Below are 61,473 nucleotides of genomic sequence, written 5' to 3' on the forward strand. Positions count from 1 at the left end.
AAGGTGACCTTGCCTGAAGCAATCCACTCTTTTTACTTCCTTGTCCCCTTTCTTCTGCCTCTAAAATCCTCCAAGTTTGTACAACTCCTTGGAGCTCCCTTCTCCTTCCTGGATAGGATGCTGCCTGATCCAAGAATCACTGAATAAAGCTAATTAGATCTTTACATCTATTCAGTTGAATTTTGTTTTTCAACACCACCAAGCCAAGGACTTTTCAGCATCTCAGCTTCATCACAGGGGCTGTCATGAGCCCTGGTTTTAATTGCTAGTGCTCAGTCAACACCATCCCAGTCCCTCAGATCCAGAAGTACACTCACTGTCAGTTTCACCTGATTTAGGGTCATCTTCCTCCAATATCCATTCCTCAGGACTTTGCTGAAGGAGATGTGCAAAATGGTGCAATTCCCTTGGTGTCTAAGTCTTCTCTTCTGCGTTCACATTAAAGTGCCCCTGTCTTGACCTGGAAGGCTAGACTGTGACCCCCGGAGGAGCTTACACCACAGCCTTATGTTCCTCAAGCCCTGGGACCCATGCACTGACAGCTGACCCCAGCCCCTGAGGCCAGACCTGCACCAGGCTCTGCAGTAGGGGGTCCCAGCAGCCACACACATGGAGTCTCAAGTCTGCTGCTAAATATTGGATCTCCTTGAGAAGATGCTCAGTTGGAGCTCCATCCAGTTCCTTGAAAGCACTGGAAAGGGAAAACTGCCCCCGCCCCTGCTGGTCTGGGCAGAGCTTCAGAAATTAGCATTCCTGATGAAATTGCACAGGTAATGATCTGATTACCTTTAATGATGGCATAATCTGTTTTGGGAACCAGTCACCAGCCCAGCTGAGTGTCATTCACAGTAAAGTGATCTGTAACCAGAAGTTGTTTTGTATCTAGACTAACAGTGATTCTCTTTCCTGCCCTGAATGAATCTTTGAGGTAGTCTCTTGGAGGCTTTCCCCTTGCATGCAAGACTGCATAAAACCTGACAGACCTCCCTCCTGCTGGTAACTCAGTTGACAGGTTGTCTTCATCTCTCCACCTTGCTGTCACCCAGGTGAGCCCTGTCTTCCCCAGCCCCCTATGGAAAACTGTCCCTGTCTGGAACTCCTCATGGTCGTGGCCCGGCACCACCATATGACGACAGTAATGTTAAGAATAATAATACAGACTTGCCACATCCCAGCCAAGGCTAAGCCTCGCTTATGTCAACTAAGGGCAACAGCTCACAACTAGGCAGAGAGTGGGAGAGGGCGCTTGGACACCAGGGAAGGCCTCACTGAGACCGTGACATCCCAATGGACCTGAAGGAGGTAGGGAGCTAGCCAAGGCTGATGTAAGGTCCAGAATTTCAGGTAAGGAACGGCAAGCTCAGAGGCCTGGGGCCAGAGGGTACCTACCGATCTGCAGTGAGTGGGGCAGGGAGCAGAGGGACAGCAGACCCAGAGGCATACCACTGCACGCCAGACACGGCACTCCAGGGCAGTAAACCTCCCATCGGCTCAGAACTGCACCCCCTTTCTGGGACCCTTCCCATCGCCCTCTCCTTTCCAGTGGATGCCATGAGAACCTCCCAGTCAGCACCTTGTTAAAGAAAGAATTATCCCTGACACTTGTTAAAATGGTAAGGTAGTTGGTGGGAATGCAACCTGGTGCAGCCACGCTACACAACAGTACAGAGTCCGCAAAACACTAAAACTAGAACTACCCTATGATCCAGTCACTCCGCTACTGTATATTTGCCCAAAGAATAGAACATTAATCCAAAAAGATATATGCACCCTGTGTTTATTGCAACATTATTTACAATAGCCAAATTATGGAAGCAGCCCAAATGTCCATCGACTGATGAGCAGGTAAAGGAGAAGCGCTGTATATCTACTGTGGGATATTACTCAGCCATCGAAAAGAATGAAATCTTGCCACTTGCAATGGCATGGGTAGAGCTACATATTACAGTGCTAAGTAAAATAAGTCAGAAAAAGATAAATATATGAATTCACTCATACGCGGAATTTAAGAAACAAAACAAATAAAAGAAAAAAGAGACAAACCAACAAACAGACTCCTAACAACAGAGAACAACCAGATGGTTACCAGAGGGGATGGGGATGAGCTAGGTGGTGGGGGCTGGGAGGACACTGACCACACGAGCAGCGAGGAAAGTGGGAAACTGCTGGCCTGTGACTTTGTGACCCGGAGACTAATGGGACACTGTATGTCAGCTCACCAGAATTTTTTAGAAAGGACACATTTAACCAGTGAAGACAGTAAGCACACGTTATTCAGGACCATCACGGTAGGTACACAGACCACTGCGATGGAATTTTGTGGTGGGGGCTCAGGCCTGGTTGCGGCATGGGTTAAGTGGGACCCTATAGTAATGGGGTTCAGAACATGCCACCCCCAGCTATGACGCCTTGCACGCTGCATAGTTCAAGCTGAAGGGGTCTGAGAAAACGGCAGAAGCAGGACGGTCACTCTAACCTCCCCGCCCTTGTCCCCTGAAACAGGCCATCAAACCCTCCTGTGAGAGGCACCCTCCCTGCCCCAGAGAACAGGAACAGCCTTGTGCCAGAGACAAAGGGAAGAAGCCCAACAAACTGGCTCCCCCAGTTCACTTCACCAGCCTCGTACACCTCAACGTGACACAACCTCCCACAGCTGTCCAGTCCCCATCCAACCAAGCACAAAATACGCAGGTTTAACTGTTTCTCCGGGTCATTTCCTTACAAAGTCTCCCCTGTCAGGTGAAGCTCATAAAATTAAAAAATGTGTGGGCTTTCTCCTGTTAATCTTTATCAGTTTAATTTTCAGACCCAGACAGGGACCCTATGAGGATCCAGGAAAACTTGCCCTACAATAGCCAAGCTGCAAGTGGGGGTCAGTGGGAATGCCTGACTGCTTCGCAAGAAAAAAATCATCAGGGGTGAGGGGGCTTCTGGCTCAACCAACCTGCCAAGATTCTGGCCAAGGACAGGTCAAGCGATCAGACGTCATCAGGGGTGGGGGGGGGAGATAGAGAACCTGATCAGAGGGGCCCCCTGGGGGGCTCAGTCAGTTAAGCATCCAGATGCCTTCCACTCAGGACATGATCTCAGGGTCCTAGGCTGGAGCCCTATGTTGGGCTCCCTGCTCGGTGGGGAGCCTGCTTCTCCCTCTGCTCCCCCTCCACCCCATGTGCTCTCTCTCTCTCACAAATAAATAGATAAAATCTTGAGGAAGAAGAACCTGATTAGATACCGAGGGGAAGCGCTTTTGCTAAAACTGGGATTTACAAGGAGGTGCACAGACGGGCCTAAGAGCACGTTCAGGAGCCTGACTGAAGTTTGGTGAAGAAAACCTCCCTCCCTTGGTTGAGACGTGCACCCACCCGCTGTGCCCTTCTGGATCTGTGGCCAACCACACCACATCAAGTTGGCTGCAGGGGAGGAAATCCCACCTGGGTGGGCCAGAACAGGAACAGTGGTTGCTGAGGGCAACAAGGACGGAGCTGGAGGCCTCCACAGACGGCTCCTGATGTCCTGGGTCCCCACATCAGCCAGCCCCAGGAACCACTGCAGAATCCCTTCTCGTTCTCACGGAAGCCACTCACCCACCCCACCCACCCCACACAGGCCCAGGAGACAGAGGCCTCTCCTCCTTTGTCCTAGGTACAGAAAGACAAGACCAGCACCACTCATTGCAAGGCCCCTCTCCTAACTGTGGGCGTCAGTTCCAAATTAGCAATGTCCCAGGCGTCCAGAGCCACATCATGCGGGCTGGCAGGCTGCCTCCCATCAGGCCTCTATCCCAAGCTGACCCTCCTGCCAGCTCCTGCAGCAACGCCAAAAAAGAACTCACATCTCCAAAAGACTCAGACGCCTGCAGAGGCTTGGCTTTGAACAAACATAGCTGGCAGCACACAGACCTTCCCCTACCTAGAGGTCAGGGCCGGGCTGGCGCAGCGGTCCCGTGTGCACACACCTGAGCAGCCTTCAGGAACCGCAGGGGGAGATGCCAGCCATTTGCGTTAACATTACAACCGCAGGCAGGCTCATCCCAAGAATCAGGACAGGTCCTTGGCTGCCTGGGGTAGTTTCCAGCTTGCGGCTGAAAGGGAAGAAAGTGCTTTTGGTTAACTCCTTTTAAACTCCAATTCACAGCACTGACCAGCTGTGATAGCTCCAATTACAGGTTCAAAGATTTCTGGGCCACAGAAAAACTTCCTGTCCTGGCCACTCAGCCCCATACCGCTCCCACGCAAAGGCCCAGAAACCACCCTGGAACGTGCCACCAAGGGGTTGGGTTGCCAGAGACTGGACCCTTCCTTTCCCCGCAAGGTCAGCAGCAAGCCTTGACCACAACCCGGAGCCCCATCTCTGAGAGTTCCTGCCCTTCAAATTTTGCTCCCCCACACTCCCCCTTTTCTCGAGCTTTCATGTTTCGTAGGGAAAATGCCAGCTCCCCAGCTGGGGTGCGGCTTCAGTGGAAGCTGTGTCCTGTTCCCCAACCCTTGTTCCCAGAGGCCATTCAGGGCGCTGTCCACTCTCCCGTCGGTTCCAGGGTCAGGAGCCTCCCCAACCAGAAACCCAGGTCCTGGTCTTCCTGAGGTCAGAGGTCCCAGAGGGATGCCCTGAACTTGTGGGGAAAACTGAGGCCAGAAAGCTGCCTTGGAGAGTTTCCCGGGGTGGGGGAGCTGCCCTAGGGAGCTGAGCTGCGGGCTGGGGGCCCCAGTTACTGCAGAGTAAAACACCCAGCTAACCTTCCTCCTGGGCACTCCCTCTGACTTCGAGACGGCTGAACCAACTGGGGACCACAAAAGTGAAGTCATCTGTCCAAGGTTATCCAGTGATGGAGCCAGAGCCTACTCATCTCCTGCCGGTGGGTTCTTCCCATTGGGTAACCCCAAGGCAGGCCAGACCCCAGACACCCGGACGCACACGCACCCAATACACACACACGCGGAGACGCGTGCACGGAGGGGAAAGGGTTTGAAAGAATTTGCTATCTCGCCGGAAGTAACGTTGGGGGAAAAGCCAGCAGTCGGCGGGTTCCACCGCTTCGTTCCGCGCGGCTCATCCAGCGATGCCCACACACCCCGTGCGCTCAGGGCCTTTCCAAAAGGACCCAGTATCCCAGCCCGAGGTGCGGGGGCCCCGGCCGACCCCGCGCGCCGCTCCAGCCGGGCCCGCTCCAGCCCCTCCAACGGCCTCGGGGCGCGAAGTGCGCCCGAGCGCAAGCCGCCCGGCGCCCGGCACCCCCAAGCCCAACCCCGACCCAGTCCCGGCCCAAGCAGGCCCCGCCCCCTGGAGGCCCCGCCCCCGCGAGCCCCGCCCCGGCCCGCCGCGCGCGGAGGGTCACGGGACCGCAGGGCGGGGACGGGGGCGGGGCGGGGCCGAGGCGGAAGCGCCTGCGGAGGGCATCGCTGTCCGCTGTCGGGACCCGCCCCTCCTCGGCCCGGTACTGGCCTCGTCCAGCCGCGCCGGACCCGGGGGTCAGTGTCATGTGACTTCTGTCCCTGACCACGAGCCTGAGCCGCAACCTTTAGGTGAAGAGGTCAGATCGCCCGAGAATCAGGTGTCCTGGTCCCCGGGGGTCTCCAGGGAGTTATATCCCAGGCTACGGTCTCCTGGGTTCTGTTGGGGTCAGGGGTCTCCGGAGGTCCGCTGGGACTTCAGGAAGGGGTTGTCTGGGTCGGGGAGTATTTGAATCTGGGGTCTCGAGAAGGGGGTAGTGCCTGGGTCTGGGGTCTCAGGGGAGAGGTAGTGTCTGGATTTGGGGGTCTCAGGGGAGAGGTAGTGCCTGGATTTGGGGGTTTCAGGGGAGAGGTAGTGCCTGGATTTGGGGTCTCCGGGGAGAGGTAACGCCTGGATCTGGGGGTCTCAGGAGAGGTAGTGCCTGGATCTCGGGTCTCAGGGGAGAGATAGTGCCTGGATTTGGGGTCCCCGGGGAGAGGTAGCGCCTGGATTTGGGGGTCTCATGGGAGAGGTAGCACCTGGATTTGGGGGTCTCATGGGAGAGGTACTGTCTGGATTTGGGGTCTCAGGGAAGAGGTAGCATCTGGATTTGGGGCCTCCGGGGAGAGGTAGCGCCCAGATTTGGGGTCTCCGGGGAGAGGTAGCGTCTGGATCTGGGGGTCTCAGGGGAGAAGTAGTGTCTGGATCTGGGGGTCTCAGGGGAGAGGTAGTGCCTGGATTTGGGATTTCCGGGAAGAGGTAGTATCTGGATCTGGGGTCTCAGGGGAAGGTAGTGCTTGGATCTGGGGTCTCTGGGGTAGAGCATGCTGGAGCCAGTTTGCTTTCTCTCCCAAGGGTCTCTTGTGACAGTCCCGTCCTTGCTGTGTGCCATGGTGGCGCTATGGGCTCTTGCTCTGGCCATGGCCATAGGCCTGGCCACTGCTGGCCCACCTAACATCATGCTGATCTTTGCTGATGACCTGGGCTATGGGGACCTGGGCTCCTATGGGCACCCCAGCTCCACCACCCCCAACCTGGACCAGCTGGCCGCAGGCGGGCTGCGCTTCACCGATTTCTATGTGCCCATGTCTCTGTGCACACCCTCCCGGTAAGTGAGGGGGGCAAGGAGCCCTTGCTTGCCCGCAAGCATCTCCCAGATTCACTCTGGGCTCTAGCCGGGGAGGCAGAGGGCTCTGTCTCTTTGGAGAAGTTCACATTTCTCTGTTGTCCTCCCCTCTCATCCCTCCTCCGTGTGTCCATTTCACCCTAAGTTTCCCTCTGTCTCACGGACTCTGACTTGCCCTGTAGGGCTGCACTCCTGACCGGCCGACTCCCAGTTCGGATGGGCCTGTACCCTGGAGTTCTGGAGCCCAGCTCCCGAGGGGGCCTGCCTCTGGAGGAGGTGACCCTGGCTGAGGTCCTGGCTGCCCGAGGCTACCTCACAGGGATAGCTGGCAAGTGGCACCTTGGGGTGGGGCCTGAGGGGGCCTTTCTGCCCCCCCACCAGGGCTTCCATCGATTCCTGGGCATCCCGTACTCCCATGACCAGGTAGGAACCTCCAGGGCCCTCAACCACCCTCCTCCCCACCCCCCACCAGTCCCCTTCCCCTTAACCCCTTGAGCCCCACCCCACAGCCCAGACTCCTGAATGGACCTGCTCCGCCAGGGCCCTTGCCAGAACCTGACCTGCTTTCCGCCGTCCACCCCCTGTGATGGCAGCTGTGACCAGGGCCTGGTCCCTATCCCGCTGTTGGCCAACCTGTCCGTGGAAGCACAGCCCCCCTGGCTACCTGGACTGGAGGCCCGCTACGTGGCTTTCGCCCGTGACCTCATGGCTGACGCCCAGCGCCAGGGCCGGCCATTTTTCCTGTACTACGCCTCTCACGTGAGTGACCGTGGCCTTGTCCCCTGAGCTGCCCTTGACTCCTAGCCTGCGCTGACTCCTGTCTCCACCCACAGCACACCCACTACCCCCAGTTCAGCGGGCAGAGCTTCTCCGGGCGCTCAGGCCGAGGACCATTTGGGGACTCCCTGATGGAGCTGGACGCAGCTGTGGGGGCCCTGATGACAGCTGTGGGGGACCTGGGGCTGCTCGGAGAGACGCTGGTTATCTTCACTGCAGACAACGGGTTTGCTGTGGCAGAGGGTGGGGACGTGCTGGGTGACGCCTCACCGGCGGGTCCCTGGGGCCTCCCCATCCTGACCACTGGCTGAGGACATATGGCTAAGGGTGTCCGAGGGGATGCTGGCTGTGTTACGGTGACCCACAGGGCATGTGGGAAGCTGGGGGCCACAGGCGTGTGGAGGTACTGGTCTAGGACACAGGGGACAGGTGTGTGCTGGCCACTTCTGCGCACAGCGTGGAACTCTGGGGTCACCCTGAGCCCCACTGACCACTTCCTTGTACGTCCCAGGCCTGAGACCATGAGGATGTCCCATGGCGGCTGCTCTGGCCTTCTTCGTTGTGGAAAGGGAACCACCTTTGAGGGAGGTGTCCGGGAGCCTGCCTTGGCCTTCTGGCCAGGCCACATCGCTCCTGGTCAGTCCACAGGCCCTCTCCTCACAAGCCCTCGGCCCCACCTCCCCGACCCCGATGGCCAGTGGAGGGATCACACAGCCTTCTGCCACCAGGGGTGACCCATGAGCTGGCCAGCTCCCTGGACCTGCTGCCCACCCTGGCTACGCTGACGGGGGCTCCACTGCCCAACGTCACGTTGGATGGTGTTGACCTCAGCCCCCTGCTGCTGGGCACAGGCAAGGTAAGGCTCACAACCCTGGGACCCTGGCTGTCCCGCTCCAGCCCACAGAGCCTCTGTTGACCGGCATCCAGATGGGGCTGCCAGTGGGGCTTCTTGGGTGGGCGAGGAGCAGCTCCATGTCCAGGGCCTGACACAAGGCCGATGGCTCCAGGCAGATGCACATGAGCGCTGGGGGCCCCCTGCCCACCTTCTGATCCCTGACTTTGCCCCCAGAGCCCTCGGCAGTCTCTCTTCTTCTACTCGGCTTACCCAGACGAGGTCCATGGGGTCTTTGCTGTGCGGAGTGGGAAATACAAAGCTCACTTCTTCACCCAGGGTAATTTCCTCTCCCCCAGCCCTGCTGACCCCCCGCAGCCCCAGAGCCCAGCCCCTTCTGCCCCTTGCCCAGACGTGCCCCCCTCTCCAGGCTCCATCCACAGCGACACCACACCGGACCCCGCCTGCCACGCCTCTAACCCGCTGACTGCCCACGAGCCGCCGCTGCTCTTTGACCTGTCTGAGGACCCTGGTGAGAACTACAACCTTCTGGGAGGCATGGCTGAGGTCGCCCCAGAGGCAATGCAGGCGCTGAAGCAACTCCAGCTGCTCAAGGCCCAGTTCGATTCCTCGGTGACCTTCAGCCCCAGCCAGATGGCCCGCGGCGAGGACCCTGCCCTGCAGATCTGCTGTCAGCCTGGCTGCACCCCGCGGCCTTCCTGCTGCCACTGCCCAGAGCCCCAGGCCTGAGAGCATGGGCAGACCCGCCCAGGGCGCCTCCCCCACCCAGGATGGTTGGCGGCAGCAGTGTGGGTGTGCGGAGGGGCTCTGTACCCAGGAACCTAATAACACCCTCTGATACTCACAGGCGTGGGAATTCGTCTGATCCTTACGATGACCCCCGAGGTAGGTGCTGTTCTGCCTGTGTTACAAATGAGGAAACAGGTGTGGAGAGATTCAGCAACTTGTCTGAGGCCACCCGGCTGTTAAGAGGTCGGGCTGGGATCTGAACCCAAGCACCCTGGCTCTGGGAGCTGCCCACCGCCGTTGTGATTGTGCCAATGCAAGCTGGGTTCCTAAGTGTGCGCGTGTCCCCTCCCGGAAGCCATAGTGAGTGCTGTTGTGTGCCAGGAACAGGGTGGGGTGGGTGTGAGGGCAAGGTGGACAGAGACCTTCAAGTTGCGGAGCACCCGTGAGCCCCAGGTGTTCCCTGACAGACCGCGCGGGGAGGCACCAGGACTGGGGCGGTAGGGGGTGGGGGGCAGGCTCTTATCAGAAACCCGTCTGAGGGGCTGAGGGTGGACAACGATTTGCACTTTCCAGGTGGGGGTAGGGGGGGATAAGCTCCTGGGACAGCTCCCCCAGACTCTGCCTCTGCCCCTTTCAGAGCTCTGCGTTTTCCACCTCCCCAGACGTCCCCCGGCTTTCCCACCCAGCAGATGAGGGCGTAGCTCAGGGTTGGTTCCATCCCTGCTCCACACTCTGCAGGCTGCCTGAGGTGCTCAGAATTACGTTCAGGCTCCTTAGAGGCCTCATATCCTCTGAGGACTTCCCCACTGCCCTCCCAACAGCCCTCAGCTCTGGTGTGCTGGCTCAGCCCTCCTCTGGTGGGGCTGGCGTGCTCTCTGCAGAGGGGACTCTGACCGCCCACCTGTACCCACGTGAGCAAAGTGTAGACCTTGTAGTCACCTTGTGTGTGCACGCGTGTGACAGGTGCACACGGGTCCCCATGCTCCCTCCCGGCAGGCTTGACAAGAAGAGCTTGTCTGGGTGCTTGAGGGTAGTATCCACATCCTGCTAATAGACCCTCGCTTTCCCAGTGTTGCGCAGAGGCCCGTGGACTAGGAGGCATGTCCTCTCCGGGACCCAGTCTGAGCCAGTCACAATCCCATCCAGTGACTGGTCCCGGAATGCCGCATGACTAAGTCCTGGTCCATGAAAGGTCAGTCGCTGTCTGCCAGGTTCCCTGCAGCGTTCGTCCTTGGGGCAGTGAGGGTGCGGTGCTCTCCTTGTCCCGCCCAGACAGCCTGCCGCTGCTAAACCCGTGTCCCCAGCCACCTAGCTCCAGAGCTCACGATGTAATAAACACCACCTGCTTAAGCCACTGCTGGGGGTTTATCTGTCACTTTCAGACCAAAGAAGTCTTGCTGGAATGCGGGATGCACAGCAACTGTGTCCACAGGCAGCCCGGGAGGTGCGCTGTTCATACCCCAGATCCTGCTGTGTCTTGGGGCTGCCCCCCCAGGGCAGTGCTTTCCCTGGGGACCCTTGCAGCCGGTGATGCTGGTTAGGAGGGCCCAGATGAGCTGGGTGTGCCCTCCTGTAGGCTGCCCCTTCTCTTCTGGTGGGACACAGTCACCTCAAGGGGCCTTGGTTCCAGAGGGAGGACTGAGGAACTGAAGCAGGCCCACTGTCTGTGTGTGACCTCCAGACACCCAAGTGCTCAGCAAGAACCACACCAGCACTAACACCCATGCAGGCAGGGGCTGCTCCGGGCCTGCCACCCACCTAGCTGAAGTTCGCTCAGCACAGAGGGCTGTGTGTGATGCTGAGGCCCAGATCACCAGAGGGGACCCCTCCCCGTTCCCGGGGCACTTCTTGTCTAGCGAAGGGTATGGGCGTCAGCCCTGAGATCTCTGAAAGGTGGGATTCAGGCACAATAGGGCCCCTTCCTCCTGGGTGGGGGTGGGGGACATGTGGCTATTGCCTGAGAAGGAACACTAGGGGTACAAATGTTCTCTAGCTTGATCGGAGGGTGGAAACAGTGTGTACGTATGTACAAAGCAGTAAAGCTACACACTTAGGTTGTCAACGTGTGTATCGTATACTTGAAGAGAAATGAGAATTTTGCACTAAGTACCACAAATGAAGAGCGTGGGTCCTTTAGGAGCACAACCGCGGTGGGAGTGGGGATCCAGGTCACCGAACACATCAGGACGTTCCCCATCGGCTGAGAGTGGAGCCGCTATGTTGAGACCCACCCGCCGCAGCCAAGGTTTGGGGAGAAGCAGACTGTCCCCCTCCCAGCCCACTTGTGGTCTTGCTGGGATGGTTGTTTTGTTTTGTTTAAGATTTTATTTATTTATTTGACAGACAGAGTTCACAAGTAGGCAGAGAGGCGGGGGGGGGGGGGAAGCAGGCTCCCTGCAGAGCAGAGAGCCCAATGCGGGGCTCGATCCCAGGACCCCGGGACCAAGACCTGAGCTGAAGGCAGAGGCTCAACCCACTGAGCCACCCAGGCGCGCCTTGCGGGGATGGTTTTGCAGCAGAAATGCTTGTCTCAGCGTTCCAGCTGCTCCCCATCCAGTCACGTGTGCACACTTGCAAACACACACACATGCGTGCGGAGAGACGCATATTAGCACATACGTGTGAGCACACACACACTCGTGGTGGTCCTGAATGCTGTCTGCGGTATCCCTGCTCTTCCCTTTCTTTTTTGCTGCTGTTGATTAAGAAAAAAACAGCCCCTTTCCCTGTGAGCGTAAGAGTCACCATTCACCAGACCGGTAGCTTTCCATTCCTACGGAGCGACGTCTTCCGGCAGCCGGGTCTCCTCTGGAAGTGGCTCTCTGTGCTTGCAATGGACAGAGCAAACACAGAGGGGCTGCGGTGTCCCTCCAGCGTTGGGAAGGAAGAGGCGACTTCCGCAGCAGCGGCAGGCGGGCAGCACCTGCCGAGGACCCCTCCCCCACCATCCCCACCTTGCGCACCTGCTCACCTGCCCCCCAAGTGGCCAGAAGGGGGAGCAAAAGGGATGTTTTCACAGACTAAAGCTTAAATTTGCCTCTTGCCTGAATGTTTTTACTTACAAAAGTATGTACTTTTTAGAGCAGCCCAGGCAAGGCCCTCAATCCCAGCCTGAGTTCTCCGTGCTCATGTAGACCCCGTCACCACAGCACTAACGCAGGCGTAACCTCTCCTTGCTGCACCTGACACCACCTTTCCGGGGTCTGATGTGTCCAGTCACCTTGACCCCTGGCCGGGTGCAGGAGTGAGCCACAAAAGAGATGCCTCCCTGTCAGTCTCCTCAGCTCCTGTGTGGGAAGGTCCCTGTGAATGGTCGCAGCCACAGGGGCCAAGGCGTGACAGCTCCTCCCCACACCACGGTATTTTGCTAGCAGCCCAACACTCCCCAACACCCCCACAGCAAGGAGGGAGAGCTGAGTCTCTTCAGGTGGTCTCAGAAGAAAGGGACCCAAGGGAGAAAGAGGGGTCTGGGATGCCCTCTGAGCTGACAGACAGCTAGGGCCCTAGAGAGAGCAGTTGTGGGAGGGTGGCCTGGCCCTGGACTCCCCAGCAGGAGTGGAAACATCTCATCACTTTGCAAACACTGGAACCACATGGGGCTGGAGCCTGCCCTGCCCAGGAACACCCAATGCCCAGTGAGACCTGGAGGGAGGGGCTGTCGGTCTAGCAGCTGGCCGTCACCCAGATGTGGATCTCCCGGTGGCGGGGGGGACCCACAGAACAGAAGAAGGGGCTTCTTCTCACAGCAGAGCTGGGCCAGATTGGGGGCAGGAGCGGCTGCCCATCGACTCTCGAGGCAGCCACTCACCCTCTGGGGCACACTTGTCATGCCTTCTCTTCCACCCTAGGAGTCCTCAGCACTGTCCCACTAAATTTCCTTTGGTTAGAGACAGGGGCACCTGTGTGACTCAGTCAGTTAAGCATCATGACTCCGGGGTCCTGGGATCGAGCCCCACATCAGGCTTCCCGCTCAGCCGGAAGTCTGCTTCTCCCTCTGCCCTTCTGTCTGCTTGTGCCCTCTCGGTCTCTCCATCAAATAAATTAATAAAATTTGTAAAAAGTTATACCGATTATATTTGATTTCATATATATATATATATCAACCTAAAAAAATTTTTTTAAGTTATCTAGAGTCAGTTTTTATGGTTTGGTTGTGATCACAAAATGCAGTTACAGAAGGAAATGAAGCACTAACCCCACACTCCTGATACAGCAAATGTGGACTGGCGGGAGGGGAATGGTCCCGGCAGAAGGCTCCGTGTAATGTGCAGTTTGGGATGGACGTGAGGCTCAGCCCTGGGGGTCCACCTGTGCCTGTCCTGCCGCCCTTGGGGAGGTGTACGCCTGGGGGACAGTCATGTCTGAAGAGCGTGACCTCCTCCTCTGCAACCCTGTTGGACAAGTCACCTCCCTGAGCTGCCTCCCCACGTAAGCCGCACAGGCCAGTCCCTACGTGGAGTCCCAAGGAAGGACAAGGCGGGGTCCCGGTGACCGGTGGTGCTGAGCCCACTCCTCTGCTCCCCTTCCCAGGAGCCTCCTCCGTGCCCCTCCACTGACCACAGGTACGGGCCAACCTCGTGCAGGAGTGCGGGCGGGTCATGCCGTCCAGGGTCAGCACGTTCTGTGTAGGTGAAGGCCAAGGAGTGGCGAGGTCCACCGGGCCCTGAGTGGGGTTCCGGGTCACGGGGCTTTGCACAGGTGCCGGGGCCAGCTGCCCCAAATCTGCGCAAAGGAAATCAATAATAAAATCCAGGTTCCCCTTTTTGCCATCAACTCAAATGATGGTTGAGACAGCTTTTAGGTAGATTGTTTAGTCCTCGTCTCTGCCGAGCTCTGCGCGCACAAAGACCTGATTTGCAGGTCTGAGGGAGCAGGACTCAGTGCGGCTGACTTTGGGTTCAGTGGGTGCTCCCCCAGGACGGGCACCTGGGTGTCAGACAGGACCTGTCTGCTGGCTTGTACGCCAATTCTGTAGAACAGGACCCAGGCGGGGGGGGGGGGGGGGGGGGGGGGGGGGGCGCATGCAGGGAGAGCTCCCGGCCTGTGTCAACTCCTGTCCTTCACACCTGCTCGGTTCCCACCACACCTGTCCACACCTGCAAACCGGCCAGCTCACCGCGGTGGGTTCCACGCTGAGGAGCCTGGTGCCCTGCTCTGCTCAGCACCGAGGCTGTTCCCTCGTAGCCCCTCTTCGGAGGGGGCCACTTACTTCCGCATCCTAGGGGGCAGCCTTGGATCCCTGCTTGGGGGGTGCAGGAAGGTCTTCCCGCATGCTCCCTGGTCGTGGGTTTTGCCCTTGGGACCTCTCCTGAGGAGATCAGAAACACAGCTGGGCTTTCAAGGATCCAAAGTTGGAGACAGGACTGCTGGCCTCAGCTGTGGCTGGACGACCCTCAGAGGGCTTCTTCGCTCTGCTCTCAACCCACCTATGAGCGGCTCTGAAGGGCAGAAGGTGCGCACTCCCAGGGCAGCCCCCCACCTATGGGGGCCAGGAGCCAGCAGGTAAATGTTCCCGTTTCTCATCCTTCCAGTGATGGTTAAGGGAGCCTTGAGTTTGGCCTTCACACTGGTGTCTCCTACCCCGTGCCTCTCTCCTACACATGCCTCACTGCAGCACCCTGTGGGTCTTCTGCAAGACCGGCAGCCTGGCCCTCTGCCCTTGCCCTTCCTCCGGCGGGAGACTGAGCACAGGATAGCAGCGCTCAGGACAAAGGCCAATCACCCATGTCACAGGACGTCAAGGAGGAGCCAATCGTCCTCCCAGAAGCCTTCCAGCAGCCACAACTGCTTGACTCCTCCCGCCCTGTCTGATCTAGACCCACCTCCTTGGGGTTTTCTCTTAGAGCCGAAAGCTTTGAGTCACACCTGTTCTGTGGTCTAGTGTTGAAGTACTTTCACTGACATCCAAAGAGAATGGTATTCTCTACATGTAGAATACAGAATCCAGTGTGTATAATAATAAGCTTACTAAGTTGATTTTTGGGTCTATTTTTTCCTCCTTTTTCTGGCTGTTTTGTTTCAAACATTTCTGATCATGCATTTGTTGGTCTGTGTTTCAGAACTAGAGACTCAGGTGCGAAGGCCGTCTTCCATCGCACGCCGCTCACTTCACAGTGGCGCGGGCTGCTTTGCTTTAATCTTCTTGCCTTAAATTCTTCATTGGGTCCCCCGATCTCTCTCTGGTTGCAAACAAAATACAATAAAAACCCATATATAGAAAGGAGACTGGAAAAAAATACACCAAAATATCAGCAACAGTTGATATAAGAACTTTTTTTTTTACCTTCCATTTTCTGCCCCTCCCAAAATTCCCACAATGACCATGAGCTCTTTATAATGGAAAAGTAATAACTTTAAAAAGACAAATTCTATTTTGTATAGTGTTTAGGAGAATGGAGGTGAGCACCGACGTGCCGGAGCTCTGCTCTCAGCCTGTCCAGAGGGCAAGTTTGTGCACGTCTCACCAGAGTCCTCAGACAGGTACTTTTATTGTGGTCAAATAACCTTTTTTTGCTTGCAGTTAAATAATGCAATTTTTTTTATTCTTGGTTTTTCTGGGGATGTTTCTATTTGCATTTGGGGCTCTCTAATGAGCACCTACAACACTTGGAAGGATGAAGACATGTTTGTGCAGGAACAGCTGGGGAACAGAGGCTGCTGGCCTTCTTCATGCTCACTCCTTTTCGACACCTAGTCTCTAGCATAGGGCCTGCACATTTCCCCATAATAACATAACTATTTTCCACATTACTTTTTTTCGTATCTGTCCAATATTTCAATTAAGTAACTATACCTTTAGTTGATCAAAATTTGGGTTATTTTTACTCTTTCAATATTTTAAACAAGAATGGTGCTCTCCTTAGCCAGGTCTCTGGAGGTCAGAGTCCTGATACTAGGGGCTTGCTCACGTCCACGGCACAACAATACATGTGCCCAAGCCCTGCACTGAGCTCCAGGGGGAGGGCAGCAGCCTCACCCCTGCTCTCTCGGGCTCATCTCCCACAGCCTCTGCCAGGGTTAGGGTTACCCAACTCCAGGCTCCCGCCCCCCAGCGACCACCCAGCAACACGCAGAGGACAGCAGCTGCCCATGGGGAGCTCAGAGGTTCTAGGACAGAAATGGGGTGGAGGGAGCGGGTTCTTGAGAGGGGCAGGGACCAGCCGACCCAGGGGGGAGCCACTGCGGGGAGCCACTGTGTGGTTTAAGAGGGACAGTGCCTGTTTAAGAGAGTCAGTTGTCATATGGTTTCCCTTACTTGTGGAGCAGAAGGAATAACACGGAGGACATGGGGAGATGGAGAGGAGAAGGGAGTTGGGGAAATGGGAGGAGACGGACCATGAGAGACTGTGGACTCTGAGGAACAAATTGGGGGTTTGGAGGGGAGGGGTGGAGGGGTTGGGTGAGTCTGCTGGTGGGTTTTAAGGAGGGCACGTATTGCATGGAGCACTGGGTGTGGTGCATAAACAATGACTCCTAGAACACTGAAAAAAAAATAAATTAAAAAAAAAGAGGGCGTGTCTGCTCAAGTTTCTGTTTAAAAACTCATCTGGCTGCAGGGCCAGGTGGGTTCTTGGACGTGGGGGGCAAGTGGGTTCTCGGACGCAGGCTGAGGCCGGGATCCTGGAGGAGGCTTTTGATGCACAAAGACGTAGGAGGAAAATCAAGGTGGTTTGATGGGGGGGCTGTGTGTGTGAAGGGGCAGACTTAGGAGTGACGGGGTAGGGGTGGAGGTGGCAGCAATGGGGATCTATGGCAACTCCAGTTGAGACGCTGGAGAGGAAACCAGAAAACCCAGAGCATCGCTGGACAGGAGCAGGCAGGGAAGGCTCACGTGCGTCTGAAACGTCGTGGCCCCTCAGAGCCGCTCAGGCCCTCTGCACCTCAGGGCTCACAGCAGGGTCATTACAGTCTTGAAACTTTGCAGAGCACAGGCCCCCTGACTGGTGGAAGGAGTGGCCTGGAGGTCAGCTGGGGTTGGTGAGTCGTGGCACACGCAGACAGCTGAGCCAAGAAGCCAGGGAGGACCCAGGATGGAGCCAGGGACGGGGTATGCAAGACAGCTGAGCCGGAGGAAACCCTGGGATCCAAGGAGCAGTGGGAAAGGGGACGAGACGGAGGCACAAGAAAGGTCAAAGAGGTGGAAGGAAGGTGGGCTGTATGGGACGGGTCCTACTGAGAGGGAGCTGTTCCAGGGAAAGGGTACTGGGGCTTGTCCAACAGCTGAGCTGCAGGGCCAGCTGCAGGGAAATGTTAATGATGCAGAGAACCCGGGGGAGCCGGAGGAGCTGAGGTGCGGGTGTGAGCAGGCACGTGGTGACTTCCCGAGACGGATGAGGGTAGTGGGACGGCGTGGAGAACTCCTGCCTGACAGCGAAGGCAGAGCAGAGGGAGCTGGTGGGCGCTTGGTCCCCATGGTGACACAGCAGAGGGGTCCGAGGCCCAGGCTCCCTGCCAGGCGCAGAGGGCTGCAGGTCTCAGACAGACACATCGAGGGCTCTCTGCCTCTTTCCAGCTTTAGTCAGTAGGAAAGTCTTCACAGACATTCTGCTTTGTGTTCTTGACAGCAGACTTGGAAGGTTCCGGTGTGCCGGCTTACCAGCTGTGCGTCCGCTAAGGCCGGTCCTGGTCCCCGTTCTGCTGCTGGGGCTGTCCACGTGCCAAAGGTCTGGGGCATTTATCGACTCAATTTGAGGAGAGGCATGTGATTTTTATAGACAGTAGTTTAAAATTCATATGTAGTGAATCTGTCCTTTTGCTCACATTTCATAACCTTTACCTGTGGTCTTCCCAGGGCTGCACTGGTCCCGGGCTCCGCGGGGAGGACCCAGAAAGGCCACCAGAAAGGCCTTGCCCACCATGCTGACCTCAGCACCCGAGAGCCAGGGCTCCCCTGGGGCCCCAGGGCCAGGAAAGCCCGTTCTCTGTTAGACAGTCCCTACAACCACCTAGAGGCATCAGGAAAAATAGCCACCTCCTCTCTTCTGGCTTTCTGTGGAGAATCTTTTAAGATCTGAGCGGACTAACCCCCGCTTTCTCACTCACACACGTGCATAAACACCCATGAGCACCGCACACGCTGATCTGAGCCCGACCGGCTCCCCGGCCGTTCCGGAAGGAACACACTGAGTGTGACGACGGCCCCTCCTCTCTGGCCTCAGTGACCCTGCTGAGATGCACGCAGATCAAGTCCATCTTGGGACAATCCCCAGGGAGCCTGTGGCATGACCTCAAAGAGCACAGCAGAGCTTAATCTTCTCACGGTTCCAACACAGGCACGGGCAGCTCCTGGACCCCCGGCCCCCGAGCTGGGCCCCCCCAGAAACAGCCAGTGTCACACCAAGCAGAGTTTATTGAGGCGCTGGACTGCAGGGAGTGTTTGCAGCGGCAAAGCGGACGCTGGTGTGGCCAGGGCCGGGGTGCGCACCCCCTCCTAGCATCTGCGGGCTCGGGGTTAGCATCAAGAGCTACCTCTAATCTACCCCAGGGCCCTTCTGGGAAGCCCTTCCCTGCTTCCCCCGAGCTCCATGTGGGGCAGTATGGGGGGTCCCTCTCTTTGTCCCTGTGGTCAAGGATGGGGTAATCCTTTGAGATTCACTATAAAAATTAAAATTCCTTTATAAATCACAGGGGAGGGGCAGGAGGGGATGGCCTGGGAGCCTGGTGCCACCAGTCACCTAGAGTCTCGCCTTTCTCTACGACCCTCCCAGTTCTGACCCCAAGTAAAGAGCAGAGGGCGAGGGTTTGCAGGCACAGAGAGGGGCAGAGACAGAAACAAGGAGATAGGAAGAGATCAAGGGGCGGAAGAGGGTGACACAGAGAGAAAGAACGGATCGGAGGGGAAGTGGAGAGGACTCCTGTCTCCCGCGGCCCCTGGGGAGCACGGAGGAAACTCCCCGACATTGGTTCCCACGCACTCCCAATCCAGTTCTTGCCAAAGCCGCAGCGGCTTCTGGAGAGGCGCCCAGCCCGGCGGCCCCTGCAGTAGGAGGGCGGCGGGCGGCTACTCCAGGTAGATGTCCTCTGTGGGGCAGGCGTACTCCAGGTGCTGCTGGTAGTACTCCAGGAAGGCGCGGCTGGGGGGCAGGGAGAGGGTCTACCAGCCATTCGGGCCACCCAAGTCACCCCTGCCCCACGCCCGCAGCTCTCCCTCCTCACCCACCGCGGCGTGCCCGACATCCCCAGACCCCACTCCTCAGCCCTCGGGGCCCGCTGAGCACAAGCACGGGGAACTGTGTCACTCCCATCCCAAGAACGCCCCTCCTGCCCCAAGTCTTCAAATGTGCTTGCCACCCACTCCTGACTCTCCACCTCTACTTCTTCTCATCTGTCCTCCCCGTCCCTACCACCCACACTCTCCTCCCCACCCCAGGTCTGCTCCCCAGGCCTCACCTCCCTGACCGTCTTCCCAGCCCTGAGCTCCCACCCGGGCACTCCCCACCCCACTTACCCCACGCTCTGGGCCACGGGCCTCATGGACTCCTGGGAGACGAAGACGTGGCAGGCAAAGCGGCTCAGCAGAGGGTGTTTGGTGATGAAGCCGAAATAGCTGTGGGGGGTTGGTGTGCGGGGGGGTGTCAGAGCACCAACCCACACCTCTGGGTCCTCCCCCCCGGGCCCCCAGGGACCCAGAGACAAGAGTCAGGAACAGAGAGCTCGGGGACAGAGGAGGGGATGGGGAAAGGTGTGAGTCCCACAGATTAAAGATCTGAAGGCGATTTTGGGGGGTCCAGTCCAAGCATGGTGCAAGGCACCTGCGAGGGTGAGTGATCTGTGTGAATTTCTCTGGGACAGGGAAGGCCCCCCACCCGGAGCCTGCCCCTAGGCCACAGGGCGGGGCCTCCTTCCCGCCTTCCTGGCGCTAGTCACCCAAGCCCAGCCCCACTGCTGCTCCCGCCACCTCTACAGCCATTATCTGAGCTCTGAGCTGGGGCTGGGCACTGGCCCCAATCTGCTAAACCCTCTTCGTGGAGAAAAAGCTCCCACCCTGGCTCGGTCACGATCTGGGGTCACTTCCCCAGCTCGGTCTCATTCAGCCCTCTCCTGAGTCTGCCCCGTCCTGCTCCTCTAAGACATTAACAAAACCTGGTTAGAGCCGCACAGCAGAAGACCCGGGACTCCGCTGACGGTGGCTGCTCCAGTCCACAGCAGACTGGACTTGGGTCTGTGGTTCCACAGCATGGGAATCCACATGGCAGAGACACTGCCAAGACGCCATGCTCGTGTATCTATGACAGCCTTGTCTCAAACGCCGTGGTCAAAGAATCACACCTAGGGTCACCAACACTCAGATGTCGCTTACCAAGCCCCAGGCACAACTACTAGTACTACTAGTACTATGACTACAAGTACTACTACTATTAGTACTACTAACCCACATACCCCTCCCAACAGCCCTGTGAAGTAGGTGCCCTGATCTACTGTCTCTAGAGGACAGAGATGAGGCCCAGAGATGGTCAGAAACTTGCTCAAGGACACACAGCCGGTCTGGGACCTTACAGGCCACATACTCCAGCCTCATCCAGGTCCTGCAAGTCCAGCACAACCCTCATCGCTGCCTGCTTCCGAGGAGAGGCGTGAAGGGTTCACCTAACACTATTTCGTTAGCACCTCCTTATGTGAGAGACTGGGCTGAGTTCTGAAGTGACAAATATTAGGAAGGTCTGGGCCAGGACAGTCGTTCCTTGGTCCCGTCCGCTCCACCCACGGCTTCCCCTCCATCCTGATCCACTGGTCTGACCACCTTTCTCTCATGGGCTTGCACTTGGGTCCGTGTTCAAGCATCCAGGCCTGATTCTCCGTTGTCTCCCCTCCTGCCAGAGCCATTCTCAGCCCACTGCCTATCCGGGCCTCATGCAGACCAGTCCTCGCGGTACCAGAGCTGCCCTGTTCGGTCTGCAGCCTCAAACCGGCTCTGACCCTGCTGAGGCTTGACCCCATGCCCCAGGCAGCAGACACAGCCCTTCTCACCACCCTCGTTATCACAGAAGTGTCCAAATGATACATGTGCTGGACCGCAGATCCGTGACAAGCCTCAGCTCCGGTCCCCATGTCCCTCCTACGCCTAACCTGCCCTTGATGACCAGCTCCCCCAATAGCCTACCAAGTCTTTTCGAGCCTCTGGTTGGCCCTTTCTTTCTGGTAACATCCTGTTTCCTTCATCGAGGACACCGGGAAGAGCGGGCAGGAGTCGGGCTGGGCAGGAAGCCTGTGTACCCCCCCAAGCCGGTTACCGCTTTGGTCCTCTCGTTCCCCTCCCTCCTGTCCCTTCTCACTCCGCCTGTCTCGTTCACCTCCACCACAGTAACCCACCTGCTCCCAGCTGATTCTCTTCCCTCTGCGTCTCCCTCCCACTCCAGACAGCCAGTCTGATGGCACTGCGTCTGCGCCTGAATGCCACATGCCCAGCACGTCGGGCCTACTCACTCCACGCTCCTTCTCCAGGTGTAAGGGTCACTCTCTGCCCATCACGCAGGAGGCACATCACCCTTGGTTCTCCCTCTAGGCCAGCCTCTACATCCCATCAGCCTCGGGCCTGCCTGTCCCACCTCCTAAGTGCCCCCCCGCACACTGTCCCTGCACAGCCTCAGCAGCACCTGGCCTCTTGCAGTAACACACGGGGCCATCCGTCCGCACGGCAGCCAGGACCGGCTCGGCCAACTGAGTCACACCATGACACCACTGCAAATGGGATTGAGTAGAAGCTCTTGGACAAGTCCCAGGTACTTCTAGTGTCCCTCCAGCCTCATCCTAGCTGCCCCCCAAGACACCTAGCGCCCCTCACCCACAGCCTTAGCTCAGCTGGCTCCCTGCCAAGACCCACCCTGTGACTTATCTTCCAAGGCTTGCCGAGCGGACCTCAGTCCCCTTCCTGAGCCCCAGGAGAACTCACCCCGCTCTCTAAAGGTCTGCTCACTGGAGCCCCACACAGACATCTGCCAGACCCCAACAGGAGCTTCAAGCGCGTACTTGGCTGTGTCTCTGTTTCCCCACCCAGACCAGATGAGAGCTTGCCTGAGCCCAGTCTCCTGCACCCAGGGAAGACTGGGTGCCATGTGGGTGCAGGTGGGGCAGTCAGCGTGGGGGAGAGGGGTTTGTATCCAGGCAACCCTCAGGGCTTGTGGGGACTCGGGAGGTGAGGCCCTCACCAGCTGTTGCGGGGATGGCAGCCACAGAAGGAGATGTTCTTCATCTGGAAGAAGTGACTGCAGTGCTGGAACTAGAGCAGAGACGGCCGAGCACGCCGAGTTAGCCGCGGGGCCTGGGGCCCATGCCAGATATCCCTCCAGCGGCCCCTCCCGCCTTAACCCATGCCCAGCCGCCCCCAGGCCTCAGGCCCCTGCACTCCCACCTCAGGGCCTCCGCTCAGACTCAGCTTCACCCCCCGAAGGGAAATCTCGAGGTCACAGGAGGCAGGAGGACGCAGGTGGACGGTCAGCTTCCGGGCAGTAGCAATCTGGGAAGAAGTTGGGGGACAGAGGGTCTCAGGGCCCTGCAAGGGTGTCTTTCTCTCCCCTTGGTGCAACATTTCACATTATGGATGAAGACTTTCGGCACTAACCCTAGGAGGTGGGAGCCGGTGGTCTCAGCCACTCCTCAGGCTCAGGCCCAGCTCACCACCTGTTTGCACTAACCCTGCCACTCCCTTCTGCTCCTCCAGACATGACCACGGCCCCCCAGCCCTGGCCTCCTCGGTGCCCATCCCTGTGGGCTGGATGGGAGCGCTCAGCAACAGAGCTGTCCTGCTCCCCTGCTGCTTCCCCACTCAACCGGGGCAGCAGATGGGCAGCCTCAGTGAACGTCTACTGAGTGAACAAACCAGTGCACAAACGACTCCCAGGGAAGGATGTGTGAGAGTCGGTCTTGATTTACAGACAAAAGAAGATGGACTGGAGGAAAGGTGGAGCTGGAGGGACGGTGGGGGCCCTACTGCAGGCGATCAAGCTGCAAGGCTGGGACTAGAGCAGAGGGCAGAGCACACCGAGTTCCGCTGAGGGTTCGAGGGAGGGAGAGACCTGCCAAGCTCTGCCCCAGGCCTGTGTGCCCAGACCCGAGTCAGAGCTGGGATCCCTGCCCGAGGCTCCTAAGGCACCGTCAGAACCCTCTGCAGCCAGAGGCCCAGGGCCTCCAGAGGCTGGGCCAGCCCATGGGGTTGAGGGGGGCTGATGACCCCGGACTGACCTTCTGCATGGCTGCACACAGGATGCCGTTGCCCTGGTGACAGGGCACCTCTACAGAGCCCAGGAACTGCACGTCGAAGCGCTCCACCCAGCAGGGACTCCGCTTGCTCCCTGGGGGGAGGGGGGCGTCACCAGGGGCCCAGAGCAGGCGGAGAGGGTGGTGAAGCCTGGGTGACAAGCTACCCCTTGGGGATGGGCCCTCACCTAGCAGGTCCTTGGCAGGGCCAGGCACCGCATGGGCGTAGAAGGCGGGGAAGACCCCACGCTCCCCTGTGCGCATGTTGAAACCGCGGAACCAGAAGTCATCTTCCTCGGCTTCCACCAGCACCGGGTCGTCCACATCCAGTTCCAGCTCATCCGGATGGCGAGGGATGAACCTGAGGTCCGGTGGGAGGTGGGAGGTCACCGGGGGGGAGAGGGGGGAGACCCAGTGGGTGGTGTCCACCCCAGTCCCACAGTGTCTGTGGACCAAGGATGGGGATCACTGACAGCAAGCGGGGAAAGGCTGTACCTGAAGACAGCCCGGTGGGTTTGCTCTTTCTCCTCCCCATTGACCAAGCAGGAAAAAAGACCAAAGGACTCGGTGCCTGAGACGCAGACACAGGAAGAGACAGACACTGAGGAGGCAGAGGAAGGAAAGTACTCGAAGGCCTAGCTAAGTTCCTCCCCGATGCACCCCTCAGCAGTCTGGTGGAGCCTGTCCCCTGTCCCACAGGGAGGAAGACCCCGCCCATCAAAGGCTGGAGGCAGAAAAGCCCTCCCCATTCCGCTGCCCACCGTGCCCCGGGCCTGGGGAACGCGGCAGGCACATGTCCTGGGTAAGAGGGCAGCGCCTAGCCCTGACCACCCTCGGACCCTCAGGCTGCCCGGGGCGCGCTGGGGACCATCCCCCTTGCCCCACCTCCCACTCACTGGAAGAACGAGATGTGCTGTTGACAAAGACGTTGAGGAACTTCTTAGAGAAGGTAAGGTCAGGGCTGTCCGGAGAGGCGTCCTCCGGGCCCTGACCACCACCCAGCAGTGCGGCCGCCGTCTCTTCCTCGCTGGCCTCGCCACCGCTGTCCTCCGAGCCGTCGTCCCCCAGGCCCGCGCAGCGCCGCAGGCTGACCAGCTCCAGCTGTGTGTGCTCGTCCACCACCAGCGTGTACTTGACCGCGTCGTACACCAGCGAGGCGTCCAGCGGCGCGGCAGGGCCCACGCCCCTGCCGCCAGGGGGGCCCACCTTGTCATTGGCGTCAATCTCGTCCTCTTCATCCTCATCGTCCTCCTCGGAGCAGGCGGCCGAACAGGAGCGGCCCGGCCGGGAGCTGCGGCCTGCAGCGGCCCACAGCGGCGTGATGGTGTCGCGCGTGGGGTTGCTGAGGAAGAGGCAGGGCCCGGGCTGGGCGGGGCCGGGCCGAGGGGCGGAGGGCGCCGGGGGCGGCGGCCCGCACAGCGTCTCCATGTCCACCAGCTCCACGCCGCCCCGCCCTGAAGGCGCCTCCGAGCTCTCGGTGGCCCCGTCGGCGGGCGACGCGGCCTCCCCAGAAGGACGGGACGCGGGAGACAGGCACTGGCCGGGGCAGCGGATGGGCGAGGAGCCCTCGGAGATCATGCGGCTCACGAGGTTGCTGAGCAGCCAGGGCGAGTCGGCGTCCTCGCTGAGGTCGGGCTCAGACTCGGACCCTGACTCATACTCGCTGTTGGTGTCGTCGGGGCCCACGGGCAGGAAGGCGGGGCGACGCGGGGGCTCACAGGGGGCCTCGGGCTCGGGCTCGGGCTCCGGCTCGGAGGCAGGCGATGAGGCCTCCTCGATGGAGTTGGTGAGGTGCGAGGAGCGGCCGCTGCTGCTGCTGCCGCCGTCGCTGCTCAGCTCCAGCTCCGTCTCTGAGATGGACGAAATCATGCGCCCCAGGCGCGCGCCCCCCGCGTCCTCCGAGTCGGAGCCCGGCGAGGACAGCTCCTGGCTGCTGCGCCGGCCACCTCGGCCCCCGCTGGAGCGGCTTCCCAGGTCGGCCTCGATGCCAGGATCCGAGGAGGGCGAGGCTCCACAGGGCGCAGGGGCACCCACGGCCGGTCGGTTCCCTTCACAATCGCAACCCAGGCGCACAGGAGACTGCGCCCCGCACGGGCTCGCGTCTGTGGGCTGGAGGGACGCGGGCGACTCTGCAGAGCAGGGGTTATGTATCAGCAAGCCCACTCGGCCCCCTTCCTCTTCCCCTTGCCTCCTGTGACCCCACCACCAGCACCACCACTCTGCTCACCTCTGAGGGGCTCCTGGGGAGGCGAGCGCAGCACTGTCTCCTGCCAGGAAGCTGGAGGCGCTGGGGCAAAGCCTCCATTGTTGTTCAGGGAGTCCTGGGGGTGGGATGGGGGAGCAGTAAGAAAGCAGCGCTGTGGGGGGTCTCCAACTTTCAGGGGTAGGACAGGCTGCCATGGGGAGCAGAGTCCCAGATGCTAAAAACCCAGGTTAACTCCAGGATGTTGCGGGTGGGTCTGGATGCTCACCTGAGCTCCCAGCGTAGTCAGATGGAGAGTGGTGGGCCGGTTCTTGTGGGGTTCATCCACGGAGGGGGAAGGGATCAGGGTCTCTGGGGCAGGGGCCTCCAACACAGGGCCTCCTGCCTCCTTGCCCTCCCCTTCACCTTCCTCCTCTTCCTCCTCTTCCTCCTCCTCCTCCTCGTCCTCCTCCTCTTCTTCCTCCTCCTCTTCATTGTCATCGATCATCTCAAACTCCTGGAAGTCATCCTGGAAGGAGCAGATGGGGTGCGGCTGCTCCGAGCGTCCTAGGGAGAGACTGTCCTGCAAGAAGGAGGGACAGGCAGAGCTGGGCCAGAGCTCAACAGTGGCTTGGGGTTCCAAATCCCAGGACAGGGGAAAGCAGAAGCTATGAATTAAGGGAGAGAAGACTCTAGTTCACTCTGCTCCCCACCAACTGAGCAGTTTTTTTAAAAATCTGCTTAGGGGGCACCTGGGTGGTTCAGTCAGTTAAGCGTCTACCTTCCACGGGGGTCATGATCCCTGTGTCCGTCCCAGGCTTTCAGCTCAGCGGGGAGTCTGCTTCTCCCGCTCCCTCTGCCCCTCCCCCCTTTTCATGCTCTCACTCGCTGTCTCTCTAAGATGAATAAACAAAAAAATCTTCTTTAAAAAGTCTGCTTAAGATACAAAAAGATCACTCCAGTTCTTGGTAAGAGCTCAAACTCCTAAGCTTAAGGGACAGATATTCTCAGGGTAGCCTCAATCCACATGCCACCCTCATGTTATCTCCAAAGCCCATCACATCTGACACCAGCACTCCTTCCTTCATGGCATTTTAACCCAATTCACAATCACTGTATTCTGCTGTACCCGCCCCCCCCCCCCCCCAGGCTGCAAGCTCCACCAGACAGGCCCATGTCCATATTGTGTACCAACATATCCCACCTTGAGAACAGGACTTAGCCTACAGATGTTCATTGGAATGCATGAAGACAACCCAGGATTCACCAAGCTTGCACCAACCTCAGGGCCTTTGACACACTTAATCGCTTTGCCAGCAAATCCTCTCCTCCACTCCCTGCCTCCCGTATCTGCCCAGCTCCATCCAGTCTTCCCGAAGGGCAAGGTTGTGTGCCATTTCCCCTGGAAAGTCTCCTGGAAGGCCTCAGTGTCTGTTGGGTTCCCTTCCCTTTCATTGCCCCTAGTGTCCTCCCATTCATTGGAACTCAGTCCTTGATATTCAGATAGCCAGCCATTGCCTCTGACATGTCTTTCTCCCCTACTAACTTACAAGCTCCCAAGGAAAAAGGGCAACACTTGTCCCATTCTCCTTCCACACACCTGGAATCCCCCAGCACTTGCCACATGGCAGTTCCTCAGAAATGTTCTTGAATGAATGAAAACAGAAACATGGAGAAACAGGGAGGGGGATGGGGAGAGAAAAGATACCAGGGGTGGAGACATAAGGCAGAGGAGGCAGGAGAGGTGGGGACAGGGCTGGGAAGAAGACAGCTGAGATGGCAGCAGAAAGGGGCAGGGTCTTCCTAAAAAGTGGTCTGAGGACTGAAAGCATACCTCCCCTCCCCCAAGGTAGCCCAGTGACAGGGGCCAGGAGAGGAATACTGAGGACAGCCCTCTGTGGAGGGTGTACAGTCTGAAAAAAGAAAGGTTTGATATCAAGGAAGACCCTCAGCCAGAAGGCCCACAGGGAGGGGACAATCAGAGGGTTTCTTATTTCAAGGCTGAGCTCAGACCCACACTAAAACTCCAAGTGAACAGTAAACAGAGCCAGAGTGAGGCTCTCCCTCGAAAGGCTTCCAGTCCCCCAGCCCCTTCCCCACCTTCTCGCAGTGGTCCGAATCATAGCTGAGGCCCAGGCCACAGTCATCGGTGATCTCAGACAGGTCCTCATCATCAAATTCTTCCAGGCTTATGTCCTGGGGAGGCCTGGGAGAGGAGACCAGGGTCAGAGAGCAAGGACAGGGCTCCCTAGAGAGCCATAAACTCTGGACTCCCTCCCTGCCTGGATGCTGGCCCTAAGGAGGGACCCCCAGCTGCTAGGCCCCATGGTCTCCAGAAAACCCAACTCCCAGAGCCGCATACTGCCATCACCTTGAGCCCCAAGCTGTGCTCTTCAACACATCCCCCCACAATCTGAGCCATGACCAGCCCAGAGGAGCCTCTTGTCCCCTCAACCATCCTCCTGCTCCTCCTCTCTCTCGGAGAGCCAGCAGCCTCTCCTCCCTGCTCCCTGCCCCCCTGGGTCACAGCTTCAGCCCCAGGGGCGTCAGGCTGAGCAGAGTTGGGGGAGGGGGAGCTGAAGCTGCAGCAGCGGCTCTGGTGGGGGGGCAGGTAGGCCTGCTCTGCGAACAGAGTCTACTAGCCACTTTGTCTGCCCGCTCCTGCCCAAGGCAGGTCTACACCCAGGGATCCAATCCTCTCCCCACCTCAGCCCCTTCCCCCAAGGGCTCCAGGCTTGATTTCAACTCTCTCCCTCCCTGAGCCCTACAGGCCAAGACAGGCCTTTTGCGAAGACAGGCCCAACAAGGCCAAAAGGACACTGCCAAGCGCAGAAGGTGGTTCAGTGTCCTGCCCACACAGGCTGCCGGGTCAGAGGCTCAGCCCAGGTCCTCCACCCTTGAGGGGTCAGCTGCCCAGGCTGGGTGCGGCACTGGATCCCAGCGGGATGTGGCGGGGGACGGTCATTAGGGCTGGAAAAGGGGGATGAGGGTAGGACAAAAATAGAGACCCTGCAGGGAAGGAGGATGGGGAGCAGGAGTCAGAGGCCTTGGGAACATAGAGGGGACTGGGGCTTGGGTCCCCAAAGGCGATGGGGGTGGGGTGGCAGGGCCGGGTCGGAGGAGGCTGGAGACTGGGTCGGGGAGGGGGTTGCGGGAAGATAAGGGCCTGCCAAAGCCCGGGGCGCCAGAGTGCGTACCTGCAGCCTGGCGGCGACAGCGAATGGAAGGTGGAAAGAGAAAACATCTCCGCCCGATCCGCCATCTTCTCCGGGGAAAGGCCTGCCGACTGCGGCGGGGGGAGGGGTGCGCGGAGCGACGGCCCCGCACGCCCTTCGTCGCTCCCTCCCTCGGTCTTCAGCCCTCCCCGAGTCACCTCGTGACACGCCCTGCGACACCCCTCCCGCCGACACACCTCGACACCCTGCCAGGACACCGCGGCAGGCGAGCGGCAGCGCCGCAGGGGGAGGGGAGAGGAGAGGGAGGATCCGGGAGCGGAGGGAGGGGACAGGGGAGGGAGGGGGCTGGCAGGGAAGCTGGTTGGAGGAGAGAAGATGGTTTGACGGAGAGGCTCTGGTTCGGGAACGATCGGCTTTGGTTTTTTCGGGGGGTGGGGGAGGTAAGAAGCGGATTGGCGGCGGGGTTGGGGGGAGATCAGTTCGTGTACAGGAGGGTCTGCGGGGCGGGGGGGGGCGGGCAGAGAGGGAGAGCCTTCGGTTTGAAAGCTGCGGGGGGACGTCGGAGGACGGCAGCGGTCCGGGTCCACTGACCACTGGTTCGCTGGGAGGGGGAGGGGCTCGTGGAAGGGCGGGCGCGGCCCGCAGCTGCGCTGGCTTCCCGAAGAATCTCAAGAGTTGGGGTCCCAAGCCTGGGCCTGGGGGCGGATCCAGGCTGGGCTGGGAGCTGTCCGCCTCTGGGTGCTGATTGGGCCGACGGAGACGTCTCCCTAAAACGTGCTGATCGGGGCTGAAGGAGCTGTTCTCCCAGAGGGTGCTGATCCGTGCTGGACAGAGACAGCTGACCAGGGGATGCTGATCCGGCTGGATTCCAAGTTGATCCTACAGAGGTTGGGGATTGAACTTTCAGTTCGGTACTGAACTTTCAGTACACAGTACAGACTACGCAGGCTGGACAGAGGTACTGATGGGCATTGGGTGATAACCCTGAGGCTATATTCATTCAGTTGGAAAAACTGTTTCTTGAGCACCAACTATGTGATTGGCACTGTTCAGGAGACTGACATATTCTGACTTTCTGACTTGAAATGGAGCCGCGTGGGGAGAGTGATGGTTGAAATCCAGCTGGAGGAGTTAGATTAGATCAGGGTCAGCAGGCACTGGGGTGGGGGAGGGCAGATCAGTGTTGTGAGTAGTTGATAAAGTCGGGTTGGAAGGGCAGATTAGGGGGGCATTGTGGAGAAGATTTGGCTAAAGAAGGAGGCTGGATTTTCAACAAGAGTGCAATGAAACTATCTTTAAACTACCCCCCGATGGAAATTATGTGCCCTGACATTTCCTACTTCTGTGGAAAATTATTTCTATGTGAAAGATGAAGCACTTGATTAATGCCTGGAAACCACAAGGCAGAAGGAGCTCATGCATGTTTGGAAGGACAACATCATTCTTTTCTTTGAGATAGAAGGGCTATAGCCAAGGTCAGATTGTGCCCTATTTTGTGCCCTAACCACAGTTTACATGTTGTCTCAATTATGGTATTTTTCTAAGAATGGTACTTAATAGTTTATGTTATCCTCTCTAATGAATGAGAGCTGCAAGAGAGCAGATACACTATCTTAACTCTCTTTGTACCTCCAAGCCAGTTGGATCCAAGAACACAGCAGGTGCTCAGCAAATATGTGAATGAAGAAACAAATGAATGAGAGGACTTATGGACTTTACCAGGTCTGGAGCATTAAATCCTTGTCAACATGCTGTCTTTTCAATTTTAGGAGCACTAAGAACATTCCCCATTTCTGAGTTTCAGGGACTCTGGACATACTAAAAACTTCCTGACCCCCCCATACTAAAAACTCCCCCCACAAAAATCCAGATCACTCTCTAGAATTCACAAAGAGTTTCTACCCCCACTTCTCAGATTTCCTTTCAATCCTGTCTTGTCGTCACACTGGCTAACTTGGACATCCACATAAATGACCCATCCAACACCCTGGTAGGTCAATTTCTTAGAGACTTCTGACCAGCCAACAGTCTTTGACTGTTTCAATTCAATTCTTTGACCTCTCCCATAAAAAGTGTCAGGATTTACCTCTGCCTGGAATTGCACCAACTTTGAATGAAGCCTTACATTTCTAAATCCCACCTCAAGTTATCATTCCCACAATCCTCTTCAAGACTCTTCCCTTCTTTTCCTCCCACTTACCAGATGATTTGCCTCCAGATTCCAGGAGTATAAATGTCATGAGGTCAGGGTTTCCACGCCCAGTTTTACCTGTGAAGTCTTCTGTCTGTCCCCAGAATACAAATGGAAGGTCATAAGCCTTAGGGTCTGAGAGATTGTGGTACCAATCTTTATCTTGTGATCGATTTTCTGAACACAGGCAATTTACTCAATCCTATGGAACCCAGTTTCTTCAACTGTACACTGATGCTATGAGGATCCCATGAGATAATGCATGTAAAGCTCCAGGCATGGGCTTTAGCTCCTCATCATGGAGCTAAAGCTCTCAGGACTCTGCTCTTCTCAACTCAGGGATACATTGATGAAAAGGCACAATCTCTGGAAGGGGTTTATGATCCTTACATGTCCCCCATTTCATCAAATTTACATGTGTTACCTCATGTGATTCTCATAGCATATTTGTATGGATGAAAGTTCCCCAGGGACCTGACCAACCCTTCCTTGAAGTTCTCCATTCCCTCAGCTTGTGGGCCCTTTGCACTATTATTGGTTTTCCTCTTGACTTCCTCATCACCTATTGTCACTGTCCTTCCAGACTTCTTTTCCTTCCCTTAAACAACTCCAGCACTTTCATAATTTGGTTTTCTCTAAAGTCCACTAATGGCATGGGCAGCTAGTACCAAACACAAAACTGACTGGACTTATATGGGAAAACTGAAATAGCAACAGAGCTTCCGTTTCAGCAATCCTGGTCACAGATCAATTCTAAACAGTCAGAGGACATTTTCTGACAATTTTCTCATATATCAGAATATAAGTAAATGCGGGGTGTTGTGGGAGCTCAGTCAGTTGAACATCTGAGTCTTGGTTTCAGCTCAGGTCATGGACATCAGGGTTATGGAGATGGAGCCCCATGTCAGGCTCCATGCTCAGCACAGAGTCTACTTGAGTTTTTCTCTCTCTCTCCCTCTGCCTCTCACTCATGTGTGCATGCTCTCTCTCTCAAATAAATAATCTTTTTTTAAAAAGAAAGAAAATAAATAAATATATACTAATCTTTTATTCTATTCAGCATAGAAGTCACACAAAAAAGTAAAATGCCAATGGCTAAAACTATGTATAATGATGATGAAAAGCTTAAAAGCCATACTTATTAGGAATGGTGTCATAACTGATAACTTCACCACCCCCTCAATTTTGATTTTAAGCATCCAGTTCTCTAACCACCACCTCCTGTTTTTCTTGCTTTATTACTGTGTCACCATGACACCCACAATTCCTTGACCTAATAGGAAACCTGTTCCAACTACTTTTGCTATGTAGAAGATTACCACAAAGTTTATTGGATTAAGATAATCATTTTACTCTGCTTACAGTTTCCTGATCATAAATTTGGGATTCGAAAGTCCTTGACTGGGGCTTCTTGCATGGTGTGGTTACAGTCAGAACTCGGCTAGCCTGGATGTGCAAGAGGGCTCACTCACAAAGCTGGCAGCAGATGGTGACCGTTGACAGAGAGCTCAGCTGGAGCTGTCAACCAGCATCTACACATGGTAGTCTCAGGGTGGTGGGACTTGTTACAAGATGGCTGGCTTCCTCCAGAGTGAGTATCCTAGGAGGGCCAGGCAGAAACTGCATGGCTTTTCTGATATAGCTTTGAAAGTCATATGGCATCACTTTTGCTATACCTACTGGTCAAAGCAGTCCCAAGCCCGAGTAGATCAGCTACTTATACTTGAACCTTTGTCCCACCACTATTTTTAAAAGAATCTGATCTCAGGCACCCTCCCACTTATGACACCCCTGTTAAACTTAACAAAGCCTGAAGTGAATTGCTGTTTCTACCCTCTTCCTGAACAATATAAAGAACCTAGAACACTCTAACTGGATTGAGTCCTGTCCCAATTTAAATTCTATTATGCATTTAAATTTTCCTTTTAAGGACACATAAGGCATTGTCATTTTTTGCTTTAAACACTGTTTACTTAGATTCATCCAAATGTTAACCTCTTCCTATGTCTTCATTCTTCCTATTTCAGACCTTCCTGTGATACCACTTTGCTTTTGTCTGAAGTATATTCTTTTTTAATGTTAAAGGGAGTTCTTTATTTTATTTTATTTTTTTGGAGGGAGAGCAAGCACAAGCAGGGATAGTAGCAGGGAGAGTGAGAAGTTGGCTCCCTGCTAAGCAAGGAGACAGATGTGGGACTTGATCCAGGGACCCTGGAACTATGACCTGAGCTGAAGGCAGCCGCTTAACATCCTGAACCCCCCCCCAGGCGGCCCTGAAGTATATACTTTAGCATTTTCTTTTTGAGAGCTCTAGGAGATAAACTGTCTATTTGTCTAAGAATGTCTGTATTTTGCCCAACTCCTGAAAGATATTTTTACTGGATACAGAATTCTAGGTCAGATAATTAGTTGCCATCATCAACGCAAAGGTGTCATTCTTCTGTCTTCTCCTGAATTGCCTTGTTGCTATGAGAAGTCACCTTCAGTCTGCCATTCCCTTGAAAGTCATTTATCTTTATTCTCCAGCTGCATTTAGGACTCTTTCTTTCGTCTTTGGTCTTCTGAAGTTTTTTTTTTTTTTTTAAGATTTTATTTGTTTATTTGACAGACAGAGATCACAAGTAGGCAGAGAGGCAGGCAGAGAGGGAGGGGGAAGCAGGCTCTGCTAAGCAGAGACCCTGATGCGGGGCTCGATCCCAGGACCCTGGGATCATGACCTGAGCCGAAGGCAGAGGCTTTAACCCACTGAGCCACCCAGGCGCCCCTGGTCTTCTGAAGTTTCAATACAGTGTATCTAGGTGTGCATTTGCTTTATGGGTTTTTCTTTTTCTTTTCTTTTCTGCCTGAGGTTTACTGAGTTTCTCAACTGTGCAGATTTCTCTACATTGTTTCATCAGTTTGGAAATTTCACAGCCAGTATCTCCTGGAACACTGCCTCCCCTGCTCCCTCTCTTCTCCCCCTGGGACACCACTCAGACCCTCGTGGACCTCCTCATTCCAGCCTCCATAGCTCTTAGCATCTCTTTCATGCTCTCCATCTCTACATCTTTCCGGGCAATATTCAGGATAGTTTATTCACACTTTACTTCATGAATTCTCTCTTCAGCTGTTTATTATCTGCTACTAAAGCTGAGCACAGAGTTTTAAATTTAGTTGAAATTAAAATTCAAGTGACACTCAATTAAATTAAAACTTTCATTTTAGAACTTCCATCTGGAGCTTCTTTCCAAAATGTTTGATTATTCTTCATAGTTTCATAGTTTCTACACATATTTTCAACCTTGCCTTTTATTAAATTATATTGAACATAAGCCTTTTATAATACACTTGATAATTCTATTACCTGAAATGTCCTATCACTAATGCTGGTTTGTCTCATGATTCCTCATTATCTTGCTGCTTAATTCTTGTGTTTTGTTTTTTCTTTACCTTAGGATGCTCATTAGCCCTGGGATTGTATTTATGGGGAACTCTGTGGTCTAGGAAAAAGGTACCAGAGACACTTTGTGTTTGCTTCTACCAGGCTCCTATGAGAATTACCAAGACCACATCCAGTGTCCCACTGAAGGTCTCTTGGACCACCCTGACCATATGAATTGGAACTGCCAACTTATATGAGGGCCAGCTTCTTATTCTAAATTTTCAGCATCTGTCTCTCTCTGTTTCTATCTCTATCTCTGACTCTCTTTCTCTCTCTCTCTCTCTCTCTCTCTCTCTCTCACACACACACACACACTCCATTTTGCCCCAAATTTAAAACAACTTTCTTTGCAGTCCCCAAAGGACAGAGCATATCTTTAATTCACGCTTATAATTTAACTCTTTGAAGTACAAGCTTTGTAGAGGATTGGTTTCTTATTAAATTCTCCTCCTTGAGCAGGCTCTTTGACTTATCTCTGTCTTCTACATCTCAAAGGGTACATATTCGTTTACTAGGGCTACCATTAAGAAATACCACAAAATTAGTGCCTTCTCTCACATTTCTGGAGGCTAAAAGCCCCAAATTAACATTTTAGCAGGACCACACTCTCTCCAAAGGCTCTAGGAGAAGACTCCCCCTTGCCTCTTCCTAGCTTCTGGTGGTTGCCTGCTCCTTGGTTCATAGATGCATCACTCCAGTCTCTGCCTATATGGTCACATGATCTTCTCCCCTAGGTTTTGGTGTCTTATTTCCCTCTTATTATTATAAGGGTACCAGTCATCGAAATAGGACCCAGTCTAACCCAGTGTGATTTTATCTTAACTGATTTTATCTGCGAAGACCCTATTTCTAAATAAGTTAACTTTTTTTTTAAAGGTAGGCTACATGCCCAACATAGGGCTTGAACTCACAACCCCAAGATCAAGAGATGCATGCTCGGGTGCCTGGGTGGCTCAGTGCGTTAAAGCCTCTGCCTTCAGCTCGGGTCATGGTCCCAGGGTCCTGGGATCGAGCCCTGCATCAGGATCTCTTCTCAGCAGGGAGCCTGCTTCCCCCTCTCTCTCTGCCTGCCTCTCTGCCTACTTGTGATCTCTCTGTGTCAAATAAATAAAATCTTTAAAAAAAAAAAAAAAGTTGCATGCTCTATGGACTGCGCCAGCCAGATGCCCCAATAAGGTCACATGCTAAGGTTCTGGGTGGATATGAATTAGGGAGGGGGGAGACGCTATTTAACTATTTATTTACAGCATAGACTATAAACCCCAAATTCAAGTTCTGTCAGTTGACCAAATGCCTCTGATCAAAAGCACAGTGCTCTCCTTACCCCTCTGACCTCCTCTATCTTATCTAGTCCCTTATTTTCTTACTAGATTATCAATGATTTTAGAAAACACTCTTTTAGAAAATAGTTTGTCCGGGGATGCCTGGGTGGCTCAGTTGGTTAAGCATCTGCCTTCAGCTCAGGTAATGATCCCAGGGTCCTTGAGCCTGCTTCTCCCTCTACCTGCATCTCCACCTTGCTCGTACTCGCTTGCTCTCAACTATCTTTCTCTCTCTCTGACAAATAAATAAAATCTTAAAAAAAATAGTTTGTCCTACATTTTTTTTAATCAAAGTATCATTGACGCACACCGTGTTATGTTAGTTTCAGGTGTGCAACACAGGGATTCGACGAGTCTGTATGTTATGCTCATCACAAGTGTAGCTGCCACCTATCACCCTACAACACGATCGCAACACCACTGACTGTATTCCCTGTGCTGTACCTCTCATCCCCGTGACTTATTTATCCCACGACTGGAAGTCTGCTTCTCCCTCTTCTCCTCACTCGTGCTGCCCCTCCCCCTCCCCCACCCCTCTGGCAACCCTCAGTTTGTTCTCTGTATTTATAATCTGCTTTTGCCTTTTGTTTTGTTTTCAGATTCCACATGTCAGTGAAATCATATGGTATTTGTCTTTCTCTGACTTATTGCACTTAGCATCACACCCTCTAAGTCCATCTATGTTGTCTCAAATGGCAAGATCTCATTCTTTTTTATGGCTGAATCATAGTCCATTTTTTATATATATATATATATATATATATATATATATATATATATATATATAGTTTCTTCCTTATCTATTCATCTACCAATGGACCTTTAGTTGCTTCCATATCTCAACTATTCTAAATAATATCCTTTTGAATTAGTGTTTTTGTTTCCTTTGGGTAAATACCCAGTAATAGAATTACTGAATCATACGATATTTCTATTTTCAATTTTTTGAGGAAACTCCATACTGTTTTCACAGTGGCTGTACCATTTTACATTCTCACCAACACCACCTGAGGATTCCTTTTTCTCCACATCCTTGTCAACGCTTTTTAATTCTTGGTTTACGCTTGATTTTAAAACACTTTCATCAGGAAGTTCGCTTAGGAATCTAGTTTGCCATATTACATCTCCATTTATCTTATGAAACCCTCCAACATGTAAGACTAGCTCAAGAAAATTCATGAATTGTGTGTCTATTTCACTTATAAGCATATACACAAAAGACTCAATAAAATACCAGATAATGAAATTCAACAGTTTATATTTGTAAATGCATTTTAATCACATAGGGTTTAATCCAAAAATCCAAGGATGGCTCAACATCCCACTTTCACTTCCAATAATAATCCAACACACTCATGGACTAAGAGAAATTTGCATGATCATCTCAATATTAATGTTAATTTTATGTTAATTTTAAAACACTCAACAGTTATTCATGATTTTTTAAAAGACTTTATTTATTTGACAGAGAGAGAGAGATCACAAGCAGGCAGAGAGAGAGGGGGAAGCAGGCTCCCTGCTGAGCAGAGAGCCTGATGCAGGGCTCGATCCCAGGACCCCAAGATCATGACCTAAGCCGAAGGCAGAGCCACCCAGGCGCCCCATTCATGATTTTTAAAATGGCTTCCAGCCATTGCTGGAATAAGAGCTAATGGACTTGCGTTCCTTCCAAAGGGAGTGGGGAGGAAACCCAAGAAAACTGAACAAAAAACAAAATATAGGAAGCAACTATTTTCTTTTTTTTTTAATAGTTGGCCAATTTATTTAGAGAGCAACTATTTTCAAACATTGAACAAAGGACAGCACAGGATTGTGGTCCCTAAAATAAAGGGAATCAATGACATAAAGTCTACAATTGCCCTGGTTTTCCATACAGAGGAACTTCTTGACTGCCGGGAAGAGGATCCAATCAGAATGTGACAGTCCTGATGAGTTTAGAAGACAGAGTCAGGGTTTGGAGAGCCAAGGCATTTAGAATCTTCAGATGGGGGGAGGGGGAGTACTAGAAAGAAAAGATCTACTCAGAGTTCCAGAAATCTACAGTAGGGTCTCCCAAGTTATTCTACACAAGCAGTCTGCAAGCAGTGCCCTCTGCAGATGTGAACATGAAGCTTAACAAAGAACATCCCAGAGGACAGAGCCAGGGGCTATCAGAACAAGGAACTTCCTTTTCTTCCAAGGTAAGGGTCTTCATTATTCAAGCTTAAAGGATTTGGAATTTGCCTTGGACCATAGACTGTTACGTGTTTCCCATGTTGCCATTTATAAGTAGAGGTTTTATTTTTTTTTAAGATTTTATTTATTTATTTATTTATTTATTTGTCAGAGAGAGAGAGAAGGCACAAGAAGGCAGAGTGGCAGTCAGAGGCAGAGAGAAAAGCAGGCTACCTTATGAGAAAGGAGCCCGATGTGGGACTCGATCCCAAGACCCTGGGATCATGACCTGAGCCGAAGGTAGTAGCTTAACCAACTGAGCCACCCAGGCTTCCCTATAAGTAGAGGTTTTATTGTTTTATCCTAGTCTTACCCTCTCATTGTGTATTTGGGACACGTAAAACATTTTTCAGTTTCTAAATCACTGAATTTATAAACTGTCGTACATTGTGTTGGGAGGACAAATAACATATTTCATTTTTATTTTTTCATATCATTTCATTTTTAAATCACGGGACACCAAGAATCTACATCAGACCTTTTGAAACAAACTACACATTACCCAGAGAACCTAAACTGTGAGCTGAACTCTGCAGCTGGCTAGAAGTCTCACAGATGCTCTCCCTTCGGGGTCCAGCGTGTTTGTTCCCGACACAGCAAAGTGCAGAGATATGTGAACAGCCATGAGAGTGGACTACACCAGAAACAACCACTGTCCCCCAGTATCTGTTCTCCCGGTCCTCTGTGACTGTAGAATCCCTGACTTTTAGTCAGGCGTTTAGCCCTCCAACATCATACGGTTTCTGGGCTTCCTTGCTGCTAGGGGCCCGTGGCAGCTTCCAGGTATTTCTCTGAACAGACTTTTGGCCTGAGGCACCTGTGCCCATCCTTATCCCTGCCAGCCAAAAACTAGAAGCACTTGTTGGAGCAGCCACCTTGGATCATGAAAGAAGCTTGGAATGGAGGACATAAAGGCAGAACAAGATAAAAGAAACTTGGATCCTTACAGGCTTCATGGAAAAGAGCCACCCTTCAAGCCCAGGGCTGGCTACCTCTACGCCTTTGCACGAGATAAATGAAATTATCTTTTGTAAACTGCGCAAAACTGTCCAGGTCCTGTAACTGTAATTCCAGGGACCCCACTTAGTGTATTGTATGTGTTCAACCACACACGGCAGCACTAACATTTCCCTGTTATTCTGGGTCTTTGTGATTCAGGGCCAAATAGTATCCTAATTGCTACAGAGCATAAATTGGAATAACCAGTTTGGGGAGAAGTTTAGCAATACTTCGTAAAACTGACATATGCATATCCTATCATCCCTATAATATACTATTATAGTGGTTCTCAAAACATGTTCCCTGGACTCTGGAGTCTTTGAAGGTCAGCAAGGTTAAATTTATTTCTGTGACACTGAAACGTGACTTGCCTTCCCACTGTGTTGACATCTGCATTGATGGTGTAACAGCGATGGCGAGGTAGCACACTCTAGGCAGTCGTACCAAACCAAACAGTACTCAGCAAACTCTTCACCGCCACGTGCGGGGAGGTTGAGGGGAGGAAAAAGCAGTGTCATTTAAGAATTTCATTGCTTGGGCGCCTGAGTGGCTCAGTGGGTTAAGCCTCTGCCTTCGACTGGGGTCATGATCTCAGGGTCCTGGGATCGAGCCCCGCATCGGGCTCTCTGCTCGGGGGGGGGGGGGGGGGCTGCTTCTCCCTCTCTCTCTGCCTGCCTCTCTGCCTACTTGTGATCTCTCTCTCTCTGTGTCAAATAAATAAATAAAATCTTTAAAAAAAAAAAGAGTTTCATTGATTGAGCAATAAAAGAACTATTCGTTGTATTGTCTTGACACTTAACAGTTCCTAATATTCAGGGTGACGGCATGAAGAATGCGGCTGAAGTAGCTACTTACACAACCATTCATCTGGGCAGCTGCACTTGCCACTTTTTCATGAAACACTGTTTTTACTTAAAAGAAAGCTGACAAACTATGTTTATTCTGACTTGCATATCCTTGAGACACTTTCTTGAAAATGAATAAAGTCAGCATGTGACTTCAAAAAAAAGAGCGATAGTATTTGCTGTCAATGATAAAATTTGAGCTTTTAAGCAAAACCTACAATTTTTGAAAACTTGTCTATCACCATGAGCTTAAAGCTTCCTGATGCTTAAATATTTTTTGATATTATATAACAAAATGTGTCAAAATTTGGAAGATCTACTTAACTCAGTGAACCAATATTTTCCAAATGACCAATGAAGGCATGATGTTTCAAAATTATACAAAAGTAAAAGATCAATTCAGCGTGAACATACCGTACCTCTTCTAGTACGCAGACAAAAAAATGAAATCACGTCCAAGGGAGAAAAATTAGGCAAGGGCTCAACTTTCCAGCAGCAACGCCCAGGACTGGAGCACCATGGAGGGAGGAGCTGGAAGCTCGGAGGGAAAGAACTGTGGGGGAGGCTGAGAAAACTGTGTCCCAAAGGATGTCCACATCCTAACCTGGAACCTGTCCACATGACCTTATTTAGAAAAAGGATCTCCACGGAAGTGATGGAATGGAGGATTTGGAGATGAGGTGATCCTGGATTACCCAGGTTGGCCCTAATATGATCACAAGTGTCCTTACAAGGGAAGCACAAGGAGATCACGAGCAACAGAGGCAGAGCCTGGAGTGGAGCTGCCACAGGCTGAGGTTCGCCTGCCCCAGCCAAACCCGAGCCCGAGCCCTGGAGAGGCAAGGAGTGGATTCCTGCCCCCAGAGGAAGGACAGCCCTCCCACGCTCTGGACTCCAGCCCAGTGACCCTGACTGCAAACTTCTGGCCTCCAGAATGTGAAAGAAGACACAGGTGTGGTTTTAAGTCAGCGAGACCGTGGAAATTTGCTATAGTGGTAACAGGAAACTAACAGTGACCCAGTAACAGCAATCCTGGCAAGCTGTTATTCAGTCACAAGCGTATGGATGCTGTTGACTCATGGGCATAAAGGAGACCAATTAGGGTTCACAGCCCTAACAGACCCAACACGTGTCAAATATTTTTTACCCCTTCACCATCTCGAAAAGAAATTCATAACACAACCAGATGACATATTTTTTAAATCAACATAATGGACCAATGAAAGGAAACAAAGAGAGGAAATTGGCGGCCGCTATACCCAACAAATCCACTCCAGCCCATTCTCACCTCCTCACTGTGCGGGCTGCCGGAGTTCGGACTACATTCAGCCGACTAAGCACAGTCAGAGCTAACCCCAGGGCTTTAGCCAAAACACCAAATCCAGAATCTCTTTGGAGTAAGTACGCCCATGTCGACCAATTTGAACTCACCTACAATTAGTTCTTGGCTTTGTATCCAGTAATCCATCCCCACACACATTCTCCAGTATCTTTTGGGGGATAGAAACTGGCAAAAATCTTTGTTCTTTTGCCATGTGTCTTTGTTTGGGTTCTTTGGAAAGCAGAGCCTAGGACAAAGACTGGGGTACAGGTGGTCTGTTCAGGAAGTGAGCCCATGAAACAGACACGAGGGAGGGGTGAAGGAGAAGAGAGAGGAGAAATCAAAATATAGTCTTCCTGAGGTCACAGTTCTGGGTAACCACTCGGACTTTACCAGGGCCTCCTGAAAAGCGTACAGAACGCCTCCGAGGACTGTGAGTTATTCACCCACTGCCTCCTGTTCCCAGCCCCTGAGGTTGCCTCCAGGGACCTGGGCTGTGCTGGTAAATAGGCCGAGTGGATGCCTGTGCTGTCCGAAGGGCTGGGACACACAGGGCAGACCCACGGCAGGTACCAGGGCTGAGCTGTGCAAACCCCCTGCAAGTCAATGGGCACTGAGGGCATCGATCAGGACCCGCTCTCATGGCCCTCAGACCTACTCAGGCACCATGTTAAATCCAGTCTGTCACGAGTCTTTGGGGCAAAGGCTGGTCACAACCTCTACACAAGCCTTAATACAATGAAAATGGGCCACACCAGTGCCACAGCTCCCGAGGCTCTGATACTCATCATCCCCCTCCTCCGCCGAGTCTGGGCTTCCCTTGTCCTCAGCCGGCATCTCATGGGTTACCCACACTTTCGTTCCTTGGGGTTTCCAAGCCCTTGGTTGCCTTGCCCTTGACAGGCTGAGGCTGTGAACATGCCCTTCCACGGTTAACACGTGGCATGGAAGCAACCAGACAGACCCAGGTAAATCCTCACAAACTCATCACAAAATCATCAAACTCTTGATGGCCCCTAAGAAGCAGCAAGCCTGAATCTCCTCACGGTCGTCCTCAATTGTCCCCTCCTGCTTTGTCTGCCGGTTGCCAGCACGAGGACTCAGAGTGACCTAATGGCACTTTCGGACCGTGTCCCATCATGGAAGTGTTCCCTTCCTGGGAACCAGGGGCCAGATCCAGCAGAGTTTAATGTTACAGAGAGAGAATGTGCAAATTCTGTGAGTGGGCCGCTGAGAGTAATGGTGAGAGATATCCCAAGCCCTGGGTTCTTAGGGCGTTGTTGTTCCTGGAGCCACATACTGTATCTACTGGGGCACAGCACAATATACTGAGCTTTCACTTGGTGTTTATAGCCCAACTCTTCAGGCTACTGTCCCACAGCTGGGACACTTGCTAAGTCTCTAAGAGGTCACTCCATCTTTGTATTAGATGGGTTGCTTATGGATAATTCAGGATATTAGAGAAACAGTGGCTTCCATGGCAATTCATACATTGCTGCATTTCTTGCACTGTAGAATGAGTTCCTTGATCCAAAGTAAGGTCATACGTGATACCATGTTGGTAAATCAGGGTTCTCTAAGGCTCTGGATAGTGATATTACTCTGATGCGTGGTGCATATGTGGATCTGAGAAAGCAAACCCATATCCAGAGCAGGTGTCGATTCCAGTAAGGGTGCCCTCTCCCAGGTGGGAAGGATCTGCCGGGACTGACTTGTCACTGAGTCATCTAGGGATGGAGCCGTATCAGACCTCAGCTCTGATCTTGGCTCTAAGAGGTCAGAAATTCAGCCACAGTAACACTTAGACAGGTTTGATTAGAGAGAGCCCATGTTAGTGGACATAACCAGCACTCCTGCCACCATGGCAATTCCCTTCATGGGCCTGCCTCACAAGCACAAGGGTAGCCAAGGACAGAAGCTGGCTGACTTCTGGCCATCCACTTTGCCATTCAGTGATCCCTCTGCAGAGGGTATTGACATGAGGCACAAAGATGCATACATTTGTGAGGTCTTCTACAGGCTCATCTTCTTTTTCACACTGCCTTGTCTCCAGTATTCCCCTCTAGCTCTTTCCAGGTCCTGGGCCAGCCCCCAAGACATCTGTCACCACACAGAAATTCATGTGCACTCTTTCCCTAGACCATTACTCTGTCCACTCCACTCTTTCCCTGCAAAGTAGAAACCCAAGAGTACTGCTCAGAGCTCTGCCCTCTGGAGGGTTTCCCCTCATTACTTTCCTTTAGAACCACCCTGAACAGGACTGTAGTTCAGCACTGAACCATTTTAAGCTCACAGCAACACATCAAGTCGACCACCTGTGAACCAGATCTGAATTTTTCTTCCTGTCTCCTGAGAGAGAGGCATCAGTGGAACAAGGGAGGAAACATGAGGGCCACAGCCACCTCTTTCTGTAAATGGCAGGAAGCTCTCTCTGGACAAGCTTGCATCCAATTCTTCTTCACTGTGCAGCGAGTTGCTACGGAGCCTGCCTAACCTACTGACGTCACAGGTCTGTCAGCATCTAGCTTGGGACAGGCTGATGTGGTCATGTGGTCGTGTGGTGCCCCACAAGTAGGCACTAAGCCTCTACTGGGACCCAGCAGTGTGCCAGAAGCTGCATGGTTTTGCTTCAAAACCCATAGAGTGTGCACTGCAAATCCACGGAAGCATGTCAAAGGTGTCCTATAGAATCCCTACTTACCACAAGTAAGTCCAACCTTACCCCACTCATTCTGCTGAATGGCAGGGGAAACCATCCTCCAATCTGGGTCTACAGAGGCCTCCTTTGTTCTGGGCTCCACTCAAAACTGGCAGTCTCCCAAGTCATTCAACAAATGGGTCAGAACAGTGTTCCCAAGGATGCTGACTACAACATCCAGAGGTGCATCAAGGGCTATGCCTCCTTCTTCGTGATCCAGATGCAAGATGCAACAACTTACCATCATCTTGGAAGCAATGCCCTGTCTTGCCCTACAGCGCACCCCGAGAACTTCACTGATGACAGGCTCCACGACTACGGAGGGGCTCTCTCCCATCCTCAGATCTGATTTGTCTCATCAAGGACAGAGCCCTTGTCACTTCCTTCTTCACCATGTCCAATCAGCATGATGTTATCAGTGTTACCTGAAAGTCTGGGGTGGATTAATTGTGGAAGAGAGCAGGAAAGTTAAAACCACCTTGAAGGGAGATAATATGTTTGGCTGTTCTTCCCATAAAAATGTGAACTGTTGGGGCACCTGGGGGGCTCAGTCAGTTAAGCGTCTGCCTTCTGCTCAGGTCATGATCCCTGGGTCCTGGGATCGAGTCCCACATTGGGCTCCTTGCTTGGTGGGAAGCCTGTTTCCCCTCTCCCTCTGCCTGTCACTCTGGTACTTATGACCTCTCTCTCTGTCAAATAAGGAAAATCTCCAAAAAAAAAAATTTTTTTTAATGTGAACTGCTTTTGGGAATTTACTCTCTGCTACTGGAAGTTGGAAACAATGTTCCCAAATCAGTAACTGCGTTATCTAGTGCCAGAGGCACATTGATAGGTTCCAGCAAAAACAGCTCAACTGACACAGCTACTGTGACTGGGGACGCCACTTGGCTACATTGGTGGTGGTTCACCACCCTTTACTGAGCCCATCTAGATTTTGCAGGAGCCATTCAGGTGAACTGAAGATGCCATGGGGAGCAGCACCTGTCTTTGAGAGCGACGCACTCTCTGCAGTCCCACCGGGAATGCACCGTTGCTTCTGACTTACTCCCCTCGCAGGGAGGGGGAGGGGGATTTCAGGGGCTCCCACTGTGCTCTTTCTGCCATGAGTCTTATTCCACAGATCAGGGGTCAGGATCTGCTCACTGCTAGGTACCATCATCCCAAGTATGCACTGGGACCAAAAACAGAACCACAGGACTTGGGCCAGGACCCCATTTATCAGCTGGCTCGCAGACCCTCCTCTAACCAGGGCTCCTGATGTTTCAGGTGCCTTGGCACAAGTATCTCAGATCCTGTTTCCAAGAGCCTGTGAGAGGTCTGCATCGTCCCTTTGCCAAAGTAAATTATTCGTTAAGCAGCTCTAGGTCCCTCGGGGGAAGGCCTGGAGGACCCTTGAAGGGCCGAGCCTCCCTTTCAAACCGTGGGCTCCGGGTCTCAGAACAGGCTCAGATTTTAAGAGTGAGGGATGGTGATTTCCCACTGCAGCGACTGACTTGTGCCTTCTGACCGCAAACTCTTCACTTCTTCCCGCTTGTTCGCATCAAACCCCACCCCAGTCCGCTGCCCCTCGATCTCACCCCACGATCGCCGCGGGGCAACAAGCAGGGCCACAGCTCCCTGCGGCTCCAGCTCCCGGGCGGCCCCTCCGGCCTCCAGCGGAAGCAGAAACGCGGGCGTGCGCCGCGGCTGGGGCTCCGTCGGGCTGGGGTGGGTCTGATGGGTGCCGAGGGGCGCCGAGGAGGCGTCCGCAGCCCCGCGCGTCTGCTCCAAGCCGAGCCTTCTCCTGGGTTTCGCCGCCGGGCTAGACCCGGGGGCACGAAGGGGAGCGGCGCGGGGCGCGGAGCCGTCAGCCGCGAGCAGGGCGCGAGGGCTTCCTCCCCTAACGAGGGAGCTTCGGCGGCGACTACGGCCTCAGGGCACCTGGAGTCCTCGGAACTGTCCCCCGGGTCCCACGCTCCCACTCACTCCTCAGCAAACGTGTACGGGGCGCCTACGCCACGCCCCGCAGTCTCTGCTCCCGGGCGGCGAGTCGCACATCGCCGCCTCCTCCGGGTGGGACCCCCGCACTCAGAGGCTCTTTCCGCGCCCGACCGCCCCCGGGACTGGGCGGGGTTTGCGTGCGTCTGTCCAGCGAGGGGCCGCCGCCTGCGCTGCGCAGTGAGCTCCCCGAGCGCCGCGACGGCCCTTCTGCCCTCCCTGGCACCCGCCCGAGGACACCCGCCCTCGAGCACCCCGGCCCGCCTCACCCCCGGCCGCAGGACAGCTCCCGGACCGAGGGCGGGCGCGCCAACCCGTCCACGTGACCGGCCCTCGAGACACGCCCCAGGGCCGTGCGCCCCCGCCTGCTCTCGACGCTTCTGGTTGGCCCCCGTGGGCCCCTCCCAGCTGCCTGTCTTTGGAGTGGCCCCGCCCAGAGAGACAGCTCATTGGTGTTCGCTCAGAGTAGGGGCGGGCACGGCGGAGACGCGCAGAACTTGGCCTTCGGAAAGGGCACCCGACCCGGATGACGGAGAGAGGCGAGCGGCGCCGCAAAAGGCCGAAAAGAGCCGGAGAGACCCGAGTATGACGAGAGCAGGGCAGGCTGGCCGGAAGCAGACCCGAGCGCAGCCGGAAGGAGCCGAGTTCGCCCGAAGGGGCCTGAGCGCGGCTGGACGTTGGGGCTTCGCCCAGCCGGCGCCATGGCTGCCGAGGGGACAGCTGTGGCCGGAGGCGGGGCTGTTGGCGACCGGCTGGCCAAGGACAGCTTGCCGCAGTCTCAGTGCCCGGACGCGGCCCCGAACCGGCGGCGCGGCTCGTCGCTGTCGCGTGACGCCGAGCGCCGAGCCTACCAGTGCTGTCGGGAGTACTTGGGCGGGGCCTGGCGCCGAGTGCGGCCGGAGGAGCTGAGGGTTGACCCTGTGAGGTGGGAGGTCAGGGGTCAGCTCTCCGGAGCCAGCGCCGGGTCAGGGGTCGAGCTCGGCCCCGGGGACCCCGCGTTGCTGCGGCTCCGGCGCGTGCGGGGCGGGGGGCCGGGCCGGCTCGCCCCGGGGCGGACGCAGGGGGCGATCCGGGGCGCGCGGGGGCAGGTGCCGCCGGCCGCGGGCTGAGCGCACGCTGCTGTGGGTCTGCAGCGGAGGCCTCAGTAACCTGCTCTTCCGCTGCTCGCTGCCGGACCAGCTGCCCAGCGTGGGCAGGGAGCCCCGGGAGGTGCTGCTGCGGCTGTACGGGGCCATCTTGCAGGTGAGGACGGAGCGAGGGCCGCTGTGGCCCTGGCTTCGGGGCCTGCCCTCCCGCGTGGCGGGTGGCCGTCGCCCCATCGCGCCGCCGAGGGCGCGGAGGCCCAGGGGCTCAGGAGCTTGTAAATTCCGCTGGAGCCTGGCGCAGGCGTCTCCAGGCAGTAGAGCAAGCGGCGGCGGTGCTGGGAGGTCACAGCAGACGCTCCTGTGTTGGCCTCCTGCCCCTCGTGACTCTGCCCCCGTGGTTGTCCACCTTCCTTCAGGGCGTGGATTCCTTGGTCCTCGAAAGTGTGATGTTCGCCATCCTGGCAGAGCGGTCGCTCGGGCCCCAGCTCTATGGAGTCTTTCCAGAGGGCCGGCTGGAACAGTACATCCCAGTAGGAGCCCAGCCCAGCCCGGCCCTGACCTCCCCGAGGCACCTCCTGCCCCCAGACCCTATCCCCCTTTCCAGTGTCGGCCCTCATGTCCCTTACCCCAGGTAGGGCATTTTCCCCAAGACCCTGACATCCCCCCCACCTCCGTTCCCCACCCCTTCCCCTCCTGCCCCAGCCCCCTCACCACCCTGATAGGTTCCTGGGTGCAGAGCCGGCCACTGAAAACCTGTGAGCTTCGAGAGCCAGTGCTGTCAGCAGAAATCGCCACGAAGATGGCCCGGTTCCATGGCATGGAGATGCCGTTCACTAAGGAGCCCCACTGGCTGTTTGGGACCATGGAACGGTGAGTCCGGAGCCGCCTCAGGGCTCTTGCACACCTGTTCTGAACCCTGATCCTGCCAGTTACTACACTGGGCTGCAGCTGAATGTGTCCGAGACTGTCCAGCTGAGTGGATCAGGTGTCCCAGTGTCTAGCATGGGACTCTCACACAGAACAGGCATCTGAGTAAGGCAGACAAGTCTGTCGGGACAGTGTTCCAGAGAAGCTCTCCAGGGTTAGGAAAACGGGTAGGACAGCCCGGCCTGGGGAAATAGGAGAGGAGGTAGGAAGGGATAACAGAGGGAGCATGTCTTATTCTTTGGACTTCAGGTACCTAAAGCAGATCCAGGACCTGCCCCCGACTGGCCTCCCCCAGATGAACCTGCTGGAGACATACAGTCTGAAGGATGAGATGGGCAACCTCAGGTGAGGGATGGCAGGGCAGGAGAACAGAAGAGCACAGCACAGGAACCAGTGCCAGGCACCTACTGGGGTACCTTCCCAGGATTTACTGAGGGCAGGCTCAGGGCCTGGCCCACGGGGTGACCGACCCTCCTCTGGTCACTCCTGCTCAGGACCCATGCCCCCTGTTCTCCTACAGGAAATTGTTATACTCTACCCCATCACCCGTGGTTTTCTGTCACAATGACGTCCAGGAAGGTAGGAGAAAGCACCGGCATCTCCTAAGGTGAGGGGGGCCAGAGGGCCCTGGAGTAACCGGAACTCCACCCCGTTTTCCCAGGGAACATCTTGCTGCTTTCAGAGCCAGGAAACACTGACAGACTCATGCTAGTCGACTTTGAGTACAGTAGTTACAACTACAGGTGAGGATAAGAGGATGGCCTCCATGGGTCTGTTCCCACAACCGCCTGGAAAACAGACTAGGCCTTCCTCTCTGCATCCCAGCTGCCCAGGGTATTTGGGGACTGAGTGTCCACCTTCTTCCCCCAGGGGCTTTGACATCGGGAACCATTTTTGTGAGTGGATTTACGATTATACTCACGAGGAGTGGCCTTTCTACAAAGCGCAGCCTGCAGACTACCCCACCCGGGGGCAGCAGGTATGTGGACCGGAGGCTGGGGAGCGGGGCCTGGCCTGCGAGGGAGGAGGAAGGTGAGGTCTGGAAAGAATGGTAAGAAAGGGTGTTCCCTGGGAGGTGTTCCGCAGTCTCCCCATTGTCTGACTCTTGTCTGTCAACCTCAGCTCCATTTTATTCGCCATTACCTGGCAGAGGTCAAGAAAGGTGAGACCATCTCCCAAGAGGAGCAGAGGAAACTAGAAGAAGATTTGCTGGTGGAGGCTAATCGGTGAGGAGAGACGGGGCAGAGCGGCATGCAAGGGAAGAGGGGCTGAGGAGGAGGCTGGCAGGCCAGCTTCTGGGACTGCAGGTGGGGGCGGAGTGGAAGTCAGGACAGTGTTGGAGTTAAGGCAGTGGGGGAGAAGTTTGAGGTTTGGGGCTTGACCAGCCTGAGGGATGAGATCCAGGTAATGCCAAGTGTGCTCTGAACTCCTATTTGTCCTGCCCTCCTTAGATATGCTCTGGCATCCCATTTCTTTTGGGGTCTCTGGTCTATCCTCCAGGCATCTATGTCCACCATAGAATTCGGTTACTTGGTAAGTAACCCAGATGGGTGAGTTAGGTGGGAGGAGGGGGAACAACAGGGGCCTCATGTTCCCCAGGAAATCTGTGGGCAGACTTGGGGTGGGGTGGGGGAGGCAGATGCTAGCCTCAAGCCTTCTCACAGGTCTTCTGGGGGGTTTCCTTCCCTAGGAATATGCCCAGTCTCGCTTCCAGTTCTACTTCCAGCAGAAAGGACAGCTGAGCGTCTTCCCCTCATCCTGACTCTCCAGTCCCCAACTCAGATTGCTCCAGGAGCCTCCAGGGCGGGACCTTGGAGGGAGGCTCTGGGGACTGGGCTGAGCCCTGGAGCGAGCCTGGGCCTGAGGATGCCGACCTCTCTCCATAGCAGGCAGATGGTGGGAGAGAGCCCCTGGCTGTGTACCTTGAGACAATAAACAAGCTTCTTCCTTCACACCCAGTCCTAGCTCTGCTGCAGAAAGTACCAGCCAGGGAATGCACAGAGTGACAGGAGTGATCGCGGCTGTGAGCCTTGTTTTCTCTGAAGAGGATGGCTGTTGGGTGCTCTGGGCTTGAGAGTCGTTAAGGGTCCACTGTGCCAGTTGGAGCCCCCTACCCTCCCCCTCCCTGGCCCCAGCTTAGAAGTGACACACACTAGAACGATTTGGGTGGCGGGCTAGGAGGTAATGAGGGTACAAAGAGGGCACTGGGGTGGGGCTGCCCAACCCTGAGCACTGGAGATCAGGGGACAGGCAGTACAGCTGACACTCTGATGACCTTTTCCCTACATTCAGCTATTTTTAGCTCCAATGCTGCCATCCTCACGTGAGATCCTTTGGGGCCCCCAGGTTCCCAGACCTCTGAGCAATGTCAGCTTGCAGAAACCCGGCCCACCCCCACTCTGATTCCCACCACAGAGAGGAGGGATTCTGGTTGCCGCCCCACATCTGTTTTCTCAACCCAAATTTGGGAGTGGGTGTCAGGTTCCCGGTGAGGGCGGGGCAGGGATGGCCAGGCCTGAAGGACATGGGGACACGGGCCAGAGCGACTGGCCCCACACGCGGACAGGAGCGAACCCAAACTGTGAGTGGACTGGGGGGCAACACGGGGCCACCCGTGGGGCTCAGAAGCCTAGACCACAGCAGGGGGCGAGGACGGCGCGGGGTCCCTTGCAGTTGGGTTGTTTGCCTCGCTCCAGATCAACTCTGCTTTCAGGGGCGCGTCTCGCCCCAACCCGAAGGCAGCCCTTCACTGTCCGCGGGGCTTCTGAAGATTTCCCGGCTCGGCCCTCTTCCCGACCGCTGCCCCACCGTGGAGGAGCACGCCCGGAACGCGGGCGCGAGGATTTCGCGGCCGTTGGTCGCGCTGCGGAGCCGGGGCCGGGGCCGGGGCCGGGGCCGGGGCCGGGGCCGGGGCCGAAGCGGGCGGCCGGCCTGGGGCGGCCGCTGGTGTAGCGCGGCCGGGGGCGGGGGTGGGGGCGCGGCCGGGGCTCGGGGGCCCTCGAGGCAGAGGGCGGCCGGAGGCGGAGCCAGCCGAAGTCCGCCCGCGCACCCTCCTGCCCTGCCCCCTCCCAGGTGAAGGCCAACCTCCGGGATGGCGGAAGCGCACCAGGCCGTGGCCTTCCAGTTCACGGTGACCCCAGATGGGGTCGACTTCCGGCTCAGTCGGGAGGCCCTAAAACACATCTACCTGTCCGGGATCAACTCCTGGAAGAAACGCCTGATTCGCATCAAGGTGGGAGCGGGTGGTTCTGGCTTCTTCCTCCCAGCAGCTGCAGGATAGAGTTTTCGCGAAGGCAGAGGCCAGGTGTCAGCTGCTGCCCCATTGTCAAGACCTTCCACCCCCACCTTGGCTGGCAGTTTGGCTGGGTGGCAGGCTCTAGCAGTGCAGAAACCAGAGGGGTGCTCAAGGTGTGGAGGGGAGATGGGCGTGCAAGGAGTAGCAGTGGGACCCAGTGAGTAATTGGGTGCTGCAGGTACGGGAGTGTGGAGGAGGGGAAGGCCAGACATGAAGGAGGAACAGGAGCACAGCAGGTGAGGGAGGGAGGTGGCCTCCCAGGCAAAGACCAAGACCTCGCAGGTGCCCACCGTCATTTCTGCTGTAAGTGTGCCTGTTTCTGCCCCACAGAATGGCATCCTTAGGGGTGTGTACCCTGGCAGCCCCACCAGCTGGCTGGTTGTCGTCATGGCAACAGTGGGTTCCTCCTACTGCAAGGTGGACATCTCCATGGGGCTGGTCTGCTATATCCAGAGGTGCCTCCCTGAGGGGTAAGAAGAAGGGTGACAAGAGAGGGCTGGGCAGCCTCCAAGGCCAGGGTTCTTGAGCTGGGCACATTCAGGATAATAGCCACTGGAGGTCCTAGGGGCAGCCCTTCCTGGGGGCCACCATCATTTGAGTCCAACATTTTGGAAGTTGGTATGTAATGCATTCAGACAGGAGTGTGCCGGAGAATGGTCATCCATGCCTTCTCCAAGCTGGTTCACAACTATCAAAACTGAAGTCAGAATTTCCCTAAGGCTGACCTCAAGTGGATTCCTTGCAGCCCTGTCCCTTCTCTGACAGATGTGGCCCCTACCAGACCCCACAGACCCGGGCACTTCTCAGCATGGTCGTCTTCTCAACGGGTGTCTGGATGACAGGCATCTTCTTCTTCCGCCAAACCCTGAAACTGCTGCTTTCCTACCATGGCTGGATGTTCGAGATGCATGGCCAGACCAGCCACTGCACCAAAGTCTGGGCTGTGAGCAGAAGCCAGTGGACGGGTTCAGGCAACTGGTTTGAGACTCTGGGGGCCTCATTTGGGGTTCTAAGCTGGAGGGGAGAGGCAGGCAGGGCACTGGTGCCTGGTGCATAGGTTTCTCCTGGTTCTGAGGGTCGGGGGCCCAGCTCCTCAAGGGTTTGTGATTTGTTTCCTTTACTTCCCCTGGTTTTCACCAGAAACATTCTCTGCTCCATATGCCCAGATCTGTGTCCGCCTTCTGTCCAGCCGGCGGCCCATGCTCTACAGCTTCCAGACATCCCTGCCCAAGCTTCCCGTGCCCAGCGTGCCGGCCACAATTCAGCGGGTAAGGGCCTGAATCAGACGTCCCCATTGGGCAGGCTAGGCTGGACTCAGAGAACTTCTCCAAACTAAGGGACTGTCCCTTGCAAACAGCGGGGTTGAGAGAAATGGGGCTGGGTTGGCAGAGAGTCAGGACAGAAGTAGTCATTGCCGTTTGGCCCCCACGCTGACAATGACTTGGCTGGACAGTACCTGGAATCTGTGCGGCCCTTGCTGCATGATGCGGAATACTACCGAATGGAGACGCTGGCCAAGGACTTCCAGGAGAAGACTGCCCCCAGGCTGCAGAAGTACCTGGTCCTCAAGTCATGGTGGGCAACTAACTATGTGAGTCCCCTCCTTGGCTTATCCTCACCCCCCTTGTGTCAGGGGCATCTGTCCCCTGCCCTCTGCCCCAGCACTAACTCTTCCCTTCCTCCTGCAGGTGAGTGACTGGTGGGAAGAGTATGTGTACCTGAGGAGCAGGGCGCCCCTCGTGGTGAACAGCAACTACTACGTCATGGTGCGGGTGGGCCTGGGGGCAGGGAAGATGGGGGAGATCCGGAATAGTCGGGAAGCAGTTTCAGGGCAGCAAGGGTCCTGAGGATCTGGGGAGTCCAATAGACCCACAGCCTGAACTATCACTGTCAGAGTCCCTCAGGCTCACTGCCCTGACCAGCCCGGGCTCTATCCCTTCCTGCCTTGGTTTTCTCACCGGCCTCCCACCCACAGGTTCCCAGCTGTCCTGACACCATCACTGGGAACTTCCTTCGTTGTGCCTTCCTGTTATGTTACTGTGTGGATCCCGAGCTGCTTCTCTTAGAGCTCACGAGGTCACAGTCTTCCCCTGACCCACATGACCAGCCCTTCTGCTCCCAGCACAGGCCTTAGCACAGCCACCTGTCTGCACAGCGGGCCCCTCCTCTCCCACTGCCCAAAACACATTCCGAGTCATGTGCCGAAGTCCCCTCCTCCACAGAGCTGTCCTCCCAACCACTTACGTACAGCTTGCCCATGACAGAGGTTTTAAACTGTTTTTCAGTGGTAGAAACTCTGCTCAATGCAAAATAAACAAAACATGACCAAAAAAATAGGCTATGAGAAAGCAGCTCCAAAGATTCAAGCTGGGCAGAGAGATGGCGTGACCAGTTATGCATTTCACCTCTGGCAGTGCACCCTGACCACGTGTGCAGGATGGACTGGGGAAAGGGATCAGGACCCCTCAGGTCCTTAGGTGGGGAGACCCAGGTGACACCAGGACAGAGAGAGAGGTGCTGCTGCGCATCTGTCACACCCCGTGCAGGCTCTGCTCTCTCTCTGCAGGACTTCGTGCTCATCCAGAATACAAACATACAGGCAGCTCGCCTGGGAAACATCGTCCATGCTATGATCCTGTATCGCCGTAAACTGGACCGGGAAGAGATCAAGCCTGTGAGTTGTGTGGGGTTGAGGGCAGAGCAGGGAGAGGAGGCCTGAGTCTGAGCCATGCGGGGCCTTCCTCCCAGGTGATGGCGCAGGGCATCGTACCCATGTGCTCCTACCAGATGGAGAGGATGTTCAACACTACTCGGATCCCGGGCAAGGAGTCAGGTACTGGCCACCGCCAGGGGCCCATGGTGGGGCTGTCAGGACGGAGGCCCCTCCCTCCCTGGTCTGCGCCTCACGTGGCTGACCCTTCTATCTGTGCGCCTGTCACCAAGCGTCCAGGGCATCTCAGGGTCAGGGAACTGGAAAAAATACTTGATTTGTGACCAGCAGGGCCCAGAACAGAGCCCCTGCTCCCCAGGACCTTCCAGGGCAGGGGTAGGTGGTCTGAAGAAGGGGAAGCGGGAGGAGCGGAGCTTCCCAGGAGCCCTTCACAGCCAGTGGAGTAGGAGAGGCTGCTTGCCGAGGGCGTGCTTCCTGACACGGGGACAGTGCGTGTACTTCCTGGAGCTTCGGCTTCCTCTTCTGTGAAGTGCTTTATGGGACTGTGGGCATTAAGCACGAGAGATGGGAGCGCCCAGCACAGGGCCTGGCTTGGTGCCGGCACTTCCACTGCTGGGAAAGGAAAGCCCAGACGGAGGCCTGCGGGGGGGCTGGGGGGCAGTGGGAACCGGGAGGTGTGCCCTGCCTCAGCCTTCCTGCCGCTTCTGTCCCAGACCTGCTGCAGCACCTCTCGGACAGCAGGCATGTGGCTGTCTACCACAAGGGCCGCTTCTTCAAGGTGTGGCTCTACGAGGGCTCCCAGCTGCTCAAGCCTTGTGACCTAGAGATGCAGTTCCAGAAGATCCTGGATGACCCCTCCCCACCTCAGCCTGGGGAGGAAAAGCTGGCAGCCCTCACTGCAGGGGGAAGGTACCAGGGCCTCATGAGAAGAGGAGCTCGGTCTTGCGTGCCACCCTGGAACTTGGGGCCACGGGCATGACTGAGGGAGGCACGTGCTGGCAGGGTGCCCTCTGCCCAAGCCAGGCCCCTCTGTAGTGAGGAGGATGGTGGGCAACGGCAGACGGCGCATCTAGCCACATGTGACTGGGCGGGGACTAGGTGGGAGTGTGTGGAGGACAGGGACATCTGCCAGGACAGCCTGGGACCCCCAGCCCTGCTGAGTCCTGAGAGGTGTCCTTCGCCGCCGCCCAGTGACCCCACACTCACCCTGCCCTTGTGCCCCCAGAACGGAGTGGGCACAGGCACGCCAGGCCTTCTTCAGCTCTGGCAAGAACAAGGCCGCTTTGGATGCTATCGAGCGTGCTGCTTTCTTCGTGGCCCTGGATGAGGAGTCTCCCCACTATGACCCCGAAGATGAGGCCAGCCTCAGCCTCTATGGCAAGGCCCTGCTACATGGCAACTGCTACAACAGGTATGGCACCCCAGCCCCGCGGCAGGTCCCCCGCTCCTTCCCCCTGTCTCGGCGCTGCATCTCCGGCCTCCTTTCCTGCAGGTGGTTTGACAAGTCTTTCACTATCATCGCCTTCAAGAATGGCCAGCTGGGCCTCAACACGGAACACGCGTGGGCAGACGCACCTATCATAGGGCACCTCTGGGAGGTAATGGGCCCTCAGAGGGGTCCTGCAGGGCAGGCTGGGTGTGGGGTGTGAGGGTGGCTTCTCAGCCTGACCTTCTCCCTGCAGTTTGTCCTGGGCACTGACACCTTCCACCTGGGCTACACGGAGACCGGGCACTGCCTGGGCAAGCCAAACCCCATGCTTATGGCTCCCCAGCGGCTGCAGTGGGACATTCCTGAGCAGGTGTGCAGGCCAAGAGGGGACAGGGATGGGCATGTGAGAGTGGCAAGTACCTGGGACGCTCTCAGGGGGGTGGGACAGGAGCTTCTCAGAGTCCAGACTGGCCATGCAGAGAACAACGATCCTGGGACCATCAGTTAGTGAAAGACGTGAGACATGAGACTCGTTCACAGAGCACCCATTTGTGCCTCCCTCTTCCCACAAAGCCCAGCGTGGCCTCTGGGGATGGAGGCCCCTCAGGTTGCCCTCTGTGTCTGAAGATGTTGAAGGCTCACTGAGACCTGCCCAGCCTCGCTGCTTGGAGAGCTCTGCCCCCAGCTGACCCTTCCATATCTTGGCAGTGCCGGGCCATCATCGAGAGCTCCTACCAGGTGGCCAAGGCACTGGCAGACGACGTGGAGCTGTACTGCTTCCAGTTCCTGCCGTTTGGCAAAGGCCTCATCAAGAAGTGTCGTACCAGCCCGGACGCCTTCGTGCAGATTGCCCTGCAGCTGGCCCACTTCCGGGTAGGAGCCCTGCCGGGCTGCTAAGGGGCAGGGTGGCACCAGCCTCACCTGCCAGATTCACGCCTCTGTGCTCCTCAGGACAGGGGCAAGTTCTGCCTAACCTATGAAGCCTCCATGACCAGGATGTTCCGGGAGGGACGGACCGAGACTGTGCGTTCCTGTACCAGCGAGTCCACGGCCTTTGTTCAGGCCATGGTGGAGGGGTCCCACATGGTGAGCCCCCCAAACCCTCCACCTCCTGCCCACCTTGAGGGGCAGGGCTACTCTTCACTGTTCCGCTTCTGCTCCCCAGAAAGCAGACCTCCAAGATCTCTTCCGGAAGGCTTCAAAGAAACACCAGAACATGTACCGCCTGGCCATGACCGGGTGTGGGATAGATAGGCACCTCTTCTGCCTTTACCTGGTCTCCAAGTACCTGGGGGTCAGCTCCCCTTTCCTGGCTGAGGTCAGCATTGTTGATGGGTGTGTCCCCCCTCCCCATGGCCTCTCCTGAGGGGGCACGGCCTATCCTCTGCCCAGATCCCCAGAAATTGCCCTTGAGGGCTGGAGCCAGCTTTCCTGCTCCACACCCCTTCCAGGCCTGTGGTCCTGTTTCCCAGTAGGTGGTTCTCACGAGGGTGGACATACAACTATGATGGCTCTCAGGTGGTGACGGTACTTTGGGAAAAGCGAAGAGGCTGCAGCATGAGCCTGGCAGAGGGAACCTCCAGGGCGCAGACACTGCGGCAGGGGCATGGGTGGACAAAGAGCAGCAGCAGGAGGGGAGGGAGCAGAGCCGAGGGAGGGACAGGCCAGTAGGAGAGGCGGCCTGGGGGGACAGTTAGGTCACGTGGGCCTCAAGGGTTTTGTGCAAATGCTGTTATGGTGAGAACAGACGAGGGAGGGAGTGGGAGGGGGGATGCGTAGCAGCAGTCGGCGGATGGGACGTCTGCTCCTGCTCCTGTGCTGGTGCTCAGGTATCACCAGTCAGCAGGTTGAGGGCTGAGTGCGTGGCATTCCACGCATGGTGCCTCACTGCTGTGATCTCCCTGTTACAGGTGCTCTCAGAACCCTGGCGCCTCTCCACCAGCCAGACTGCTCAATTCCAGATCCGTATGTTTGACCCGGACAAGTACCCCAAACACCTGGGTGCCGGTGGTGGCTTTGGCCCTGTAAGTGCCCTTGAAAGGAGATGGCTGAGCAGGACTGGGCCCCAGGGGTCTCAGTGGAGAGTACAGAGCCCTGAAGTCAGACCAGGGGCAGGAGCATAGCCCTGGGCTTGCCCTGCGTAGAAAGAGAACGGGTAGCTATCAACGCAGGAACTAAAGACACTCCCTGGAGAGAGGCAGTGAGTGAGCTTGAACCTCCTGAGAGAAACACAATATCCTGGATCCCTGGTAGCGTCTGGACCTGCAGTAGGCAGAGCTCCTCAGTTTTCACACTGTTGCCTGGAAATGTTCCTGACCTCAGGGGAAATGCAGCATGTGGGGTGGGGCCCCTTCCTGGGCATCTTGTGGGGACAGCAAGCATGACATCAGCTTTCGGATCTGCAAGGTTTGGTTTACTTCTTTACCCCTCACACTGCCCTCAGGTGGCAGATGACGGCTATGGGGTTTCCTACATGATTGCAGGCGAGAACACCATCTTTTTCCACATCTCCAGCAAGTTCTCAAGCTCAGAGACAGTGAGTCTCTCCCGCTCCTGCTCAGGCCTGAGGAGGGGGGTACTACCTGGGGCCCTTTCTGGCTGGGGAAGAGTCCTTGGTTGTGGGGACAGAGGGACAGGGCCTCACCGGAAGGGTTGGTCTGAGCTCTTGGCTCCCGCAGAATGCCCAGCGCTTTGGGAACCACATCCGCCAAGCTCTGCTGGACATCGCTGATCTTTTCCAAGTTCGCAAGGCTGACAGCTGAGGGCTGGAGAAATGCCAGCTGCCCTTCCATCCCCACACTGTGGAAGAAGGGGCCTGTGGTCGGCTCACAGGCATAAGGGGTGGCCATGCACAGGTGTCCAGCCTCCAAGGACAACTCTGGCAGCAGGCACTCCCGAAACAGACGCTGCTCCCTGAGGGCCCAGGTGGTAGAAGTGGGGTTGGAGAAGGGAGGGAATTTTGACTTTTTTTTCTTGCTAGACACTAATAAAGATAAGCCTCTGTAATTCTCTCTTAGCTCTTAGGTACCTTTGTTTTATTTGGGAACTAGGAGGCCCTCCCCTGCCCAAGCTCAGGCCAGAGAGGTAGCAGGGGGAGGAGATGGGGCTGGGAGACTGAGAGGCTTGTGACCTACTTTGCAATGCATGTTTCTCCTGAGGTCACCACCGTCCACACCCACTGGGACTAAAGTCTTGTTTCACAACCTTCACCTGTTCCCTGGGGCCACTTCTGTTTGTCTGCCAGAGAGTTGGGCCCAGCTGCCAGTTCCATGAACGGTCATGCCCTCTGCACGCCTCTGGGCTGGGGCACAGCCCTGTGGAGGCCCATGGCTGCCTCCTGGCCATAGGGAAGGGCTAGAATCCCAGGCTCTCAGTCCACACACCAAGTGGTCATGTCTGTGAGAGGGCACACAGTATAATCTGGAGCAACACATGCTCCTTCCCTCAGGTTGACTTTCTACATTGAAATAACATTAAAAGTAAACACAAATTGTTTTCTGGAAAGTGTAAGAAGGCACTTAATTCCTACTGCTGCGTGCGAGAGGGGATCCGGGTCCTGGCACTCTGCTTGTTGCCGAGAACCCGGGAATGAATTCATACAGTCCCAGGCCTTCTCTTCTGAACTACCATTGATTGCACACCCACCCCCTGCCCGGCGCTGTGCTGGGGATTCGGTGCTGAGCAAGGCACCTGCCGTGTGGAATTCACTATTATGTCAAACAGGCATGGATTAGGGGATGGAGAGGTTAGCATGGGAACCAGCAGCCTTTTGGAATAATTCACTTAGTACTTATTCATGCTATAATCGGTTAGGCACTGGCATACAGTAGTGAATAAAACTGGCCAAAACAGTCCCTCCCCCTGGGGCTTAGAGTCTAGTGGGAAGACAGGCATTAAGCAAGAAGAATGAGTAAATTATATAGTAAGGCAGATGGTAATAAGTGCTAAGGAGAAAAGTAATGGGCGGGAGCAATGGAGGGGTGGGTGGCAATTTCAGACAGGGTTGGGAAGGCAGACTTCCTGAGCGGGGCTAGCGGACTCTGACCGGAAGGGAGGGAGGGTTCAGAGTGGACAGCCAGGGCCAGAGCTTCCAGGTGGCAGGTGCCGGCTGCAGTGCAGGAACAGTACCAGAGGGGCTGTGGCTAGCCTGGAGGTAGTGGAGGGAGAGCAAGAGGGGACAGGTGGATTGGGGCCTCAAGGGCCTCATATGCCAGGCTCTGGCTTGTCTGAATAATGGGAGAAGCCACTGAGGTGAGAACAGAGGGTGATCTAATCTGCCCTAAATCTTAATGGGATCATTCTGGCCAACCAGAATGACATTAGAACAACGTAGGGGGCAGTGAAGACAGAAACAATGAGACCTGTCTGTACCTCTCGGCGGGGGGGGGGGGGGGGGGCGGGCGTTGGGATAAATGACGGGACTTAAACTACCAAAAGGAGACTCAGGATACAAGAATGTCAATGTAGGTCTTAAAATCTGACAGTCATCGAAGATAATCACATTTTCTACTTTGGGTGCTTGAGTGATTAGATGAGATTTTTAAATGTTGAGTTTGATGTGCCTATAGGAGGTATTCGTGAAATTGGCTCAAACTCCTCAAAATATAAATTGAAAACTAAGAAGATGTAGGCTCCTGAGAGCAGCTTTGAAGAGAGCACATGAGAGGATTCCCAGGGCAGAGGCTCCTAATCGCCTCTGAATCTCGGTGAGAAGCTTACAAATCTCAGCTCACAGAATGTTCCGTTCCGCACCAGAACTTTCTTGGGCTCCCAAGAATCTCTTCACAGACTGGGCCACACAGAGTACCTGTGTCACCTACCCTGGGGAAGTGTGTGGGTTTTGGTGGCTTCTGGGCACACCAGCCCACCCAGCCTTGGGAGAGCAGTGAGCAGAGTCTTCCAAAAAGCTGGCTTTCCATTAATGCTGAAATCCAAGTTTTTCTTTTTTGTTTTTTGTTTTTTTTGTTTGTTTTTTTTTTAAGATTTTATTTTTATTTATTGGACAGAGAGAGAGAGATCACAAGTAGGCAGAGGAGAGGCAGGCAGAGAGAGAGGAGGAAGCAGGCTCCCCGCTGAGCAGAGAGCCCGATGTGAGGCTCGATCCCAGGACCCTGGGATCATGACCTGAGCCGAAGGCAGAGGCTTAACCCACTGAGCCACCCAGGCGCCCCTCTTTTTTGTTTTTTTAATCGGATTTTTTCTTGGTTAAGAAAGGTAAGAAGGGAAACCATAACGCTAACCCAAGGTAAAAACCTCAGCGACAACCCATCGAACCATAAGCTACTTGTAGCCCTGGGGTTTGCGGGTGGGCACTAGGCACGAGGTCAGGCCGGCGGCGGTAACAGACAAATCCCGACACCCTCAAAGCTTAGCCCGACAGAAGTCTAACCCTCGCTCACTTGGCTGAGAGGAAGACTCTGCTCCACACCACTACTCGGAGGCTGACGAAAGGCCTGCCCGCCTCAGGCTGGTCCCAGGTTGCCCTGCACAGCAACGCCCAGCAGGTACACGGGGAAGAGAGCAAGGGATCCGGCCTGGTGGGGACACAGAGCGTCTGCCCCACACCCTCCGGCCAGGGCTCCCAGCGCGGGGGAGACTCGAGGACACGGCCCGGCTAGGAAACGCCCGGTGAGTAACGGCCGGCTCGTGGGGAGGCCGGGCTGGCACCCCCGCGCGTCCCCGGAGCCCGTCCTTCCTGGCCTGGGCGCTGCGGGCGCTGCGGACAGCCACCTCACCTGCGAGGCCAAACCGCCTTCCGAGCCTCCTCCGCCCCTCGGGAAGAGTCCATTCCCGGAAGGAAGCTTTGCCACGCGCTTGCCTTCGCCTTCACGGAACCTCTGCTCATCCCGGCGCACGCCGGCGTCGCCCGCGAGAGCGCCTCCCGGGGCGCGGTTCTCCGCGGGGCCGCGGCAGGAATCAGCTCTCGGCGGCCCAAGCCGACGGACGCGCCCCGAACGCTCGGGCTCAACCGTGTCTGCTACTCTGCAAGCGGGCGGCGACCGACCAGATCCCTGACGGGAAACTGGAGTCCTCCTCCCGAACGGGCTTCCCCGCCACCGCCCCCGTCCCCGCCCGGCATCACCCTCGGGCCCAACCCCCGCCCCTTCCTCCCTCACCTCCCCCAAAACCAAGCCCGCTCAAGTCCACCTTCTGGACGGCTCCGAGGTGGTGACCGTCCCTGCCCTGCGACCCCCGCACCTCGGCCGTCATTCGCCCGAGCAGCCTGCTCACCTCTCGCTCCAGCAGCCGGCAGCCCGGGAGACCCCGTCCCCGAGCCGCTTCTCCGCTTCCGGCCCCTCCAAGCCGTCGGTGGCCCCAGACTGCGCCCCTCGCACCGGCCCGCGGAGGCCGTCTCTCCGGTCTCCTCCGGACTGCCGCGGCGGAAGCAGCCGCTCTCGCCGCCGAGCGGCGGTCTTGCCCGCTCCGCCCCGGGGACCGCCAGGGCTCTCTCCTCCTGACCGCAGGTCCCTGGGGACGGACAGCTGCCACGACGTCCGTCGTCGTCAAGACGGAGAACGTCTGGGCCAGAACTAACGCTTACTAGCACCTGCTGGGCCGAGTTCTGTCCCGGACACTGGGGACGCGGTGGTCAGGAGGACCGGGCCCTGCGTGCAA

General features: G+C 55.8%; 4 protein-coding genes across 6 annotated transcripts; 3 read left to right on the forward strand and 1 right to left on the reverse strand.

Annotated features, from left to right (window-relative positions):
• Nucleotides 1–5,347: 5,347 nt before the first annotated feature.
• Nucleotides 5,348–9,029, forward strand: ARSA (arylsulfatase A). Of its 3 annotated transcripts, none has more exons than XM_032882668.1 (9): nt 5,348–5,615; nt 6,283–6,535; nt 6,736–6,976; nt 7,094–7,312; nt 7,387–7,556; nt 7,842–7,966; nt 8,059–8,186; nt 8,400–8,502; nt 8,593–9,029. In XM_032882668.1, exons 2-9 carry the CDS (start codon nt 6,318–6,320, stop codon nt 8,910–8,912), a joined length of 1,524 nt encoding a protein of 507 aa, XP_032738559.1. In that variant the 5' UTR covers nt 5,348–5,615; nt 6,283–6,317; the 3' UTR covers nt 8,913–9,029. The 3 variants fall into 3 exon arrangements, with proteins under 3 accessions (XP_032738559.1, XP_032738558.1, XP_032738560.1); XM_032882667.1 differs by having other exon boundaries at nt 5,348–5,548; XM_032882669.1 differs by having other exon boundaries at nt 5,348–5,519.
• Nucleotides 9,030–18,243: 9,214 nt separating this feature from the next.
• On the reverse strand, nt 18,244–28,797 carry MAPK8IP2 (mitogen-activated protein kinase 8 interacting protein 2). The gene is made up of 12 exons (XM_032882670.1): nt 28,485–28,797; nt 27,388–27,493; nt 25,577–25,870; nt 25,333–25,426; nt 24,002–25,234; nt 23,601–23,676; nt 23,294–23,466; nt 23,091–23,200; nt 22,261–22,365; nt 22,058–22,128; nt 19,360–19,458; nt 18,244–18,985 (listed from the first exon to the last, which is right to left on the reverse strand). The coding sequence occupies exons 1-12, from the start codon at nt 28,547–28,549 to the stop codon at nt 18,913–18,915; spliced, it is 2,499 nt and encodes an 832-aa protein (XP_032738561.1). The 5' UTR covers nt 28,550–28,797; the 3' UTR covers nt 18,244–18,912.
• A 17,270-nt stretch (nt 28,798–46,067) lies between these two features.
• Nucleotides 46,068–49,415, forward strand: CHKB (choline kinase beta). Its single transcript, XM_032882672.1, has 11 exons — nt 46,068–46,376; nt 46,585–46,693; nt 46,953–47,066; nt 47,273–47,406; nt 47,713–47,808; nt 47,984–48,042; nt 48,125–48,206; nt 48,334–48,442; nt 48,586–48,689; nt 48,915–48,996; nt 49,154–49,415. Exons 1-11 carry the CDS (start codon nt 46,153–46,155, stop codon nt 49,223–49,225), a joined length of 1,185 nt encoding a protein of 394 aa, XP_032738563.1. The 5' UTR covers nt 46,068–46,152; the 3' UTR covers nt 49,226–49,415.
• A 74-nt stretch (nt 49,416–49,489) lies between these two features.
• Nucleotides 49,490–57,874, forward strand: CPT1B (carnitine palmitoyltransferase 1B). Its single transcript, XM_032882671.1, has 19 exons — nt 49,490–50,044; nt 50,536–50,695; nt 51,089–51,228; nt 51,524–51,701; nt 51,925–52,026; nt 52,212–52,349; nt 52,447–52,524; nt 53,325–53,432; nt 53,507–53,591; nt 54,143–54,338; nt 54,655–54,840; nt 54,922–55,027; nt 55,112–55,228; nt 55,567–55,731; nt 55,810–55,944; nt 56,024–56,176; nt 56,769–56,882; nt 57,302–57,394; nt 57,537–57,874. The coding sequence occupies exons 2-19, from the start codon at nt 50,555–50,557 to the stop codon at nt 57,618–57,620; spliced, it is 2,319 nt and encodes a 772-aa protein (XP_032738562.1). The 5' UTR covers nt 49,490–50,044; nt 50,536–50,554; the 3' UTR covers nt 57,621–57,874.
• Nucleotides 57,875–61,473: the final 3,599 nt, after the last annotated feature.

The sequence above is a fragment of the Lontra canadensis genome, unplaced genomic scaffold (assembly GCF_010015895.1).
Source record: "Lontra canadensis isolate GAN:19392208 unplaced genomic scaffold, GSC_riverotter_1.0 scaffold84, whole genome shotgun sequence".
Lineage (NCBI taxonomy): Eukaryota > Metazoa > Chordata > Mammalia > Carnivora > Mustelidae > Lontra > Lontra canadensis.

Excerpts from the sequence above, each read along its gene's own strand:
- ARSA (XM_032882668.1), top strand. The coding sequence starts at position 6,318 with ATGGTGGCGCTATGGGCTCTTGCTCTGGCCATGGCCATAGGCCTGGCC. Across the intron at positions 6,536-6,735 it reads TCTCTGTGCACACCCTCCCG|GGCTGCACTCCTGACCGGCC; the intron begins GTAAGTGAGGGG and ends CTTGCCCTGTAG. Across the intron at positions 7,967-8,058 it reads GCCAGGCCACATCGCTCCTG|GGGTGACCCATGAGCTGGCC; the intron begins GTCAGTCCACAG and ends TTCTGCCACCAG.
- CHKB (XM_032882672.1), top strand. The coding sequence starts at position 46,153 with ATGGCTGCCGAGGGGACAGCTGTGGCCGGAGGCGGGGCTGTTGGCGAC. Across the intron at positions 46,377-46,584 it reads CTGAGGGTTGACCCTGTGAG|CGGAGGCCTCAGTAACCTGC; the intron begins GTGGGAGGTCAG and ends GTGGGTCTGCAG. Across the intron at positions 46,694-46,952 it reads TGTACGGGGCCATCTTGCAG|GGCGTGGATTCCTTGGTCCT; the intron begins GTGAGGACGGAG and ends ACCTTCCTTCAG.
- CPT1B (XM_032882671.1), top strand. The coding sequence starts at position 50,555 with ATGGCGGAAGCGCACCAGGCCGTGGCCTTCCAGTTCACGGTGACCCCA. Across the intron at positions 54,841-54,921 it reads CATGGCAACTGCTACAACAG|GTGGTTTGACAAGTCTTTCA; the intron begins GTATGGCACCCC and ends CCTTTCCTGCAG. Across the intron at positions 56,177-56,768 it reads GCTCCCCTTTCCTGGCTGAG|GTGCTCTCAGAACCCTGGCG; the intron begins GTCAGCATTGTT and ends TCCCTGTTACAG.
- MAPK8IP2 (XM_032882670.1), bottom strand. The coding sequence starts at position 28,549 with ATGGCGGATCGGGCGGAGATGTTTTCTCTTTCCACCTTCCATTCGCTG. Across the intron at positions 27,494-28,484 it reads CTGTCGCCGCCAGGCTGCAG|GCCTCCCCAGGACATAAGCC; the intron begins GTACGCACTCTG and ends CTCCTCTCCCAG. Across the intron at positions 22,129-22,260 it reads GTCTGAGCGGAGGCCCTGAG|TTCCAGCACTGCAGTCACTT; the intron begins GTGGGAGTGCAG and ends TCTCTGCTCTAG.